Here is a 72,089-nt window from a genome sequence, read left to right as displayed (position 1 = left end):
AATTGTAATGTGCAGAGAGATGACAAAACTCTATGAAGTTAATGGCAATACATCCATCTTGATGTGGATCCATGTGTGAGATTTTCCTCTCTAAACAATATCTGACAATGCTGGGAGAAGTATGCCTTCAATTATGTTACACATTCATGAAATGAATAAATGTTAGGTAATAGAGGAGCAAATAAAAAGACCTTCTGTGATTCTTACAAACTCAGATACCCATGTGGTAAATTTTATAGTAGTGCTGAGTTCAACAAAACATGATCCAGTCACCAAAAAAATCTTCAAAAACATTTTAAAATCATTAACTTTAGTTTCTTGAAGACTGCTACAGTGAATCCAGTAGGCTTTGTTTCCTCCTTTAAAAAACATTCAATATTCAAGACAACTTCCTGATGGTTCTTACTCCTTAGTGAAGTCGCTCAGTCATGTCTGACTCTTTGCGACCCCATGGACTGTAGCCTACAACTCTATTCCGTCCATGGGATTATCCAGGCAAGAGTACTGGAGTGGGTTGCCATTTCCTTCTCCAGAGGATCTTCCCAACCCAGGGATCGAACCTGGGTCTCCTGAATTGTAGGCAGATGCTTTACCATCTGAGGCACCAGGGAAGTCCTCTTACTCCTTAAATCCTAATACATATATAGCCTTTTCTTCTGTCAAGTCTCTTGCTTCCTGGAATATACTTCATGCTGGACACTGCAGTTTTTGAATTCTCACTGTCTTATTATTTTGGGATGAGGGTATTTTATTTTTTGAAGAAACACAGATCTTTTCTTTTCCATGCTTCTCCTACCCTCAAATATTTTAAGGGAGGAGTGAGGAGAGATTTGAACATGCACATGTTAAGATATTTTTACACTTATCATGGTGAATCTCAAACTGTAGCATGCAAAAGAATCACCTGGAGAACTTGTTAAAAGAGACTCCTGAGTTCCACCAATCAGAGGTTTTAATTCTGTAGGTGTAATCAGGTTTATGAAACTGTATTTCCTTCATAGTTGTGTTTTCTGTCCTCTTTAAGAAATTTTTGCCTAACCCAATGTCACAATGATTATGCTCTGTTTATCATGCTTTCATCCAGAAGTTTTATAGTTTTCAATTCAGTTCAGTTGCTCAGTCGTGTCTGACTCCCTGTGACCCCATGAATTGCAGCACGCCAGGCCTCCCTGTCCATCACCAACTCCCAGAGTTCACTCAAACCCACATCCATTGAGTCGGTGATGCCATCCAGCCATCTCATCCTCTGTCGTTCCCTTCTCCTCCTGCCCCCAATCCCTCCCAGCATCAGAGTCTTTTCCAATGAGTCAACTCTTCGCATGAGGTGGCCAAAGTATTGGAGTTTCGGCTTCGGCATCATTCCTTCCAAAGAAATCCCAGGACTGATCTCCTTTAGAATGGACTGGTTGGATCTCCTTGCAGTCCAAGGGACTCTCAAGAGTCTTCTCCAACACCACAGTTCAAAAGCATCAGTTCTTCGGCACTCAGCTTTCTTCACAGTCCAAATCTCACATCCATACATGACCACAGGAAAAACCATAGCCTTGACTAGACGGACCTTTGCTGGCAAAGTAATGTCTCTGCTTTTTAATATGCTGTCTAGGTTGGTCATAACTTTCCTTCCAAGGGGTAAGCGTCTTTTAATTTCATGGCTGCAATCACCATCTGCAGTGATTTTAGAGCTCTAAAAAATAAAGTCTGACTCTGTTTCCCCATCTATTTCCCATGAAGAGATGGGACCAGATGCCATGATCTTCGTTTTCTTAATGTTGAGCTTTAAGCCAACTTTTTCACTTACCTCTTTCACTTTCATCAAGAGGCTCTTTAGCTCCTCTTCACTTTCTGCCATAAGCGTTGGTGGCATCTGCATATATGAGGTTTTTGATATTTCTCCTGGCAATCTTGATTCCAGCTTGTGCTTATTCCAGCCCAGCGTTTCTCATGATATACTCTGCATATGTTAAATAAGCAGGGTGACAATATACAGCCTTGATGTTCTCCTTTCCCAATTTGGAACCAGTCTGTTGTTCCATGTCCAGTTCTAACTGTTGCTCCCTGACCTGCATATAGGTTTCTCAAGAGGCCGGTCATGTGGTCTGGTATTCCCATCTCTTTCAGAATTTTCCACAGTTTATTGTGATCCACACAGTCAAAGGCTTTGGCATAGTCAATAAAACAGAAATAGATGTTTTTCTGGAACTCTTGCTTTTTCGATGATCCAGCGGATATTGGTTTGGTCCACTTCAAGTTAATTTTTGGTATGATATTAAGTGAGAATTGAGGATCATTTTTTCCCATATTCATATCCAACTGTTTTAGCACCACTGAATTACTCTAGCATATCTATGAAAATCAACTGAACTCCATATGCTAAAATCTATCTGGATTCTCTATCTGTTCCAAACTGTGTAAATACTGTTTAGCTTTATTGTAAGCCTTGAAATCAGGTACAGTTATTCCTCTAAAAATTCTTCTTTTTCAAAACTATTTTGGCTGTTCTGGTTTCTTTGACTTTCCATATATATATTAGCCTATTTTGTCAATTTCTTCAAAAATACACTGCCAGGATTTGAGTGGTATTGTATTGATTCACTATGGTGCCAACTGCCATCTTAATAATCTTGGCACTTTCAATTTATGCGTAGTAAATATCTTCCTTTGTTTAGATCTTCTTTAATTACCTTCAGCAAAGTTTTACCATATAGTTCCCCATAATTATAAGGTCATTCACGTTTTCTATTTTTCCTTGGGTTCATTTGGGAATTTCTATCTTTAAAATGAATTTTTCCATTTCAAAGATAATTTGCCTTTATAAAAAGCTCCCAGATATGGAGATGCTACCAGAAAAGAACACACTTTGATAGCATTGTGCTATAATGCTACAGTCATGAACATAACAGATTTCTGTCACATAGTTACTATTTTATTTGCTATAATTCTCAGCCAAAAATCTCTCAGTATATAGATCTCAGGGAGTAGAATGATACAAAATTCTTAAATATTGTCCCAAATATATACTGTAAGTCACAATTTAAGTTTTAGAAGTAATATTCAACTGGTGGTCTTATTCACAGCCATATTCAACTGTTAGTGACTTTTAGCATTTATTCTTGTCCAGCTAAAAAATATAAACAGCATTGTATTCTTATACTCAAAAGATGTTGTCTCAGAATAGGAATAAAATGATAGACTATAACTGGAACTTTTATTGTATGTTTGAGTACATAGTGCCTTGTTTTTACTATCCAGGATACTACAGGAGCAGTGACTTCTAAAAAATACCAAATTACCATAGGTTGACATATATACAACTAAAGAATGTAAGGAATTAAGTGAAAGGTTAATGAGTAATTAATGGCTAGGAATTAGCTTAGTGGGAATCACTGATATTTTCCCTACAGAGAGAGATCTGTTCTGAGTTTTTGTTAGCTTATAGTTTACATTACCCTGATTCTACCACAATTTTAGTTACTTCCTGAGAGAAAATGACTGGCTGCATTTACCATAACATAAAACATAACACATTAGGTTTATATATAACATCAGTCAGTTCAGTTCAGTTCAGTTCAGTCGCTCAGTCGTGTCCAACCCTTTGCGACCCCATGAATCGCAGCACGCCAGGCCTCCCTGTCCATCACCAACTCCTGAAGTTCACTCAGACTCACATCCATTGAGTCAGTGATGCCATCCAGCCATCTCATCCTCTGTCATCCCCTTCTCCTCCTGCCCCCAATCCCTCCCAGCATCAGAGTCTTTTCCAATGAGTCAACTCTTCCCATGAGGTGGCCAAAGTACTGGAGTTTCAGCTTCAGCATCAGTCCTTCCAAAGAAATCCCAGGACTGAACTCCTTTAGAATGGACTGGTTGGATCTCCTTGCAGTCTAAGGGACTCTCAAGAGTCTTCTCCAACACCACAGTTCAAAAGCATCAATTCTTCGGCGCTCAGCCTTCTTCACAGTCCAACTCTCACATCCATACATGACCACAGGAAAAACCATAGCCTTGACTAGACGGACCTTTGCTGGCAAAGTAATGTCTCTGCTTTTGAATATGCTGTCTAGGTTGGTCATAACTTTCCCTCCAAGGAGTAAGCATCTTTTAATTTCATGGCTGTAGTCACCATCTGCAGCGATTTTGGAGCTCCCAAAAATAAAGTCTGACACTGTTTCCACTGTTTCCCCATCTATTTCCCATGAAGTGATGGGACCAGATGCCATGATCTTCGTTTTCTGAATGTTGAGCTTTAAGCCAACTTTTTAACTCTCCACTTTCACTTTCATCAAGAGGCTCTTTAGTTCTTCTTCACTTTCTACCATAAGGGTGGTGTCATCTGCATATCTGAGGTTATTGATATTTCTCCTGGCAATCTTGATTCCAGCTTGTGCTTCTTCCAGCCCAGCGTTTTTCATGATGTACTCTGCATGGAAGTTAAATAAGCAGGATGACAATATACAGCCTTGACGTACTCCTTTTCCTATTTGGAACCAGTCTGTTGTTCCATGTCCAGTTCTAACTGTTGCTTTCTGACCTGCATACAGATTTCTCAAGAGGCAGATCAGGTGGTCTGGTATTCCCATCTCTTTCAGAATTTTCCACAGTTTATTGTGATCCACACAGTCAAAGGCTTTGGCATAGTCAATAAAGCAGAAATAGATGTTTTTCTGGAACTCTCTTGCTTTTTCCATGATGCAGCGGATGTTGGCAATTTGATCTCTGGTTCCTCTGCCTTTTCTAAAACCAGCTTGAACATCAGGAAGTTCACGGTTCACATATTGCTGAAGCCTGGCTTGGAGAATTTTGAGCATTACTTTATTAGCGTGTGATATGAGTGCAATTGTGTGGTAGTTTGAGCATTCTTTGGCATTGCCTTTCTTTGGGATTGGAATGAAAACTGACCTTTTCCATTCCTGTGGCCATTGCTGAGTTTTCCAAATTTGCTGGCATATTGAGTGCAGCACTTTCACAGCATCATCTTTCAGGATTTGAAATAGCTCAACTGGAATTCCATCACCTCCACTAGCTTTATACACATAATACACATGATGTAATATATATGTATATATTACATCATATGTATTATATGTATATACATACATATGTGTTTTATATATATACACACACACACACACACACACACACATATTAGTGGGCTTCCCCAGTAGTGCAACTGGTAAAGAATCCACCCACAATGCAGCAGACCCTGGTTTGATTTCTGGGTAGGGAAGATCCACTGGAGAAGATAGGCTACCCAGACCAGTATTCCTGGAATTCCCTGGTGGCTCAGATGGTAAAGAATTCACGTGCATTGCAGAAAACCTACCTGGGTTCGATCCCTAAGTTGGGAAGATCCCCTGGAGAAGGGAATAGCTAACCACTCCAGTATTCTGGACTGGAGAATCAGTATCAGGATCAGTTCAATTGCTCAGCCGTGTCCAACTCTTTGCCATCCCATGGACTGCAGCATGCCAGGCCTCACTGTCCATCACCAGCTCCCAGAGTTTACTCAAACTCATGTCCATTGAGTCAGTGATGCCATACAACCATCTCATCCTCTGTCGTCCCCTTCTCCTCCTGCCTTCAATCTTTCCCAGCATCAGGGTATTTTCCAATGAGTCAGTTCTTTGCATTAGGTGGACAAAGTATTGGAGTTTCAGCTTTAGCATCAGTCCTTCCAATGAATATCCAGGACTGATTCCTTTAGGATGGACTGGTTGGATCTCCTTGCAGTCCAAGGGACTCTCAAGAGTCTTCTCCAATACCACTCAAGAGTCTTCTCCACCACAGTTCAAAAGCACCAATTCTTCAGCACTCAGCCCTCTTTATAGTCCAACTCTCACATCCATACATGACTACTGAAAAAACCACAGCTTTGACTAGTAATGGCAAAGTAATGTCCCTGCTTTTTAATATGCTATCTAGGTTGGTCATAACTTTCCTTCCAAGGACTAAGTGTCTTTTAATTTCATGGCTGTGGTCACCATTGGCAGTGATTTTGGAGCCCCCTAAAATAAAGTCTGTCACTGTTTCCACTGTTTCTCTATCTCTTTGACATGAAGTGATGGGACTGGATGCCATGATCTTAAGTTTTCTGAATGTTGAGTTTTAAGCCAACTTTTTTTACTTTCATCAAGAGGCTCTTTAGTTCTTCTTCACTTTCTGCCATAAGGGTGGTGTCATCTGCATATCTGAGGTTATTGATATTTCTCCCGGAAATCTTGATTCCAGCTTGTGCTTCTTCCAGCCCAGCGTTTCTCATGATGTACTCTGCATATAAGTTAAATAAGCAGGGTGACAATATACAGCCTTGATGTATTCCTTTCCCTATAGGAACCAGTCTGTTGTTCCATGTCCAGTTCTAACTGTTGCTTCCTAATCTGCATACAGACTTCTCAAGAGGCAGGTCAGGTGGTCTGGTATTCCCATCTCTTTAGGAATTTTCCCTGTTATTTGCCTGGGGCCAAACTATGGTGGAGGTAATGAAGACAATGGCAACCTCCTTCAAAAGGTCCCATGCATGTACTGCTACACTCACTGCCCCCAACACTGTAGCAGGCCACCACCAACCCACGCCTCCACTGGAGACTCCTGGACATTTACAGACAACTCTGGGTCAGTCTCTTGTGGGGCCACTGCTCCTTTCTCCTGGGTCTTGCTGCACAAGGTTCTGTTGTGCCCTCCAAGAGTCTATTTCCCAGTCCGGTGTAAGTTCTGGCAGCTCTGTGGTGGGGTTAATGGCTACCTCCTCCCAGAGGGCGTATGCCATACCCAAGTCTGCTGCACCCAGAGCCACTGCCCCTGCGGCAGTCCACTGCTGACCCGTACCTCCACAGGAGATGCTCAAACACAGTTCTGTCTCAGTCTCTGTGGGGTCTCTGGGTCCTAGTGTGCACAAGGTTAGTTTGAGCCCTCTCAGCGTCTCTGGCAGGAATGGGGTTTGATTCTAAATGTGAATTCACCCCTCCTATCATCTTGCTGGGGCTTCTCCTTTGCTGTTGGACATGGGGTATCGCCTCAAAGTCACTCCAGCACCTACCGTCTTGCTGGGGCTTCTCTGACCTTGGACATGGGGTTTCTCCTCAAAGTCGCTCCAGTGCCATGCATCCACTGCTCCAGTGCCATGCAGAGAATTCCATGGACTATATAGTCCATGGGGTAGCAAATAGTTGGACACAACTAAGCAACTTTCACACATATTAATATATGTAAGCATGATGTATGTGTGCGTGTGCTAAGTTGCTTCAGTATGGACTGAAGCAACCCTCTGGACTGTAGCCTGCCAAGCTCCTCTGTCCATGGGATTCTCCAGGCAAGAACATAAAAGATTAAAATAATTGTTTAAATATTTAAATATATATATATATTAGAGATCAGTGATCATTTAATGAGTACAGGCAGGACCCCAGGTCTACTGGTCACATGCTACTAACAGATCTCTCAAATTTTAATATGTTCTTCCCTCTCTTGACTCTTCCTGACTCCATGTCGACGAGGAAGTAAGGACTAGAGAAAAAATGTAGTACTGTGTTTGAGTCATGTTTACACTGCAGAAGGTATATAGACCAATTGTTGAAGGATAAAATATTGATATTTTAAGTTGGCTTCAGAGATAAGAATTTCTATAGCATTCAGGAACTGGCAGTGAGGTAATATGTCAAGTCCTAGACATCACGACAGATCACAAACAGTAGTAGTGTGGTGACTGAAGTAAGCTTGAGAGGTCTATTTCGCTTTATTCCAGTCAATTAGGGATTTAAGGCGGTGAAGGCAGTGGCACCCCACTCCAGTACTTTTGCTTGGAAAATCCCAAGGACGGAGGAGCCTGGTAGGCTGCAGTCCATGGGGTCGCTAAGAGTCGGAGACAACTGAACGACTTCACTTTCACTTTTCACTTTCATGCATTGGAGAAGGAAATGGCAACCCACTCCAGTGTTCTTGCCTGGAGAATCCCAGGGATGGGGGAGCCTGGTGGGCTGCCGTCTATGGGGTCGCACAGAGTCAGACACAACTGAAGTGACACAGCAGCAGCAGCAGCAGGGACTTAAGGAAATTCAATTGTAATATCCAATGAATTATAAAAAGATAAGCATGAGTAGCTGAAGGGGAAAACTTGTACATCATTTCTGAAGGAGTACGGTATAAGTAGCCACCAGCATATTCAGAAGCAAATATTAAGAAGAAAAATACTAGAGATGATGAGATAAGGTGGATGGGATAAAATGATGGATAGTTAATTATTTTAAAGAAAAGGAGGCCAAGGGTCTACTCTGTCTTCACCTTCAAGTTGTATTATTACAGCAGACAAATTTTAACTTCACAGGTGAAATGGGCTCACATTGCAGTAAGAAAAATACACAAAGATCCACATAAGACAGCAATGGAAACTTTAGATTTTCTATTAAAATCGATGACTGAAACCCAAAACGTCTGATATGGCATTTTAAAACAAATATAACTCTGAGGTAATAAGGAAAATTATCTGAAATTCAGAAATAAGGCAACAAATACTGTCTGTTGTTGCAATGTAATATGAACCACTGCATAACAGACCCATCCAAGGATTATTTAAATTTCTAGAAGAATGCATCTTTAATTTACTGTTTTATATTGTTAACTGTCTTGTCTCTGTGAAATTAGATGTTAATTTGCAGATTTTTGTTCATAGAAAGGATATATAAATGGTTACAATTTTATTGCCATGTAGCACATTAACGAGTTTGAAAACTTAACTGCAATCTTATTCTGCATTCTTTTTCACCGACTATAAGTACTCAGACTCTCAAGTTCTTCTTTCAGTCAGATTTACCATCCTACTGCTCCCTTCACTAATGAGATAAATAATTATTTAACACACACTCATCATGACTAAATATGAGTCACATTTTTAACCTTTTGAAAATTATATTTTACCTAATAGTCTTTGATAATTTCATTAACGTGGCAGGCACTTTTGTGACTCAGACAGTAAATTAATATAAGCAAAGAAAGCTCTTATAGATCAATGTATCACTGAATAAAAGAAAATGAGGATAACAAAGTGCAAAAGGAGCTTCTATAAACCATTTCGGAGACAATCCATGATTTGGTTTAAAAAATGAAAGCAAAAGCATAAAGCCTGAATAACTAAAATAAGAATCCAAGGATACATGCTGATATAAGTGAATAAAGGAGAAAAGAAAATTCTTCTTTACATTATAATGTAGAAGGAATAAATGATATAGAAAATCACATTTTAAACAATCAATAATTAATAAATAATTAAGGCAAGAATCATCAATATATGCTTAAACTAGTGGACGAAGATTTCATGAAGAACAAGATATTTATATAATCTCAAATTATCATCCCATCAATTCGTTATAAATTACAAAGTAATATAAATTACAGAGATATTTTGATATGGGAAGGTGTGTATCTTGAAAAGAACAAAATTTCCCTTCAAAAGTATTTCTCCCAAGAAATGTAACCTCAATAAAACTGTAAGGAAGTCTCAAACCAATTTAAATGGAGGTACATTCTATAAAATACATTCTTCAAAAAATAGCCATATCATTTTATGTGGGTAAAAGGGAAGGAACCCTTGTGCACTGTTAGTGGGAACACAAACTGGCGCACCCATTATGGCAAATGGTACTGAGGTTCCTCAAAAAATTTAAAATAGAAATACCATATGATCCAGCAATCCCACTTCTGGTATATATCCAAAGGAAATGAAAACAAGATCCCAAAGAGATATCTGCACTCATATATTCATTGCAGCATTACTGATAATAGCCAAGGTATGAAAATAATCTAAATGTCCATCAATGAATCAATGAATATAGAAGATGTAGTATATATATTCAATAGTATTATCCAGCCATGACAGAGAATGAAATCCTGTCAGGCATGGAAAAATGCATGGAGGTAGAAATCATGTTTATTAAGCTTAGGGTATTACGCTTAGTGAAATGTCAGAAGAGACAAATTCTGTATGTTATCACATGTAGAATTTAAAAATGAAAACAAGCAAGCAAATATACAAAACAGAAACTGACTCAGACATATAGAGAACAAACTAGTGGTTACTAGTGCAGGAAGAGAAGGGAGGAGAGGCAAAATAGGGATATGGGAGTAAGAGACACAGCTGCTACCTATAAAATAATCAACAAGGACATATTGTATAGCACAAGGAAATATACCCATTATTTTGTAATAACTTGAAATGAATTACAATCTATAAAAATATTGAATCACTATGTTGTATAGCTAAAACTAATATAATAAATCTACTGAACTTCCCTGGTGGCTCAGACGGTAAAGCATCTGTCTACAATGCAGGAGACCTGGGTTCGATCCCTGGGTTGGGAAGATCCCCTGGAGAAGGAAATGGCAATCCACTCCAGGACTATTGCCTGGAAAATCCCATGGACAGAGGAGCCTGGTAGGCTACAGTCCACGGGGTTGCAAAGAGTCGGACACGACTGAGCGACTGAACTGAACTGAATATAATAAATCAATTATGCTCTGATTTAAAAGATAGATAAAATTAATCTAAAATCAGAAAATATATATATTAATGTCATTTTTAGATAAAGAAAGACCAAGATAGTGTTCCAGATGAAGGAGACTAAAGAGATATGACAACTGAATGTAATTTGGTTCCTGAATTGGATCTGAGACTGGTAGAAAACTATATAAAGAACATTATTGAAACAATAAGTGAAAATTACATCATTTAAAAATGTTTTGTAAAAAAAAAAAAAGTTTTGTAGATTATATCATACTATTGGATCCACATTAAATTTCCTAATTTTGGTACTGCAATTATGTAAGTTAAAGTTCTTATTCTCATGAGATGCACACTGAGGTCTTTATAGCAGTAGTAAAACATGATCCCTACAATTTACTCTCAAATGTTTCATGAAAAAAGTTATATCTCTATTTAAATCTGTGTGTATATATATATATCTTTCTAGATACATACATACATACATTTATATTTGTACACATACACACAAGTAAACTTCTGCAAGAAATCTAATTTCTAGAAAAATCAAAAGGAAATATGACCTCAATCATTCTCAGATTAAGAATTATTAACAATTGAAAAATATCATAAAACTGTCAGTTCAATAATTTTTAGGAAAATGAGATTTTCATAAGCCATGTTTTCCTTAAAACACTGCATCTAGTGATATATGAAAATTCTGAAAACAATTATGGTCTAAGATGGTTGAGAAAAAATCAGTGTTCTCATTTTAAAGAAAACAACAGTGAACAATTTCAAAGTAAAACAGGAATACTAAAAAATAAGAGTTTGATATTTTTATTATATAAACAGTTCAGGAAAATGGTCATTTTGAAATATGCTCTGCACATATTGGCAGATCCAACAAGAATCCTAAATAATGAAGCGAATTTGTTAATGAATTCACCACAGTCTGAATATTTTTGTAAGGTCTTAAAGAACTGAGAAGTTGCTAGGAGGCTGAAAGAAAACAAATGTAACTGTATCTTTTAAAGAGGTGATTGAAGCAATTAACATCAAATAAGTCACAAAAAATAGCTTGCAACACAGCAAAAAATAATAGGAAAAAACTGTATACAAATGAATAATAGGTAACATATCCCTACCAAGGAAAGTTCGTGAGTCATGAAATAGATTTTCAAAGGGGAAATCACCAGCTGCCTCACTCAACTGAGAACTCCTTGGAAACAAGGGGAAGACAAGGGGCTATCTGCTCAACTTTGAATAAAACACTACAGATATTTAGCAAATATTAATATACAGAAGTAAAGAAGGAAAGATTAAAAAAGGAAAAGAAGGAGGGAGAATGGATAGTGGGAGAAATGAAATATGTTAACTGAACATTAATGCACTACAGCATGACTTACACAGAGCACTCAATTTAATGCCTGATGAGCATCTACAAATTTTATTTAAGCTGAAAATATAAGTACAACATAATGGTGACTAAGAATGACTAAAGTATGATATTGAATAAATTCACTCTGTTATTCAATGTTCAATAAACAACCAGGGACCTTCAGGAAGTATACTATTGTTTCAATGTTTTGTTTCACACAGAAAACTACTACTAGGAAACAATTCTATTTGTGCAAATGCAATGGTTTTGAATATCATGATAGAATGGGTTGTTTGGTTCTAGGTACCTTGGCTGTTATCTTTGCCATAAACCTCTTTGCCGCAAGCATTTTCACCACATAACTAATTGGCCATAAGGCCACTTTGACATAAAAGATAAATAACAAAAAATAACAGAGGGACATTTAAAAGGACATAATGAAACATGAAAAACAAATACAAATTATAAAAGACTTTATTGTGAAATACAAAATATGTGAATACATTTAAAACGTGTGTCAATATTTGGCAGTATTGCACAAATAACTAATTTTGTTTTGTGGATTAAACCCAAACACTTGTCTCAAGTTTTTTGTTCACAGGATTATACATTTGTTTTGCTTGTTGACTTGTTCTTCTTGTTCAGCACTGAACTTTTTTTCTTGCCACTAGAATTTCTTGCTATATTAAGAGAGGTATCGGTTTCCAAATCCTAGGATGTATATTTGTAACTGAGTTTTATGTTGCATTGTGAAAGCCCATTCTACACTCCTGTTTGCCCTTGGCATCTAGTCACAATCCACAGTTCTGCTGACAGATGTTTCAAAGTTCTGCAGGAAATGTGGGTCCAACGCTGCACCTTCAAGGCCCTCAGCCTTCCTCAGATTTATGTAACATAAAACTAGGAGTCCTGTGCCAATGGACAAACGAAATCATACTGTCAAACCAAATGGTCAGCCAGTTATTGTATCTTTTAAAACAAAATGGTCTTATGGCCAATTAGTTATGCAGAGAAAATGTGTCAAAGATGTCTATGGCAAAAATACTATCAGTGAAAGTCACTCAGTTCAGTTCAGTTCAGTTCAGTCGCTCAGTCGTGTCTGACTCTTTGCGACCCCATGAATCGCAGCACACCAGGCCTCCCTGTCCATCACCAACTCCCGGAGTTCACTGAGACTCACGTCCATCGAGTCAGTGATGCCATCCAGCCATCTCATCCTCTGTCGTCCCCTTCTCCTCCTGCCCCCAATCCCTCCCAGCATCAGAGTCTTTTCCAATGAGTCAACTCTTCCCATGAGGTGGTCAAAGTACTGGAGTTTCAGCTTTAGCATCAGTCCTTCCAAAGAAGTCCCAGGGCTGATCTCCTTCAGAATGGACTGGTTGGATCTCCTTGCAGGCCAAGGGACTCTCAAGAGTCTTCTCCAACACCACAGTTCAAAAGCATCAATTCTTCGGTGCTCAGCCTCCTTCACAATCCAACTCTCACATCCATACATGACCACAGGAAAAACTATAGCCTTGACTAGATGGACCTTTGTTGCCAAAGTAATATCTCTGCTTTTCAATATGCTATATAGATTGGTCACTTTTCTTCCAAGAAGTAAGCGTCTTTTAATTTCAAGGCTGCAGTCACCATCTGCAGTGATTTTGGAGCCCCAAAAAATAAAGTCTGACACTGTTTCCACTGTTTCCCCATCTATTTCCAATGAAGTGATGGGACCAGATGCCACGATCTTCGTTTTCTGAATGTTGAGCTTTAAGCCAACTTTTTCACTCTCCTCTTTCACTTTCATCAAGAGGCTTTTTAGTTCCTCTTCACTTTCTGCCATAAGGGTGGTGTCATCTGCATATCTGAGGTTATTGATATTTTTCCCGGCCATCTTGATTCCAGCTTGTGTTTCTTCCAGTCCAGCGTTTCTCATGATGTACTCTGCATATAAGTTAAATAAGCAGGGTGACAATATACAGCCTTGACATACTTCTTTTCCTATTTGGAACCAGTCTGTTGTTCCATGTCCAGTTCTAACTGTTGCTTCCTGACCTGCATACAAATTTCTCAAGAGGCAGATCAGGTGGTCTGGTATTCCCATCTCTTTCAGAATTTTCCACAGTTTATTGTGATCCACACAGGCAAAGGTTTTGGCATAGTCAATAAAGCAGAAATAGATGTTTTTCTGGAACTCTCTTGCTTTTTCCATGATGCAGCGGATGTTGGCAATTTGATCTCTGGTTCCTCTGCCTTTTCTAAAACCAGCTTGAACATCTGGAGGTTCACGGTTTACATATTGCTGAAGTCTGGCTTGGAGAATTTTGAGCATTACTTTAGTAGCGTGTGAGATGAGTGCAATTGTGTGGTAGTTTGAGCATTCTTTGGCATTGCCTTTCTTTGGGATTGGAATGAAAACTGGTCTTTTCCATTCCTGTGGCCACTGCTGAGTTTTCCAAATTTGCTGGCATATTGAGTGTAGCACTTTCACAGCATCATCTTTCAGGATTTGGAATAGCTCAACTGGAATTCCATCACCCCCACTAGCTTTGTTTGTAGTGATGCTTTCTAAGGCCCACTTGACTTCACATTCCAGGATGTCTGGCTCTAGGTGAGTGATCACACCATCGTGATTATCTGCATTGTGAAGATCTTTTTTGTACAGTTCTTCTGTGTATTCTTGCCAGTCATTCAGTCATGTCCAACTCTTTGCGACCCTGTGGACTATACAGTCCATGGAATTCTCCAGGCCAGAATACTGCAGTGGGTAGCCTTTCCCTTCTCCAGGGGATCTTCCCAACCCAGGGATCCACATTGTAGGCAGATTCTTTACCAGCTAAGCCACAAGGGAAGCCCAAGAATACTGGAGTGGATAGCCTACCCTTCTCCAGCAGATCTTCCCAACACAGGAATCTAACCAGGGTCTGCCTACATTGCAGGTGGATTCTTTACCAACTGAGCTATGAGGGAAGCCCAAAAAATACTGAACATGATTTTTATTCATTGTGGGAATTAGCAACTGGTTAAGAAATACAAATAAGCTATAACTAACAATCTCCATGATATCGTGAGGAATGAGAACCATAAACAGGCAACGATGCAAGAAGTGAAAGTTGAGATAGTTTAATACAGAGCTCAAGTTTGACTTCCTGAAACAATGAGTTCTGCATAAAACGGAAGGTGAGGATGCAAATAATTTGCCTTCACCCTTTCACAATACATTGTCTCAAAGGATAAATGACAACATTTTTCATTAAAGAGCTTACTTTTGGAATCATCTTCAAATAATTTTTATAAAGTCATGACATTGGTAAGATGTGTTATATTCTAAGCCCCTCTCAGGTAGAGATTTATCTAACATGCTGAAAGCATTATTTTACAGTTGACATACAAATCTCTCTCTCAAAAAAAAAAAAAAGTGTGTCTTTTAAGTTGTCTGTAGAGCACCAGGTATACCCTGGGGAAAAAGATAATAAACGATAAGTGTTAGTGTGTTAGCCACTCAGTTGTATCTGACTCTTTGCAACCCCATGGACTGTAGTCTGTCAGGCTTCTGTGACCATGGACCAGGCTTCTGGACCAGATAAGAATATTGGAGTGGGTAGCCATTCCCTTCTCCAGGAGATCTTCCCAACCCAGGGATCAAACCTGGGTCTCCTGCATTGCAGGCAGATTCTTTACCATCTGAGCCACCAGGGAAGCCCCAATAAAGAATAAAGTGATCCTAAATCCTAAGAGTAATGAAGATGTCAAGACTATGCCACATGCTGCTGGTAAAACGTCCTACAAACCTATTAATGGCCTTACTGAAGATAATCAGAATAATCAGATCAACTTGCTTTACAGAATTTTAGGGTTATTTTGTATATACAGAGATTAAATAGATATCACAAAAAAAAAACAACAAAAAGATTTCTACTGTTGCCCCACTACCCTTTCATAGCAAAACATTTTTTAAAAGTTCATTTGTTTTCGTAAATTTTAAAGCAAAGCATCTTTCGGTTTCTACTTAAAAAACAAAGTGATTTTGATGAGAGTCCTATTTTTCTCTAGAGAAGAGTCTCCAAAATATTCTTGCAATTGAAAAGTTGATAATTTACAGTAACTTCGTTACTCTACACTCATTCACCTGCCTTTCTTAAATTTACTGGCAAGCTCATCTTCTTGAATGGTTTCTGTAATTGGAAACTCTGACCAATGAATAGAGAAAGCAGAGAGGAAACCATGAGAACAGGAAATTAGAGACAGGAAGTGAGCACTTGTATAATTTTACTTGTTCTGTCACAATAGAAGCTCCCGCCCTAGCTCTGAAACATCTTTCTGTCACTCACCAGGATGAAAGACCTCAGCATGGAGATGACTGGTTGTTGTACCTGCATCTGGGTGTGGTTTGAAACTACTAATTCATCAAGGACTCTCTGGAAGGCTTGAAATTCTTTGCTCTTCAACCTCAATTGACAAAGTAATGACTTTAAATCTATGAGCAGTCAGTCCCCATAAAAGAAGAGAGATTGGGGTCAAAATGAAAATTTTGCTCAGATACCAAAAGACAATTCCCCTTTGTCAGTTCACTAATCAAACAGGAACAAACTCTTTCCCATCCAGATTTTTTGTGTTTTTTAGCATAAGTTTGTTTATTCTGGTTTGAAAACACAATGTTCCTTTGGTTTTTAAGCATAATCACTATTTACATTAATTCTAAGAAGGGACTTGGCCATCTAATGATGGTACTGATGTTTTCGTTGTCTAATTGGGTAGGTCAAGGCACTAATTTGACTCATAGCTATGGCATGTTTTTATAGACTCTGGTGAACTTTAATTGCATATAAATATTAGATTATAAGACCATGAGCCTTCAGTAGCATCCTGTTCAGCCCCATATGCTTTTAAATTTGACAGTATGGTGTCCGTTTCCTGAGTATCCTTCGTTCCAAATGGCCCTGAGGGTGAGAAAGAAAGAAATAACATATGGCTCAAGTAGCTGAAGCCCATTAAGATTTTTGCTGTTGACAGCACCTAATGAGTTATTGTTAGGAAAAAAAAATATTGTCAATAAGCCCTTTCTTCCATTATAATAAAATTGAAATACAAAGATAGCATAGCTCAATGCCCTGTAGTTTTATTATGAAAGTTGTATTTAAATGATGCTGATGATTCCATAGCCAGCCCTATAGTAAGTGTAAATGGAAACTTTAGACAAAATGCAGCTTGATGTGGAGCAGGCTGAAGCTGATGAAATACCTGAGCTATATGATAAGAGACCTGATGGGCCTCAGGCAGAAGCAGGTCACAGCCCCGTGACCACACAATTCCCAGATTCTGTCCTTCACTCCCAGTGCTGCAAATGGGCGACTGTCATTCTCTACTCCACTCCTCTTGTGCCATCCCCAGGTTTCAGGGACTGGGTGGCATCAACCTTCTGTGGTCTAGTAGAAACTATGATGCATAATCAAAGCTGGCAAGATCACACTTTTGCTGCCAGACCAGAGCCTGGGCTTCTGGAAGGCATTTATCACCACCACAAACATGAGTTCAGATTCCCTCATGGTTTTTCCTAAAGAGCAATTCTGCCCTCATCCCACTTTTCTGTGGTCCTTCCTATCAACGCCATCCTGGAATCTATAATGACCAGCACTAGGTCAGGCCAGTGAGACTCTGATTCCTTCTTGTTGCTCAGGTGACCTCTCTAACAAAATGTCCTGTTCAGTAGTCAAGCTGAGTGGCAAGAATTGATGGAATAGAGGCAAGGAGGACCACCCAGGCAGTTATTTACAACAGTCCTCGTAAGGAACCAGTAGTGCTGAGTCCCACACAGCAGTAAAAAGCAGGAGCCTCAGCAGCCACAGGAATTGATAAGAGCTGAGCAATTCTGAAAAAGCAAGCAGCAGGATGTCCTTACCAGGAGAATGTAAACCCTTTGGGCTTCCAAAAAAGATTTGGTGGAGGAGAGGGAGGAGAAAGAGTAGCAGCTGGTGTCTTTATAGTAACTGGGATTGGGATTCATGTAATTTGACCCAGTGGTGTGCTGGAGCTGGCTTACACGGAATTATTAAATATTCAGGAATTTTATGAGTCCCATTGGTAGTTTGAAATTGCCTACAGTTGGAAATATTTACACTACAGAAATTGGCAAATGCTACAGAGGAGTCAGCAACCCCTCACTCCCACCTTCCCCCGCCCGAGGTTGGTTGTTAAGTATTTACCAACACGGCACTGACTGGGCTCCGTAAGCAGACAGGCTTGAGAACTCTGGCACATATTTGATTTACACAGTCAACTGGCCTTGCTCTCTCTTTCAGTAAAGTAAAGAATGCTGCTGATACTCCAAAATTTAGAAGCTTTTGGAAAATTCTTTGAAATGCTATGTCTATTTGTCCTACCAGCCAAACTTTCTAATTCCTCATCATGTTTTTTTCAGAAGCTAAAATCAAAATCATCTTTTATTTGGGAGCACATGCATCATAAGAAGTATTTTGGGTCATAAGGAAAGTTGGTCCTGAATTTTCAACATCACAAACAACTACGCTATAACACAATATGCTCGGTATCCGAATAACCAACATTGCCTTTATTTTTATTTTAATTTATCCTTCTGATAAAAATCAATCCTATTCTGACTGAATTAGTAACAATAGCAATATATCATTGATAATATAAAAGTGAAATCTAACTAAATTCTTTATCATAATTTCATCAAATCTTATATTTCTGTTGGCAACAAAGAACTATCTATATGATCTTGTCGGAGAAGACAATGGCACCCCACTCCTGTACTCTTGCCTGGAAAATCCCACGGGCGGAGGGGCCTGGTAGGCTGCAGTCCATGGGGTCCCTAAGAGTCAGACACGACTGAGCGACTTCACTTTCACTTTTCACTTTCATGCATTGGAGAAGGAAATAGCAACCCACTGCAGTGTTCTTGCCTGGAGAATCCCAGGGACGGCAGAGCCTGGTGGGCTGCTGTCTATGGGGTCACACAGAGTTGGACAGGACTGAAGTGACTTAGCAGTAGCAATATGGTCTTGTAGACAAGCAAAAAGAAGAAAATTAAATCTAGAATTATAGCTCCTAGATATTAATCACTGTTTACAATTATAGATCAGGGGTCAGCAAACTACCAAAGCACATGGACTGGCAAACTACAGCCCAGTAGTTAAATTCAGCCAGGCCTATTTATTTACATATTACATATTTTTACACAACCAAGCTAAAGAGTTACAACAGAACTGTGGCCCACAAAACCTAAAATATTTACTGCCTGGCCCATTACAGAAAATGCTCACTGACCTCTAGCTTTTTCTCAATATAATAAAATTTGCAATAAAAGACAGTGATAGCATACATATTGCTTAATAACCTGCTTTCTTCTCTCTCTTATACTATATAGTGGATGTTCTTCCATGTCATTAAATGTTATAGTGCATTATTTTTTAAGTTGTGTAGCTTTCCATCACCTGGATATAACAAAATTTATGTAGGTCGCTTCCAATTTTTTAGGTAATAAAATGTCTTCACTGTAAACCTTTGCTCATATCTCTATTTCCTTAGTGTAGATATCCAACTACAGAATTGTTGGATCAAAACTGTACATTCAAAAGATTTCAGATCTGGTTAAGTTTTGCAAAATTGCCCCAAAAAGAGGTTCTCCCTATTTATATTATAACCACCTTGCTATAAATTTTAAATGTAAAAATACTATATTTCTTAGGTGAAAATTCCCCAAAGGTTCTTCTTGAACATTTGGAATAAATCTTTTAAAATATGTATCTTTATAAATTATCCTTAAGAGAATTTGCTAAAATATATACTCTTCTTATAGATATGCTTCAAATTTTGGTCACAGATGCACATTTTAAAAGTATAAGCTTTATGAATGAGACTTCCCTGGTGTTCTAGTAGTTAAGAATCTGCCTTTCAATTCAGGGGACACAGGTTCAATCCCCACACAGGGAACGAACATCCCACATGCCTCAGAACAACTAAGCCCACATTCTACAACTACTGAGCCTTCATGCATGACGTATCTATGGAGTCCACATGCCACAACAAAAGATCCACATGATGCAACGAAGACCCAGTGGAGTCAAATAAATAAATATTAAAAGAAAAGGGATTCAAAATTTTTAAAGTATATGCTTTATGGAAATCAAATATACTGACTGCATGTAAAAAGTAGTTATAATAATTTTTTTAAGCCTCAGTCTTTGGCATCTATGAAATGCAATAATGTTAACTCTTCTCATCTGAGAGATATTGAAATAATTGAAGTAACAAATGCATAAGAAGAAAGTATAAAATGCAGAGTTATTACCTTAGAAGTAAGACCTGATGATTTAAATCAAGTTTCTATTTACTGCTTTTTATTCTTAGATAATGAAAATTTATACTAAACTTTTAAAAAATAGGCAAATGTGTAACTGAGAGAGAGGAAAAAAGACAGCTGGAATAAGACAAAATCCCCATCTCTGTTTCCCTTCAGAGAAAAATGTCCATGGTCCGAGGCCACTTAATAATTCTTCTAGGTGGGAAAAGGCCTGAGAGCCGCAGGGTCTAGAGGAGCAGTGCCGTAGGCAGCTGCACTTCCTCACCAGGACGCTGGACTCTCTTGGTTGTCCTGCTATATCACCACTCACTGCTTTTCGATCTCCTTTGTTGGCTTCTCTTCTTCGGCTTATCCTCTTGACGGTGGAGTAACCAGGAAGAGGGTGTTGGTGCTCTTCTCTCCCCCATGACACCCAGCCCCATGCCTTCAACACTGATGGCTCTCACACCACGTCCAGGTCAGACCTGTCTCCTGAAACTCTGAGCTCCCACATTTCACCACCTAGTCAATTTCTCCACTCCATGCCTAACTGCATCTTGAAGTGGATGTCATTCAGATCTAAACCCCTGAACTACCCACCTCAACCCACAAAGCTCCAGGTTGATGGCAACGCCAACTTCCTGGTTGCTCATGCGCACACTTGGAAGCCATTCTTACCTTCACTTGCATCATACATTCAGTCATCAGGAAAACTGGGTTGGCTCTACCTTGAAAGAGTGCCCTGAAATGGACCATTTCTCACCCCTCGGCCACCAGTGCCCCAATTCTGAGCCTATCAGCTTTGATCTAGATTGCTATAATTACAGACCTATTTGTCTTCTTTTACACTTAAACCTCTCCCCTGACTCACACATACAGTCTATTCTCCACACAGCAGCGGGAAAGATCCTGTTAAAATACATGCTCCGATCATGTCCTTCCACTCTCTGACCACCCATTTCACTCAATGTGAGTCAGAATCCTTACAGCAGCCCACAAAGTCTTAGCGTGGGCTGCCCCACATCACACCTCTCTGACCACCTCCCCTCATATTTTCCCCTCCACTCACTTCACACCCCAACCATGCTGGTGTCCTTCTTTAAGACCCTCAATGAGCCAGGTTCTCTCTGACTCGAGAGCCTGTTTTAGCTATTCTGTCTTCTTCTAGACATTCATAGGGCTAGCTCCCTCATCTCCTTCTCAGGAAGGCCAACCTACTTAAAATACAATTGTCCCCCATCCCCAACTCTCCATGCTCCTTATTCTGCTGTTTATTACTTTTCTACAGTGCTTAGTACCTTCTAATATATGATGTAATTTACACATTTGTATTTTTATTATTTACTATGTGTCCTCCTCCTCTAGAATATAAACTCCAACTGGATTGGGATCTTTGTTTTGCTCAACATAGTAAATGAATTAATAAGTAGCTACATTCTCACTAGATAATTCTGAGACTGTGTCAAAATAATGATTAAAATAGAATTAAAGATTTGGGGGAAAATGCAGGAAAAAATAAAGAAAATGGGTTAAATAACTTTATTTTAAACTTAAAAAAATGCATGAAAGTGAGTAAGGAAAATAACAGATACCTGAGTAGAAAAGATGAGAAATCAGAAGATCTCCAGAGAAGACTGTACTCTTGTACTTGCTAACCATAAGGGTAACCAACATCAGGAATGGTTCATGGCATGCAATACTTTAGGAATCAGTTCAGTCAGCAGCTCAGTCATGTCCAACTCTTTGCGACGCCATGGACTGCAGCACACCAGCCTCCCTGTCCATCGCCAACTCCGGGACTTTACTCAAACTCATGTCCATTGAGTCGGTGTTTCCTAATCCATAAAATGGGAAAAACCACTTATCACTTTCTTATCTCAAGAAATTATTGTCAGGCTTGTAGGCAAATACTCGTCAATTTTAAAGTGCTTTATAAACATGAATTACTTTCATGTTTATAGTGAAAGTATATTTGAAACACTTGCTTAGACTGGCTTTTCTTGGCTCTTAATTGACAATTGGCAGTTACAACATAAAAATCCCTGAGTAATTCTCATTTAGGAGAAGCAAAATTGATCCCTGCCTATCTTAGCTCTTCAGTGAAGACAAAGAAAAGGTGGTGGGTAATGGACAGGCTAGGTCTCTGGTGAAATAAGTGCTTTCTGCTAGAGTTCCAGTACAGCCTTAAGGATGCAAAATGCCACAATTGGCAAAAGAAATACACAGAATGTTCCAAAGAATGAATGTGTAGAAAGATCACATAAATGATGACAAAGCATTTCTAGTAAAGTCTTAAATGAAACGGCTGCTTTTTCTATGTAAATTCCTAAATCATGTTATTTATTTTTATTAATAAAGACAGCAATTTACTGACCAGTAATTGGTATCCCAAAAATTCAGCAACGACCAGATAAGTAGCCAGAATCGAGCTATAATGTTCTTCATTTATTTAAAGTCCTGCTTTCAGGCCTGCTTTAAATTTGCTTTATGAGACCGATAACATTAAAATAGTTTAAACATGAAAGTTTTAGAACACATTAGAAGCTCTGTGTAGAAATCTGTAAATAGAGGTAGATAAATATGTGAAGATCTTGCAAGCAACTCCTCTGGTATTTGCATTTCTTTACTCCAAAAAGATGCTTTGTTTTTTCAGTAATGCTAGTGCCCTCCAGCGGTCATTACGGTTCCTGCCATTTTATTAAATCATTCCCTGCTTCCACCCACTCCAGTACTCTTGCCTGGAAAATCCCATGGACGGAGGAGCCTGGTAGGCTGCAGTCCATGGGGTCGCTAAGAGTCGGAGACAATTGAACGACTTCACTTTCACTTTTCACTTTCATGCATTGGAGAAGGAAATGGCAACCCACTCCAGTGTTCTTGCCTGGAGAATCCCAGGGACGGGGGGCCTGGTGGGCTGCCGTCTATGGGGTCGCACAGAGTCGGACACGACTGAAGCGATTTAGCAGCAGCAGCAGCTTTCAGATGGTTGTAACCGGTTTAACCGGTTCAAAATTTAGAGACTGATGCTGAAGCTGAAGCTCTAATACTCTGGCCACGTGATGCGAAGAACCAACTCATTGGAAAAGACCCTGACGCTAGGAAAGACAGAAGGCAGGAGAAGAAAGTGATGACAGAGGACAAGATGGTTGGATGGCATCACCAACTCAATGGACATGAGTTTGAGCAAGCTCTGGGAGATGGTGAAGGACAGGGAAGCCTGGCGTGCTGCAGTCCATAGGGTTGCAAAGAGTCAGACACAACTTGGTGACTGAACAGTAAAAATAGGTGCCTTCAAAACGTGCGTGACCACCCAAAAGAGAAGAAAAAAAAAAATATATATGTATATATATATATACACACACACACAAACAATAGAGTCCTCAATTTTTAAAAATGCTGAACCACAATAGAACCTATAGGACAAAATAAAGAAAATTACTCCCACATCACAGTTGGAAAGAAGCTTTGTAGATTAATGGAATCTGGAAATTTTGAAGAAAGATTTAGGTCAAAAATGGAGTTGAGAATTTTGTGAAAGCTATGGGGATTTCACATATAACAAAGTCAGTGTAAAGCCAACTATGCCATTGCCTGAGACTCTGAACCTAATAACCGCTTAATTGATTCATACTTATTGCTGCATCAATCCCTTGTAGCTCAGTCGGCAATGAATCTGCTGCAATGCAGGAGACCTGGGTTTGATTCCTGGGTCCAGAAGATCCCCTGGAGAAGGAAATGGCAACCCACTTCAGTATTCTTGCCTGGAGAATCCCATGGACAGAGGAGCCTGGTACGATACAGTCCATGGGGTCACAAGAGTCAGACATGACTGAGCAACTAAACCAACCATGTTATTGCTGCATTGCCACGGAGCATCCCAGAACATTCAGAGGCTGCGATCACACACACCACGTAACAATGCAAACTGGCAAGATTCTTTGCCTCCCTTGATTTAAATGGAGTGCTGGAGGAATGAGGCAGCACGGGCTCTGTGGAAGGCTGGTAGGGAAGAGCACCAGCTTCTGTATCACCTCTCTGTAGACCTGACAGACCCTAGACATTCCTGGGGAGGTAAGTCTTGACCAGGCATTAACCATCTGTTGGAAAACACCTATATATTTTTGGCCTCTGGGATTGGATCAAGGCTCCAGTCCCCTCTGCCCTCCACTCTTAAGGAGAAGCAGCGTTAATTTCTGAGGATCTTCATTGGGCCATGGTGTTGGGACAGAAGGAAGAACTACTAGTGTTACGGTAAGGTAAGGGCACCACATCTTCTGGTGATGCTCTCCAGCTGGATTTGGTTCCTCAGATGTCCTGTCCTTTCTGACTTGTCTCATTAAAATGACTTTCCCATCAGCTCTAGAAAGAGGATGAGGCCCTGCTTTCCACCTACTAGTCAATTCCTTCAACTGCCTCCTCTGACCACCCACCCAAACTCTCCTTTCCATCTTGTAAAAAGAAGGCCTGGCCTGGGGCAAAGCGTTAGACTGCTTTACTTTTGGTCCTAGAGGGAGAAAAATCATCCCTTCCACCCCCTTATTTCTTTGGGTTTATCCTTTTCCTTTGCCATTAAAGTGAAAAGATCGGAAGGAACTGTTTTTAGTTAGGCCTTAAACAAAAGACACATAGGAATGGTTTCAACCCTCATGTAGCCCAGCATAACTCATCAGGCCTAGAAATTCCATATAAGATGCTGCCACCAAACCTATAAAGGGATAAACAGTACTCATGGGCTTGGCCTCATCCTCAGGGAAAGGATCTCCCACGGGGAATCTAGTAGAAGTAGCTGTAATCACAACAGGTAGCTGTTTAGGGATTTAGTGATCTTGAGTCCTGCCTAATATCAACTCAGAAATTAATATCATAACTCTTGGAACAGTACAGAAAGAAGTAGAGGAAAAGCAAAGATTAAGGCAAAATGAAAATATCCTGTTTGCTACCACCACCTTAAGACATGGGCCTATCAATGTGGTTTCCCCAAATACAGTATTTTGGCCTGGAGAATTCCACGGACTGTATAGTCCATGGGGTCGCAGAGAGTTGGACACGATTGAGTGACTTTCACTTTCACTTTCCCCAAATACGTGGTATTTCTTGAGCATTTAAATTGCATGTCTGAACATTTGGATATTTTGAACTGTTTTTTTTTTTTTTTTAAACTATGTTTACAGTTAAGCTACCTAAAAAAAAAAAAGCAAGCTCCATCTATCCTAAATGATTTGTTTTAAAACCCATCCCACCTTTAAAATATTCCTCCAGATAAGCTGGTGTTGAATATCTATATAATAGGTAAATATTCAGCTTTAGACTAGAAGAATCAGCATATTTCACCAACAAATTTTTTAAAAGATAAAGCAAATAATCTTATCTTACCCATGTTGAATGCGAATTCATTCTAGAATATCCGTCTCATGAGAGAGAGCCTGACATTCAACACTCACACATTTCATTTTCAAAGGTAAATGAACATGCTGCAGTCTGAGAGTTAATTTCTACTTAGGAATAAATGGAGGAATGTGGAGGGAAATAACTCCCAATTGGAAGATACTGAATGGCAATAATGTCACTCACGGCACTATATATATCGAGTGGATCATTAATAGCCAAGTAAAGGTGCAAGATCAATGTGGCATCGGGACCTTAACTGTGTTAATGATACATAGCAACACAGATATCGTCCTTAGAGAATTCAAGTTTCCAGAACTGATCCTACCGAAGTTAACATTATATTTTGGTGGAAAACGTAGTTCAGTGAGAAGAGCTTAGTCTCTGAATGTAGGTAAGCCTGAATTTGAACCTTAGTTTTTCTAATTGCTGGTTATGTGATCTTGTTCAGGGCCTGGTATACAGGAGAAATTCAACAAATCATAGTTTCCTCTGAAACAAGCCTATATTAGTTTATTATTGTGACCTCAACAAATCACCACAGGATTCATGGTTTAGAACAACACAAATTTGTTTTCCTATAATTCTGGAAGCCAGAAGTCCTAAAATCAAGGAGTTGGTGAGGCTGTGTTTCTTCTGAAAGTTCTAAGGAAGAATTTGTTTCTTTGTCTGGACACTGCTACTGCTACTGCTAAGTCACTTCAGTCGTGTCCGACTCTGTGTGACCCCATAGACGGCAGCCCACCAGGCTCCCCTGTCCCTGGGATTTTCAAGGCAAGAACACTGGAGTGGGTTGCGATTCCCTTCTCCAATGCTACCCAACTACTACTATGGCATACTGTACTCCAAGTATCAAATAGCAAAAACTCCCAAATTTCTCATAGTCAAATTGTCTCTGCATTTCATTGTAAACACAACTAACTGCCTGATTTTTTGGTCTCAGAAGCTTTTACACTCTAAATAATTATTGAAGACTCTGAACAACTATAGTTTATGGAGGCTGTATCTATAATATTTATCATATTCAAAATTAAGGGTGGGATTACAAACAGTTCCCTGTATAGCTCAGTTACAAAGGGATTCCCAGAAGGGATAGTCTACCCACTCTGGTATTCTTGGACTTCCTCTGTAGCTCAGCTGGTAAAGAATCCGCCTGCAAAATGGGAGACCTGGGTTTGATCCCTGGGTTGGGAAGATCCCCTGGAGAAGGGAAAGGCTACCCACTCCAGTATTCTGGCCTAGAGAATTCCATGGACTGTATAGTCCATGGGGTCACAAAGAGTTGGACACCACTGAGCAACTTGCACTTTCACTTTACAAAGAGTTACAAAGAGTGACTAACACTTTCAACACTTTACAAAGAATACACAAGAGAATACATAAGCACAAGCTCCAGTAGGTGTCATAAAGATGATGTCATCACATGTCATGGAGCCACTGGAAACTCAACTCATGGGAGAATAAGAGTGGAAAAGCAAGTAACATCTTATTGTTTAGTCGCTAAGTCATGTCTGACTCTTTTGAGATACCATGGACTATAGCCTGCCAGGCTCCTCTGTCCATAGGATTTTGTGGGCAAGAATATTGGAATGGGTTGTCATTTCCTTCTTCAACATCTTATTATTATTATGAAAAGAATGTTGACCTTGCAGACCCCCTAAAAGAGTCTTAGGCATCCCTAGGCTACATTTTAAGAAATTCTTTTCTAGAATACATCACTTGAAAAATGCCAAGATTCAAGTCTTTTGAGAACAAAATACAGATTTCAGGTGGTATAGTCCCTGTCACAGATGAAGAAGTCCATTGTATTAAATTCAAAACAAGTGACACAAAATGCTGACAAATAGCAGACATTTTCTGATTGAGTTCAATGACAGCAAAGTAGAAAACAAATATGACTATTACATAGTCATACTAGTATGCCCCCTGTCAATGCCAACATTTATTAATATAAATTAAAAGGAGTACAATTTAAAAATTAATTTTATTGCAAGTATAGCATAAATACAAAAATGTATACAAATCATTAGTATAGAGCTCAGTGATATTATGAAATTTAAAATTTCATAGAACACAACATGCTGATCAAGAAACAATGTTTTTGGCATCTTCAGAAGTCCCCAGATTCTACCCTTGACAAAGGTACTCACTATCCTGATTTCTAAACATCATAGATTATTTTCATCACATGAGGTTTTCATGGATGATTCCAAGCTTCCTGGCTGGATGATTCAATGAAAATCATTCCTACCTTGGGAAAAGAGCCATGAGGGCAACTACATTCTGGCCCTGGGGCCCAGGGATTAGGGTAGAAGGGCTCTTCCCTTCCCTCATCCCTCAATCTCTCCCTGGCATCTCAACCCATAAACCTCTGCTTCTGACTAAGAGACTCCTGATGGCTAGAGCTTCACTAGATGGATTTCCTATTTCTTGGCCTTAATGAAGGTAGGGTTTATAAAGGAGAAGAGCTGAAGGGTCAAGGCCAAGCTCTCAAGTCTGACAACCTGGCCTTGACATTTCCAATAGTCCTCTGAGTAAAGGACAAAAGTTATCCAAGAACCTAGATGTCAGTTAAGAGAAGCTCTTGCCCCACAGAGAAATGTACTTGGACCCTAGCATGATGAAGACATGCAACTGCATCTGGGGGATCTTCCTGCTACTGCTGAGTCATTTCAGTCATGTCTGACTCTGTGCGACCCCATAGACAGCAGCCCACCAGGCTCCTCCGTCCATGGGATTTTCCAAGCAAGAGTACTGGAGTGGGTTGCCATTGCCTTCTCCAGGGGGATCTTACAACCAGTGAATTACTCAACAGAAGCAGGAACAGCTGCAGAAACGCCAATTTTCCATCTCATGAAGCAGCTGCCGCACTGACTGTGCTGACAGCAGCATGGCAGCCAGTGTCACCTACCTCTGGTAGAAAAGATCAAGCAAGGGAAACCTCTTCCACCTTCCTGCTCCCCTGCAGACTTGGGTTGTAGGCTGCATTCATTCCCTGAGGGGTTAGAATCAACTAGTGAGGAAGGGGGAAGAAGTTTTGAAATGCTGAATGGATTCTAACTCCTGCTGCGACTGCTGCTAAGTCACTTCAGTCGTGTCCAATTCTGTGTGACCCCATAGTCGGCAGCCCACCAGGCCCGACTTCACTGTTGTGGCCATGATTGTCCTACACACTGCAGAGGCTATTAGCTATTTCATCCATACAGATGTAAAACACTCAGTAATATTTTCCCCTGGTTGAGTTGTGTACTCAGTTTGGGGGATCCCCTGACACTGGCCCATTTATTAGTTGAAATGATCATGTGAAACCACAGGCAGCTGAACCTTGGGAACACCTGCCGCAGTGTTTATAAATACATGGATAAAATCAAAACACCACACTTGATAGACCTCAGTAGCACACAGATATAATTATAGTCTACAGGCTTTCTCAAGGGGAGGTGGAGGTGAAGATAACAAAGCCAGCCTCATTCCGCTCTCTAATCTGATTCCCAGCACAAGCCAAGCAGCAGTGTGGGGCTGAGAAATGAGCAGAGGAATCCACAGAAGAGCCAAAGTGTGGTTGGCACACTGCTGCAGGTCTGAGAAGTATCTGTTACAGGTTCATGACAAGATAACTATAGAAATTGAAAGTAAGGATTTAAAATTTTTGGCAAAATTTGCTGCTAACTGTACATCTATTGAAACTAATAATTTAAAACGTGTGTTTCTCTTTTGTATGTCTATATTTTCACTTTTCCATGGTTCTGTTGCTGCTGCTGCTGCTAAGTCACTTCAGTCGTGTCCGACTCTGTGCGACCCCATAGACGGCAGCCCACCAGGCCCCCCCGCGTCCCTGGGATTCTCCAGGCAAGAACACTGGAGTGGGTTGCCATTTCCTTCTCCAATGCATGAAAGTGAAAAGTGAAAGTGAAGTCACTCAGTCGTGTCTGACTCTTAGCGACCCCATGGACTGCCCACCAGGCTCCTCCTTCCATAGGATTTTCCAAGCAAGAGTACTGGAGTGGGGTGCCATTGCCTTCTCTGTTCCATTGTTCTAGTATGTCAATATTGTATTTTATAAAAGTAATGGCCAGCAACAAATTGGAGGGGGCTAGGGGATCTGGTCCATTGTCTGATCCAAAGACAATCTATGAAACACTGACCTATTGATTGAAACCTAAGAGTTAATCTTTTTATGAAAAAATACTGATTCCACATAGATAATACCAGTTTGGTTAACCTCAGTAAGTAAAACACGAACTCCAGATTTAACATCAAGATTTAGCTTTGACAACTTCAGAGCTAAATAGTAAACTAATTAGCAATCACTATACACACACACACACACACACACACACATACTCATCAGATACAAGTCAATTTAGTATCATTTATTTGGCCTGGTTCAATTGGTTTATAGGCTTCCACGAAGCAATACTATTTAATCAACTACCAAAGGCATGCTTGTCACATGAGATGCTATATTCCAGAGACAATAAGAAAAATGCTATCAAAAGTCAAGAGAAATGACACTAGTTTAGATAAATGAAAAACAAGTTGAGAATATGGACTAGAAGACCACCTTTTTAAAAGTAATTTTCTCCTTTGGCTTTGTCCTATCTTTATAGTTGTATGCAAATTTAACATCCAATACAGATCTCATAGTGTTATTACTGATGCTTACAGTTGAAAATACTTGTTTACAAATGCTTATCTTGCCAAACAGATAAACACTAAGTTGCTTTGTAATGGGTTTTTGTTTTGAGTTTATCCATTGATTTGTAAAGTTCAGAGTAAGCAGATCCCCTGTGTTAGACTTTTAAATTTGCAAGCACTGGAGTTCAATCAATACCAATTGTTGAAGTGGGACCAACATCCTTAGGTGAAAGAAAACATTATTTGATAACTCCTTTTATCTTCTCTAAACTGAGAAAAGCAACTGTCTCATTCAAATGCCAGTTTCCCAATGAGAAACACACACTTTCTGCTTTATCTCCAACATAAGACAGAAATAAAAAAGAGAATCCAACAGCAGGAGAATATTACATTGTGTATGAACATCAGATAGACATAAACAACAAAAACAGATCTCAAATTGAATGACTGCACCTTTAAATGGATCCAGAAGTTATTAAATGGACTCATTTCTTTAATCATAAAAACCAAGTCATTATATTTTCTCTCTGATATTGTAAGAATTAAAGATTTTTATTATCTTTTTCCTGATTATAAAAGTAATAATGTTCATTATAGAAATGCATAATAAGAAAGCAAAAAACATTCATAGTCTTACCACATTTAGAGATAAACATTATTAATGCTTGTATTTACTAATGCCCTTCTTTTCTATAGATATTCACACACAATTAATTTTCTATATAGCAAAGATAATAATATGAATATCATAACATATCAGTGTGTATTTTATTCTTCTGTTTGCTATTAAAATATATTTTCCAAACTTAACACAAATTGTTTGGATACACAATTTCCAATGCCATAACATTCTATTGTATTGAAGTTATAATGCACATGGGCATTCTTCTATTGTTGAACACAATTTTTTATAGAGACTAGGAAGTATTAAAATCAGATTTCATTCAATTCCTGACTATCTCTTTCATTTATTAGCTATGTGACCTTAGTCAAGTTACTTAATCTCTCTAAACAGCAATTTTCTCAGTTATAAAAAATTAGGATAATAATACAAGTTACTGTATAGAGTTGCAACAGTGAATATGATGATGTATATAAGAGAGGTAAGCACAGTCCCTGGCTTTTCTCAGCAAATGTTAATTATTTTGATGCTGAGGTGAACATCTTATATCATACAGCTTTGGTCTAGTTTGTTTTTTTTTTTTAATTTAGTTTAGACATATGTCAAGAAGACTATAAATAGAAAAGTACATTTTAAAGAGTACTTTTCAGCATTGAGTACAACCAAGAGAAGCTAATAGACAGTGACTAGACTGTGTCATAATATGCTACTTTATTATAAGCAAACTAGTAAGACAATATAGAAAAAGTTAATGTATTTAAATGCTAAAAGAACAAAAACATTTTGTGAATGCTTACTTCACTTTGAGTTATTCATATATTCCTCAGATAAGTGTTAAAAATGAAAATGTGACTGGCACACTCAGTAAAAGATGTTAAAAATAGATGGTACATAGGAAGCATACAATAATTTGCACATATTTTCCAAAAAATAAAACCTTTAATGGGCAATAATCCTCACCTGCCTAAGTTCATCATCTGTCTTAACCTTCCCTTCTTTCCTTTCTCTTTCTTCATCCCACAACCAACCTAGAGAAGCAGCTGCTGACTGCTGATCTTCTACACAGATGCTAACTTCACCACAAAATACATTCATACACACAAAGTCTTTTTACTCCATAAGTCATGAAATATAAGAAAGGGGAAAAGGAACGGAATGGTAAAAAAGAAGAACTATCAAAAGTATCCAAACCCATTCACTCCCACAAATCTCTAAAACAGTTATAAAAAAGAGAATTTAGTTACCCATAAATCGATTTATTACATTTGTCAAAAGAATACACATATGTTAAGTAATTTTTTCTTCATTTAGATTTTTAAAAGACCTCGGGAAATTGAGCTTATAAGAACAACTGTGGCAGCCAACCCCAAGATGACCCTGGTATGGCCACATCAAACAAGGTTAACATGGGCACCCAACGAGATACTGTGGAAATGACTGAATGTGACTTCTGAGGCCAGGTTATCAAATATGCTGCAGCTTCCACCTTGCTCTTTCTTGGATCATTCACTCTGGTAGAAGCCAATCACCAAGCATCAAGTGAGACAGTCTTCCCTGTGAAGAGGTACATGTTGTGAGGAGCTGAGGTCTCCTGCCACCAGTAAGCATCAGCTCATCAGCCTTATGAATGAGACACACTGATGAAGTGACAAATCGATGGTACAACTAAAGCTGGTGTGCTTACAGCACTACCGTATTACACTACTCATTTAGTTCATATTGACCAATTAAATTTTACACCATGATGTATAAAAAGAATTTAGGATAATAACTAAAAAATAAACTTTTTAGATCAGGTAGGGAAAATTAAACTCTAGCAATCCCCAACAACATCCCAAAAGCGGTTATTCAAGTGGTCTGTAAATAAATGAAAAAGTCCTCAGATTCACTAGTCATCAGGGTAATCCAAATCAAAACACAAAGGGATACAACTGTATACCAGTTAGAGAGGCTAGAATTAAAAATAATGATAACAGCCAGTGTTAGTAAGGATATGAAGCAACTGTAACTCTTACACAGTACTGAAGAGGGTACAACCACATTGGTAAACTATCTGGTAGTATGTACTAAAGGTGAACTTATGCGTACCCTATACCTAACCATTCCACTCCTGGTAATAAAACCAACAGAAAAGTATCCATATATGCACCAAAAGACATGTAGAAAAGACTGTTAAAAATGCCAAAAGACTGTTAAAATCAAAAGACTGTTAAAAATGTTAACAGTCAAACACTAAGAATAATTCACATATTCAATAACAGTAGAATGGGTAAACTTGTATGTATCCATATAAGGAAATACTATACAGCAATAAAAAATAAATTACAGAGCTACACACCAACAAGAATGAACCTTCACATATATAACATAGTGAAAGAAGCCAGTCTTTTAAAGAAAAAAAAGAAAAGACATCAATGTAATTCTAGTAATGTAAAGTTCAAAAGCAGGCAAAACTAATCCATGGTGATAAGATTCAGAATAATGGTTTCCTTTAGGGAGGAGAAGGAGGACGTGACTGGAGGAAGGGACAGAGGGTGGAGACCTTTTGGGTACTAATAATAACTATTCCTTGACCTGTCTGGTAGTTACACAGATGTATTCATTTGATGGAAATTCATTAAGTGGTGTATCTATGATTTGCGCACTTTTCTATATGCATGTTATTCTTACATAAAAAATATTCACTTAGAAAAAAATACCTTACATGGTAATATATCATCCTTAATTTCCTGATGTTCATGACTGAACATGAAGGGACATTAGACAGGACAGTGCTCTTGTTCAGTTCAGTTCAGTCGCTCAGTCGTGTCCAACTGTTTTCGACCCCATGAATTGCAGCATGCCAGGCCTCCCTGTCCATCACCAACTCCTGGAATTCACCCAAACTCATGTCCATTGAGTCAGTGATGCCATCCAGCCATCTCATGCTCTGTCACACCCTTCTCCTCCTGCCCCCAATCCCTCCCAGTATTGGAGTCTTTTCCAATGAGTCAACTTTCGCATCAGGGAGCCAAAGTATTGGAGTTTCAGCTTTAGCATCAGTCCTTCCAAAGAACACCCAGGACTGATCTCCTTTAAAATGAACTGGTTGGATCTCCTTGTAGTCCAAGGGACTCTCAAGAGTCTTCTCCAACACCACAGTTTAAAAGCATCAATTCTTTGGCGCTCAGCTTTCTTCACAGTCCAACTTTCACATCCATACGTGACCACTGGAAAAACTATGGCTTTGACTAGATGGACCTTTGTTGGCAAAGTAATGTCTCTGCTTTTGAATATGCTATCTAGGTTGATCATAACTTTCCTTCCGAGGAGTAAGCGTCTCTTGTTAGGAACCAAATATTGAAGTATTAAGAGGAAATGGGGCACATGTCTGTACTTCTCAAGGGAATAAAATATAAAATATATAAGTTATATAGAGAGACAAAGTCAATGATGAGGCAAATGTGGTAATAATGTTAACAACGGGGGAGTCTGAGTGAAGGGTATATGAGAGTTCTTCGTGTTAATTTTATAATTTTTCTATGACTTGAAATCATTTCAAAGTAAAAAGTTAAAAAAATATTCCAAATATATCCAACTAAGTTTCCATGGGTAAAGAGTGAATTTCTCTATGCCTCAGAAGGCTCTAATGTTACATGGAGTTATTAATTTCTACCTTTCAAAACTATTATAATTATTTGAGAAAATAATACAAATAATAAGTAACAGTTACATAATTTACCTTAGTGTGAGCCAGAATTTGAACCCAGAGACTGACTCCAGAACCTACATTTCCATCTGGCACACGACTCAGTCAAGCAAATGACAGAGTAACTGACACATAGCAGATGTCATCAACGGTACCTACAACTGATGATGACAATGGTTCTTCTGTTAGTTTGCTAGGGCCACCAGACAAAGTAACACAAAATGAGATTTAAAACAACAGAAATTGGAAATTCCCCTGCAGTCCAGGCTAGGACTCTGCACTCTTACTGCAAAGGGCCTGAGTTCAAATTCTGGTGAGGAAACTAAGATCCCACAAGCCACATGGCTAGGCCAACAACACACACACACATAAATGTATCCCCCACATTTCTGGAGGCTAGAAGTCCAAAATCAAGGTGCTGGCAGGGCCATGATCCCCCTGAAGCCAACAGAGAAGGCTCCTTCCTTGCCTCTCCCACCTTGTCGGAGGAACTGCTTAGCCTGTGGCAGCATAACTCATTTCTCTGACTCCATCTTCACCCGGTCATCCCCCTGTGTAGTGTCCGTGTCTCTTTTCCACTTCTTATCATAAGGACACCAGTCATGTTGGACTAGGCCCCTGTCTCATCTTAATTTGATTACATCTACAAAGATTCTCTTTCAAAACAAGGTCATGTTAACATGTACTGGGAGTTAGGTCCTCAAAATTTATTTTAGGGGGACATAGTTCAACCCATAACAATGCTTTAAAATGCTTCCTTTCTGCCATGTTCTTGCCAAAAAGAGTGAGTTTAACTAGAACTCCCTTGCTGATACCAGGGCACCGTAGAAATGATGCCTGGACATGAGGAAAAGAAATCGTCTATGACTCTTCCTTCTGCTTAAACAAAGCAAAATGGAAATGCACCATTGTGTTCTCAGTAACACAGTCACTTCAAAGTTTATTCAGTTCCTTCTATATTAAAAGGTACAAAACAAGGGCAGATGGCCCAAAAGTGCCAGGAAAAAGCAGAGTTTGGGAGAAACTATGATAAAGGGACCAATTACCACTCAGTGTAATAAATATAAAGTGATACATACAAAAAAAAGAGCAAGGATCCTGGAAAATTGTTATATTTAGCTAAACATTTCTCTTCCTCTCTACAAAGTGCTTTTAGCCTTGGGAACCAGGTGTGTCTGTGTGTATTAGATTTGATAATTGGAGGCTTCCAAATAAAGAGTGTTATCTCTATTTAGCACTGGAGGAGGGGCATAAAGGGAAGGGAGAATGGGGGTTAATTTGGAGTGTAGTGCCCATCTTTGACTGTCATGGTGAAGCCCCAGGGGGGATTTTCTTGTTTGAATAACTCGAATATTCAGACAAGTCATGCTGTGGAATGTTATGCCTAGAGATTACATGCTAGAGGAAGATCAGACACGTCCTGGTGATTGAGAGAGAGGGTTTCCCAAAGGGGAATTAGAGGTTCACAGAGTACAGGTATGAAGAAAAAAGCGGTTGCCAAGAAAAGTGGAACTGAGAGGAGATCAAGGAAGGAGTTGTGTCCACAAAGGCAACCCTTCACAGAGGTTCAAGACTGGGAGCTTTACCCTGGGGAATGGCAATAAGAACAAGCGGCAGACAGTTTAAGATTTTTCTCTACGTCCTAATTTCCCTTTCCTTCCAACACAGTAGGTGAATCAGATTCATTCGCATAGCCTAGTATGGCAAGGTATGAAATTAAGGAAAGGAGTTATAAGGAGAAGTACAGTTAGTGCTTATCTATCCCTCTGCATCCAATCATAGGAGGTCTATTTTCCAGAATATAATCACCCCACTCCAGTACTCTTGCCTGGAAAATCCCATGGAAGGAGGAGCCTGGAAGGCTGCAGTCCATGGGGTCCCTGAGGGTTGGACACGACTGAGCGACTTCACTTTCACTTTTCACTTTCATGCATTGGAGAAGGAAATGGCAACCCATTCCAGTGTTCTTGCCTGGGTAGAATCCCAGGGACGGGGGGCCTGGTGGGCTGCCGTCTATGGGGTCACACAGAGTCGGACACGACTGAAGTGACTTAGCCTAGCCTAGCCTAGCACCAAAAAGAGTAGCAATCAGTCCTGCTGCTGCTGCTGCTAAGTCACTTCAGTCGTGTCCGACTCTATGCGACCCCATAAACGGCAGCCCACCAGGCCCTGCCGTCCCTGGGATTCTCCAGGCAAGAACACTGGAGTGGTTGCCATTTCCTTCTCCAATGCGTGAAAGTGAAAAGTGAAAGTGAAGTCGCTCAGTCGTGTCCGACTCTTAGCAACCCCATGGACTGCAGCCCACCAGGCTCCTCCATCTACGGGATTTTCCAGGCAAGAGTACTGGAGTGGGGTGCCATTGCCTTCTCCGGTGATCAGTCCTAAGGCAGAACAAAAGGAGATGGAAAGGACAGTAAGCCAAGAAAGGCCAAGAGTTAAGAAGATTGCTTAGGAATTGGTGTAGGATAAAACAAAATTTTCAAAATATTCCAGGAAAAAGTGATTTGGGAAGATGGATAGGGAAAGGTAGTGTGATACTGAATAATCACTGTAAAGCTTGTCCTCAAAACTTCATCATTTACTATCTGCATCATATACTTGCATTTTTATAACTTGTATTTTTAAAAGTTACCAGAAACTTCGAGAAAACATGGTTCTGTTGTCTTTTAACATCACTACTCATTTGGGTTTAAGTTCTGTGAAGTCAGATGTTTAATTTATGGAAACGAATCAATTGCAAATGATTTTTGTCCTGAAGAGAAGCTACCCTGAAGGTTACAGTTTATTGCCGTGTAGGACATTAGCCAGATTTACATATAATTTAGCAATCTAATTTCATGATTCCTTATTTACTTTTTTACTTAATATATATATAAATCTCATATTCTTATTTAGCCTTTTTTTAACCTACTAACTAAATAAAAGTTTGATCCATGCTATCTACTTACATACAAATTATATTCATATTTTGAAATTATACATTAAATCTGCATACATTTGCAGAAAATCATATCAGAAGATGAAAGCTTTCAATTCTGAGCTTGGCTGTTTACAGATAAAACAGACAGAAGAGGAAGAAGAGGAAGGAACGTGTCAGACATTTCAGGAAGTATATTTGTAGCTTGTAGAAGTAAACAATATTATAATATTTTATATCTGACCACAGTAAAGAAAGCTTCATGAATGTATTTTGGCTAATGGGAATATGTAAACATAGCAATGATTTTCAAGTGAAGCACGATAATTTTATGTTTATTAAAAAGGGAGTTATGGTTTTGAAAGAAGTAAAAAAAATTCCTTTACGAAATTGTTCAGTATTATAAACTTTATGTCCTGGATGTATGTTATACTATTCCATTTACTATTGTTCTTACTTTTCAATTTTATAAATAAACTAAAATGTACTTGACAGAAATATACTTTAACATTTTATCTTTGCCATCCATATATAAACTGTTGTAAGTTACTGTGGTGTGTGACCAATTCGTGCAACTTGTTAGTTATGCTAATGAGGCCAAGGCCTCAGCTAGGGTCCCCAGATGATTGAACAAGTCTTGCAAATTCATGCTGGGTTATTAGTCACAAGAGGGATTTACTGATGAGTAAGAATCTGGATGAAGCAGCATAAATCCATCAACCCTCAAGTAACTCCAGTTGTACACCCCAAATTTCAGTTTGACAGCATTCTTTATCATGATGTGGGACTCAGAAACATATCAAACCTAGAGCCAACTTTAGCCAATGACTTTTTAACTAATAATATTAATCATAAAATATTGATCATCTTTAGTTTTAATAGTTCATTCTCCAAAATATTAATAGGGCTTCTCTTGTATAGAAAAATTGATTTTGCTTTAACTATCAGTTGTTAATACTGGAGCTTTATTGGAGGCTGACTTATCCTCAGCTTACATTTAGCTCACTCTGACTTATTTGGCTTATTCAGGGAATGTGGATTCCCTTTCGCCAAACCAATTCTAACAGTGATAAAAACCCCTACAGATGTTCTTTCTTTGCCAGAGGCTTTTCATGGTTTTTAAAAAAAGAATGGACTCCTGTCTCTATCTAAGGACTCAATTTTCCTTGGTTTCTGTACGTAAAGAAGAAATTGGTTTTTCTGTTCCATATGACAAAACCTGAGAGAGAAAGATGTGGGGAGGGGAGTCCTTTCATGATGTCATGAAATATTCTTACATCTTATCAAGTATTTTTATTGATTGATTTCCTACACCAGATCCAACAGGATTTCATATCAAAAGTAGCAGTATTTGATACTTGGTTTTTGACAGTCTATCCATTCTAAAAAGTATGATCTAAAAGATCATATTTTTTCAAGCAACATTTTACACAGATTCAAATGAGGAAGGCTTCTCTCAGAGGTTTCTCAGAAGTCAATTTTATTCCATTATTTAATTATGGAAGATATAATATGTTAATAAAATCATCTTATTTATTTGTAAAGTTTATAGTATATTAGATGGTAATAAGACTATGTATACAGAAAATTGAGAGGGAAAGGAAGTATGGAAGGATGTGAAGGGTTTTGCAAATACCTGAGTAGCTGAGCTATTTCAAATCCTAAAAGATGATGCTGTGAAAGTGCTGCACTCAATATGTCAGCAAATTTGGAAAACTCAGCAGTGGCCACAGGACTGGAAAAGGTCAGTTTTCATTCCAATCCCAAAGAAAGGCAATGCCAAAGAATGCTCAAACTACAGCACAATTGCACTCCTCTCACATGCTAATAAAGTAATGCTCAAAATTCTCCAAGCCAGGCTTCAGCAATACGTGAACCATGAACTTCCAGATGTTCAAGCTGGTTTTTTTTTTTTTTTGACTGTATAATTCCTTTTATATGAAGTGTCTAGAATAGGCAAATTCATAGAACACAGTGTGGTTGCCAGAGGTCTGGGAAATGGTAATGTGGAGTGACTGCAAATGGGTAAGGGCTGTCTTCTGGGGGGTGATGGAAGCAGCTGGAGTCAGTGGCGACACCCGTACAATCTTGGGAATACGCTGCTGCTGCTGCATCACTCAGTCGTGTCCAATTCTTCGCGACCCCATGGACTACAGCCCACCAGGCGCCTCTGTCCATGGGATTTCCCAGGCAAGGATACTGGAGTGGGTTGCCATTTCCTTCTCCACAAGCTGGTTTTAGAAAAGCCAGAGGAACCAGAGATCAAATTGCCAACATCTGCTGGATCATTAAAAAAGCAAGAGAGTTCCAGAAAAACATCTATTTCTGCTTTATTGACTATGCCAAAGCCTTTGACTGTGTGGATCACAATAAACTGTAGAAAATTCTGAAAGAGATGGGAACACCAGACCACCTGATGTGCGTGTTGAGAAGCCTGTATGCAGGTCAGGAAGCAACAGTTAGAACTGGACATGGAACAACAGACTGGTTCCAAATAGGAAAAGGAGTACGTCAAGGCTATATATTGTCACCTTGCTTATTTAACTTATATGCAGAGTACATCATGAGAAATGCTGGACTGGAAGAAGCACAAGCTGGAATCAAGATTGCCGGGAGAAATATCAATAACCTCAGATATGCACATGACACCACCCTTATGGCAGAAAGTGAAAAAGAACTAAGGAGCCTGTTGATGAAAGTGAAAGAGGAGAGTGAAAAAGTTGGCTTAAAGCTCAACACTCAGAAAATAAAGATCATGGCATCTGAATGGGAAATAGATGGGGAAACAGTGAAAACAGTAGCTGACTTTATCTTTTAGGGCTCCAAAATCACTGCAGATGGTAACTGCATCCATGAAATTAAAAGACGCTTACTCCTTGGAAGGAAAGTTGTGACCAACCTAGACAGCATATTAAAAAGCAGAGACATTACTTTGTCAACAAAGGTCCGTATAGTCAAGGCTATGGTTTTTCTAGTGGTCATGTATGGATGTGAGAGTTGGACTGTGAAGAAAGCGGAGCGCCGAAGAATTGATGCTTTTGAACTGTGGTGTTGGAGAGGACTCTTGAGAGTCCCTTGGACTGCAAGGAGATCCAAGCAGTCCATCCTAAAGGAGATTAGTCCTGAGTGTGCATTGGAAGGACTGATGCTAAAGCTGAAACTCCAATACTTTGGCCACCTAACGCGTAGAGCTGACACTGAAAAAGCCCCTGATGCTGGGAAAGATTGAGGGCAAGAGGAGAAAGATTGAGGGACGACAGAAGATGAGATGGTGGGATGGCATCACCGACTCAATGGACATGAGTTTGAGTAAACTCCGGGAGTTGGTGATGGACAGGGAGGCCTGGTGTGCTGCAGAGTCGCAGAGTCGGACATGACTGAGTGAATGAACTGAACTGGAGTAGCTTACTCCCTCTTCTCCTTCAAGCCTTTCCTTAAATATCACCTTCTTAGTGAGGCCTGCCTTGATCACTGAAACATGTCATATTTGATCCTCCATAAAGAATTCTACATTTTCTTTCTTTTTTATAAGATTTAAGGCTGAATTTATGTCTTTATTATGTACATTGCTTATTATCTGCAACCTCTTCCTCCATGAAGGCAGGCATTTTTGTCTATTTGAGTCACTACTGTATCCCAAGATTTTAGAACATTGCATGACACAGAATAGGTGCTCAATAAATACATATGGAATGAATGAAAAGTGTAGTCAGAGATGTTTTCTCCGAAAAGTTAACAATGAGGAAAGGTGTGAGACTGGAGAGGGAGTGAACCCTCAAAGTAGATGCCTGCCTGGAATGTTGAAGCAGCAGCAATTCCACTGCAGTCGCAGTGGAACAGACAAGAATGAGGACAGTGGAAGAGGAAGGGAAGTTAAGAGGTAAGATTGTATGGTCTGTGGCTCATCATAAATACCTCTGTTTTTACTGTCAGTGAGAGAAGCCTTTGGAAAGATGAGGGCAGAGCTGAATGACAACTGTACATGCTTTTGAAAGGATTTCTCCAGCTGGTCACACTGTTGAGAACAGGCTACAGGGGGAAGGGCAGAAAGTGGGAAAACCAGTTACCAGGATGCTGAAATAGTCCAGGAAGGAGATGACAGTTACTTGGCCAAATAGGTGGTTGTAAAAAGTGGCTGGATTCTGCACACATTTGAAGACAGAGCTGATGGGATTTACTGACAGATTGCATGTCGGGTACGAGAGAAAGAAATTCACAGCAACTTCAAGGTGTTTGACCACAAAAAGTGGTTGGATACACATGCAGTGATGAGATGTAAAGACTATGTGAGGCATTATTGGTGGGGGAGGGGAGGGTGGAAAAAAGTGCTGAAAACCAGTTCTTTTCTGCTAAATACAGATTCTGATGGTCAAAACAATTCAAATTTCTTGCCCTAATTTATTTTCCCAAGTTCCCCGGTAGTTTATGCTGTGGACTTACCTTAAGTCTTCACAGAGACCCTCAATGACTGCTACTTTTGGGGGCTTCCAATATTACTACCCTGGAACCTTTCCAGAACCCCAGACACTTTCTGGGATGTGCATGTGTGCTAAGTTGCTTCAGCAGTATCTGACTCTATGCAACCCTATGGGCTGTAACCTGCCAGGCTCCTCTGTCCATGGAATATTCCAGGCAAGAATACTGGGGTGGGTTGCCCATTTCCTACTCTAGGGAATCTTCTCACTCTTGATCCAGGGATCAAATTCACATCTCTTCCTTCTCCTGCACTGGCAGGTGGGTTCTTTACCTCTGTGCCCCCTGGGAAGCCCCATATGTGCATATATATAGTTGTTGTTGTTTGTTTTAAATAAAGTTTGTGTTGGAGATATTCACTCAAGCGATGGAGCTCCAATTTGAGAGTGACTTACCCACAGTCCTTTAAGTATGAGACAGTGACCTCAAAGGGTATAGCATGCGCATCGCCTGTGTCTTGCTGTCCGATAGATCGTTAGCAGTCAGCTTTGGATTTCATTTTCCGTTGCCGAAAATTGTTTTAAAAAATTAAAAAAGAAAGAAGACAACTGAAGTAATATAACACCTTTATTTATCACTTCATGAAGCTGATATTCTCCCCTTAGAGAACTGCAAAATGAGGTGAAAAGCGGGCAGCTTTTCTAGGACAAAGAATAAAGAACTAGAAAGAGACAAATAGAGAATACCTGGCTGGGGCCACACAGTCTCGCCAGTGTGAGGTGAGAGGGAATGAGGACGTGAGGACAGAGTCCGGCGGTGGCTTGGGCCTGGGGACTGGCTGACCGCCTAGACTGCATTTCCGGTCAAGCCAGGCATTGACAGAGACCTGAAAGTTTGCATTTGCTTCTGTGGCACCGGGGCTGGTGCGCCTCCATCTGTGGCCTAGAAAGTCACTCCCGCTCTGTTACTGGGTAACAAATTACTCCCAAATTGAGCGGCTTCAAACAACATTCATTACCATCTGTGGGTTCACATCTGGCGATGCCTGCCCTGGGTGGTAAGACATTAGGGTCTCAAACAGAGGCCGCAGTTCCCTGAAGGTGCCACCTCAGCTGGAGAAACCCCAGCCTTGGCTCCCAGCCACTCGGCCTCTCCCAGGGCTGCTCGCTGCCCTGCAGCCTGCCCCGCCCAGCTTGCCATTCAAGGAAGAAGCCATACAGTCCCAGTTGAAAGCGGCCCCAACACTTCTGCCACGATGTCCGTCACCAGCCCAACCCTGCTAGTGTGAGAGAGGACCCCACAAAGGTGAGACCAGAAGGTGGGCATCTTCTGGGACTACGTGGGAGGCTGACAACAGCAAGCCAGTTTTATCAATTCCCATGTTTTCTGACACAACACTTTGTATACAGTCAAGAGAATGGATAACACAGTATTTGTTAAACCGTGTTTTGCTATTATGACCAACCCTCAAATAAACGAGGCGAATTGTTTCCAGAAGGCCCACACACCAAAATCTGCGAATGCTCAATCCGATACGCCGTCCTCTGTACACACGTTTTTCACATTCACGGATTCAACCCATTGTGGGTGGGAATTTCGAATCTGCGGATACAAATGCCAACGGGAGAACACCGCGGGCTAGCGAGTCCTTGTAGAAGTGGATCCATGCAAATTAAACCCGGGTTGTTCAATGGTCAACTGTATTTTCTTGCATAAGGAAGGTGGGATAAAGAATTTTTTTCAAAGCTACTCACACACATTTTGCATTTAATGTTGACACTGTCTTGATCTTATTATGTGTCTCTGGAAAGTTTTTTGTTTTTTAATTTTCTTTTGTCTGAAAACTGTTTCTTTACCTTAATGCTCCTGGTGCTAATCTAGTACAAGACATATGTGTGCGTGCTCAGTCCTGTCTGACTCTTTTTGTAGCCCGCCAGGCTTCTCTGTCCATGGGATTTTCCAGGCAAGAATACTGGAGTGGGTTGCCATATTCTACACCAGGGGATCTTCCCCACTCAAGGATGGAACCCACCTGTCCTGCACCTGCAGGCAGATTCTTTATCACTGAGCCACCTGTGAATGCCTGTATAAGACCCTCAGGGTTTCCATTCTAGCACTGTGACCTTGAGCTTCTAAGGTCTTTATGTCCTGCATCTGAAAAATGGGGGTCAGAATAGAATGCCCCTTAGTGTGTTATAAAGAAAATGAGATACAGGAGCACTTTTTTAACCTGAAAACGTTATGCAAACATAGCTGATTATCCTTGACTTTGAGATTACACGTTTGTTGTTGATGACCCAGAGAACAACCTTTGCTGCTCCCTAGTGGCAGCAATGTTCTCCTGGGAACACTGTTCTAGAAATAAATCATCTTTGCTTTCATCACTCTTTAAGGCATGCTTTCTTTTGACATGCTTAATATTTTGTGCAGACTGCATGAACTCATTACATAAGTAATATGTAGAAAATATTCTAAGCAGGCAATGGTTTAATTATTTTGTGATTGCACTTTCTTGGACTTTTCCATTTCTCAGCCCTTGTTAAGCTTAAATGTCCTAAGTGCCCTCCTTGTGGGCTTCCCAGGTGACCCGAGTGATAAAGAACCTGCTGCCAATGCAGGAGACGCAAGAGACTCTGGTTTGATCCCTGGTTTGGGAATATCCCCTAGAGAAGGGCATGGCAGCCTACTCTAGTATTCTTGCTTGGAGAATCCCATGGACAGAGGACCTGGCTAGCTATAGACCATGGGGTAGCAAAGAGTTGCACATGACTGAAGCAACTTGGCACAGCATCCCTGCCCTACTTTTATCCATCCATTACAGTCTCCTTGCACTTAATGTATTAGCAAACATGAGTTTTTAGTGGGGAGAAGCAAACCTATAAAGTGGTTCAGAGAATAAAGAATCTGCCCGCAATGTGGGAGACCTGGTTTCAACCCCTGTGTTGGGAAGATCATCTGGAGAAGGGAATGATAGCCCACTCCAGCAATCTCACACCTGGAGAATCCCATGGACGGAGGAGCCTGGCAGGCTACAGTCCATGGGGTCGCAAAGCATCGCACACGACTGAGCAACTAATAACAAAAAAAGCGGTAATAAATTTTTTTGATGTTATGGTGAAGTAGTTCTTGTGCTTGGGAGTTGTTTTGACATTCGGGTTCAATAATAAATAGATGCACTGTGGGGTCTCTTCAGCCCCATATTTAATCTTAATCCTGAACTAGATTCTTTGGGGGGGAAATGAGACATATGACAGATGACAATTGTGTTTCATTTATAATTAAGCATATGGAGTCTTGTTCCTACTTGTGAAGGGTTGCACAATTTTTGCTCCAAGAAAAGCATCCAAGTGTTTTATTATGCTCTTATTTTTCCTAGTGATCCAAAATATTTTTTCTTTTGCTATTGATTTTTATATGGAGCTTTTCCAGATGTTAGATTGAAGATTTTAGTTTAACCTTGTAGACTGACCTTTTCTCTTCAAACACAGGATATTGGTTTCAAGTTCTGAAAATATGATGTAATATTAAAGGTTGACTTTTCTGAATAAATTCTGAGAAGGTACACCTGATAAATGAGTTAATCTACACAAAGTGTAGAGAATAGAGTATATTACCAAACTTAGGTTCAGCGTCTTTACTATTAGAAAGCCAATACTCAAGTGTTGGTTGGAAAAGAAAATGTTGCTTTATTCAGGAGGTCAGCCACCTGGAAAGAAGGTGAACTCGGGTCCAGAAACCAACTCCGAAGATTTTGCTAACCATGAAAGTTTTTAAAGGGAGAATAATTTGGGTAGGGAGTCAGAGATAATTAAATTCCACTATATCCAGGCACATTCGGAGAAGGCAATGGCACCCCACTCCAGTACTCTTGCCTAGAAAATCCCATGGATGGAGGAGCCTGGTGGGCTGCAGTCCATGGGGTCGCTAAGAGTCGGACAGGACTGAGCGACTTCACTTTCACTTTTCACTTTCATGCATTGGAGAAGGAAATGGCAACCCACTCCAGTGTTCTTGCCTGGAGAATCTCAGGGACGGGGGAGCCTGATGGGCTGCTGTCTATGGGGTCGCACAGAGTGGGACACGACTGAAGCGACTCAGCAGCAGCAGCATATCCAGGCACATTACCATTATTAGTCATTTTATAGTTTGTATGTGCATATGTGCTAAGTCCCTTCTGCTGCTGCTGCTGAGTCACTTCAGTCGTGTCCGACTCTGTGTTTAAGGGTTTGTTTTTTTTTTTTAGTTTAAGGGTTTAGAAAGCCAGCTGCAGCCAACGCCTTTTTCCCTTACAGCCCTGAGGCTCCAATTCTGAAAACTGATTACAGGCGGGTTGGATCACGTGACGGATCAAGTGCTCACTGCGCCCACCCCGCTTCCTTCCGGTAAAAATTCTGGTCGCACCGTCTCCTTCTGCACGTGGTGTTGCCGCTTTTGTCCCCAACTTGTCTGCGGACCCCGGCCGCCTGCGGCTATGGCACCCGGCCAGCTCGGTGAGCTCCTCGGCGCCCTGGTGGAGCCGCGCCATGACCTCCGTGCCCCGCGGCTCCCTCACCCCGGCAATGGCGGCGGCCAGATGGGAGCTGTGGGGCCCTGGCTGGGTGGGGAGGCGGCGCTGCGGTCAGCAAGGCTCGGGCCCGCCGCGCGCTCGAGTGCGGCTCGCTGGCGGCGGACCCTACCCCGGGTCAAAGTCTGAGTAGTGGGGACCCTAAGATTCGCGAATGCCTTCTCCAAACTGCTCCCCCTCCCCTGGACCCCCTGGGCTTTGAAGCACAGAATGTCTTGTACTGAGAGTGATGCAAAATGTCTTTTGTTTCAGCTTTATTTAGTGTCTCTGACAAAAATGGCCTTGTGGAGTTTGCCAGGAACTTAGCTTCTGTTGGTTTGAATCTGATCGCCTCTGGAGGGACTGCAAAAGCCCTCAGAGATGCTGGTTTGGCAGTCAGGTAAGGAACAACTTGCTTTTTAAGTTAAGTCCAATCCAAAGGTAGTTTGGTGACGTTGACCAGAAAGTACTGTATTCCATTTACTGCATGAAATAATGTTATTTACTCCTCCCAACAGTGCTGTGAAATTGGTAAGTTAAACCACCTTTTGCAGGAAGCTTAAACTTATTTTCAGGTTTACAGAGTAAGGAGTTGGGACCTCCAGAGCTCTCATTTCAGAGCCCCTCGCCCCTCAGCCAAATCTTATAACACATTAATGTTATAACACAGTGCATATTAGGGGGATTGTTTGTTGTGCAAGAAAGGAGTTGTGATTTTCAGGATGCCTATGATCTTCTTTTTTTTTTTTTAAGAAATGATTTATTTTTGGCTGTGCTGGCTCTTTGTTGCTGCCAGCAAGCTTTCTCTGGTTGCAGTGAGTGGGGGGCTAATCTCTAGTTATACTGCAGGGGCTTCTCATCGCCCTGTCTTTTCTTGGCCTCACAAGAGAAGCCCTGGACTCTAGGGCTCACAGGCTTCACTGAAAGTTGTGGCTCTGGGTCTTATTTGCCCACATGATCTGTTTTGACTGGCTCTTTAGTGAAACTGTTCACATCATTAAAATTCAACTCTTAAGATTCATCCTCTCTTCCCCGAGTATCTGATAACCGTGTACAACATGTTGATGTCTTTTTCTCCAGGGTTTTTATAAGCGTGGTCTTCATTTTATTTCATAAGCGTGGTCTTTATTTCATAGCTCATATAGAAGACAGAAAGTTTTGCTTCTTGCTTTTTTCCCCACATGTTGTGGGTTTTCAAAAACTTGGCGGGCTTCACTGGTGGTACAGTGGTGAAGAACCCACCTGCCAGTGCAGGGGACACAGGTTCAATCCCTGCTCCAGGAAGATTCCACCTGGCGTGTAGCAGCTGAGCCCCTGTGCCACAACTACTGAAGCCCAGGTGTCCAAGAGCCTGTGGCTCTGCAACATAAGCCATGGGCAGTGAGAAGCCTACCACAAATGGAGAATAGCCTCCACTTGCTGCAACTAGAGAAAGCTGTGGGCAGTGAGGAAAACCCAGCAAAACAGCCAAAAGTAAATGAATAAATTTTTAAGAAAAATAAATAAAAATTTGCTTGTAAATTCAGCCAGAGAAAGTGTTCAGGTCAATTTGGGGATATGGATTGATACTTAAATGCTGTCTTTTATTTGACCCTGGGTCATACTTTGTGAATATCTTTTCTAGCTTACATTTTTACCTTATTTTTTTTCTTTTTTCAATGTAAAGGTTTTTAACTTTTATGTAGGTCAATCCAAAAGGCTAAATTCTTGCTATCCCTTTTAATCTATTACTGGGATAAAGATACTAATAATTTTGTTGTATATTGTCAAATTACTTGTGAGTTTAATTTATTTCCTAATATTTCATTAGTATGGCTTATGATTCATTTTCTGAATTCTGAAAATCCAGGCTCTGAAAAAATGTTGGAAGATGCTTTGAAATGATATAAAATGTAAAATGAAAGCCACAGAAACAGTAGCAATATTCTGTCTGTTTTCAGAGATGTCTCTGAGCTAACTGGATTTCCTGAAATGCTAGGGGGGCGTGTAAAAACCTTGCATCCTGCAGTCCATGCTGGTAAGTGGTTGGATATCTTCAATTTTAAATAGTGGTTTTCAATAAACTTTGCAGTGGTTTGGCCACAAAGTTTGTTGGGGTTTTTCCATATCATCTTATGGTTAATAGAATAAGCAGGAATAAGGAAAAAGGCAGATCATAGCTCAACAAAAAAATCTGTGAGGTTACGGTGGTTTTGTCACATCTGCTGCTAAAGTTCATAATACATAAGAATGTTTAAAACACAATCTAGCTTGCTTTGTTACCTGATGGATTCCTCTAGTAGCTGTTAGTCCTGGCCTGATGAATAATTTAGAGTTTGTTATTTCCTGCTGGAGTTAATGAAAATATTTAGGTTTTAGAGTGTGAAAAAAACTCTTGCTGTGATTCAAGCTTGGAATAAAGCGTCACAGGGTAACTGACTTTCAAAGGAATCTTAAAATACTTTACTACTTATGAGAGTATATGCACTGATGGAACTGACAGCAGGTGAAATTCCGTTTACATTTTGTTGCTCGAGGAAAAGGGAATAGGGAACTGATGCGAACAGTTTTGAAGTATACTCACTAATCCTAATTTTACACTGTCTGGTATTCTTAATTAGGCAGTGCTAGGGGCTTTAACATGATTGATGAAGTCATGTTGGAAAGAAGTGTCTTATTCTGACTTATTTTTTGAACCTAATACTTTAACTTTGTTGAATTAGGAATCTTGGCTCGTGATATCCCAGAAGATAGTGCTGACATGGCCAAACTTGATTTCAATCTTATAAGGTAAAAATTTTCAAAGTTGAACTTTTACTACATTAAGGATCAAAGACAAAGAAGCCAAATCTGGTGTCTCTTTTTAAATATCAAGGTTAACGTTAGGCTTCGCTTCCTGATTACTTACTGTAAACATTTAGGAGGACCTTGTTTGTGACATTGTATGTGGGTAAGCGTTTTGATTTTGCCAAATTTATATTACTGAAACATCTAATTATGCTTAAACAGCCTTTGCTTTTTTAAAATCTATGATCTAAATTGTGATATATATAAGTAACTTCGTTATTTGCATAATGATATTCATAGTTTCTTTTTGTTGCATATGTATAATAGTTTTATTCAGATATAATTCACATACCATATAATTCCTCAATTTAAAGTAGATAATTCAGTAGTTTTTAGTATATTTAGAGTTGCACAGTTACCACCACAGTTAATATTAGAATATATTCATCACTGCCCTTCCCTCTGGCACTCTCCCTCCTGCCCCAAACTCTGCCCATTAACTTTAATCTCCATATTCCCCAACAACCTAGACCACCACCAGTCTATTTTCTGTCTCTGTGGATTTATATGAGCACTGCTCATCAGTGGAATTGTATAATACATAGTCCTTTGTGACTAGCTTCTTAGCATGTTTTCAGAGTTCATCCATGTTACAGCATATACCATTGATGCATTTTTTATTGCTGAAAAGTAATCACTTATATAGATATACTCTCATTTATTCATCAGTTGATAGATATTTGGATTGTTTTCCACTTTTGGATATACTGACTAAAGAAACTGGACATTCGTGTACAAGTTTTTGTGTGGACATATATTTTCATTTCTTTTGGGCATATACCTGGGAATGTTAATTTCATGGTAACTCTAACCTTTGCAGGAGCTGCCAGACTTATTTTCCAGGCCTCATCAGTTTACATTCCCACTGGCAGTATACAAAGGTTCTTCTTTGTCTGCATCATCACCAACATTTGTTATCGTTTTTGTTTTTTTTTTTTTTTTAACATTTTTAGTGGGTATAATATGGGTTTCTTGTAATTATGATCTTTTCATGTGCATACCTTCAGAGAAATGTCTGTTCAGATGCTTTGCCCATTTTTTAAAAATTGAAATATAGTTGCTTTACAGTGTTGTGTTTTTGCTATATTGAGTTATTTATCTTTTTATTATTGAGTTGTAAGAATCCATTTTATCCCATTCTGTAGATTGTTTTCATAATCTTAATGGTATCATTTGACCATCATAAAAGCTTTAAACTATGGTAATATCCAACTTATGCTTGTGCTTTAGATGTTATTTCTAAGAATCCATTTTAAAGTATAATGAAGATTTATGCCTGTATATATATTTTTTTCTTTTTTTTTTTTTTATTTTTAGGGCTTGATAATACAGTGGCTTAGCTAAGGTTACCCAGGCAGCAACATTTCATTATGATTTGGTGGGAATAATGTGTATTGAAAGCATTTGCTGACTCTGGCCCCTTCTGTTTCCCTGTGCTCTTGCAACCATGAGAGGTCCTGATGTTTCACTGTAACTTATTAGAACTTTAAAATGTCAAACTCAGAGTTCATATTTTAAATCATTAGGGGTTTTGGTCATGTTAGCAGTTCAGTTCAGTCGCTCAGTCATGTCCTACTCTTTGCAACCCCATGAATCACAGCACACCAGGCCTCTCTGTCCATCACCAACTCCTGGAGTTCACCCAAACTCACGTCCATCGAGTTGGTGATGCCGTCCAGCCATCTCATCCTCTGTCGTCCCCTTCTCCTCCTGCCCCTAATCCCTCCCAGCATCAGAGTCTTTTCCAATGAGTCAACTCTTTGCATCAGGTGGCCAAAGTATTGGAGTTTCAGCTTCAGCATCAGTCCTTCCAATGAACACCCAGGGCTGATGTCCTTCAGAATGGACTGGTTGGATCTCCTTGCAGTCCAAGGGACTCTCAAGAGTCTTCTCCAACACCACAGTTCAAAAGCACTAATTCTTCGGTGTTCAGCTTTCTTCACAGTCCAACTCTCACATCCATACATGACCACAGGAAAAACCATAGCCTTGACTAGACGGACCTTTGTTGGCAAAGTAATGTCTCTGCTTTTGAATATGCTATCTAGGTTGGTCATAACTTTCCTTCCAAGGGGTAAGCGTCTTTTAATTTCATGGCTGCAGTCAGCATCTGCAGTGATTTTGGAGCCCAAAAAAATAAAGTCTGACACGTTTCCACTGTTTCCCCATCTATTTCCCATGAAATGGTGGGACCAGATGCCATGATCTTCATTTTCTGAATGTTGAGCTTTAAGCCAACTTTTTCACTCTCCTCTTTCATCAAGAGGCTTTTGAGTTCCTCTTCACTTTCTGCCATAAGGGTGGTGTCATCTGCATATCTGAGGTTATTGATATTTCTCCCTGCAATCTTGATTCCAGTTTGTGTTTCTTCCAGCCCAGTGTTTCTCATGATGTACTCTGCATATAAGTTAAATAAGCAGGGTGACAATATACAGTCTTGATGTACTCCTTTTCCTATTTGGAACCAGTCTGTTGTTCCATGTCCAGTTCTAACTGTTGCTTCCTGACCTGCATACGGGTTTCTCAAGAGGCCAGTCAGGTGGTCTGGTATTCCCATCTCTTTCAGAATTTTTCACAGTTTATTGTGGTCCACACAGTCAAGGCTTTGGCATAGTCAATAAAGCAGAAATAGATGTTTTTCTGGAACTCTCTTGCTTTTTCTATGATCCAGCGGATGTTGGCAATTTGATCTCTGGTTCCTCTGCCTTTTCTAAAACCAGCTTGAACATCTGGAAGTTCACGGTTCACATACGGCTGAAGCCTGGCATGGAGAATTTTGACCATTACTTTACTAGCGTGTGAGATGAGTGCAATTGTGTGGTAGTTTGAGCATTCTTTGGCATTGCCTTTCTTTGGAATTGGAATAAAAACTGACCTTTTCCAGTCCTGTGTCCACTGCTGAGTTTTCCAAATTGACTGGGGTATTGAGTGCAGCACTTTCACAGCATCATCTTTCAGGATTTGAAATAATAGCTCAAGTGGAATTCATCACCTCCACTAGCTTTGTTTGTAGTGATGCTTTCTAAGGCCCACTTGACTTTGCATTCCAGTATGTCCGGCTCTAGGTGAGTGATCACACCATCGTGATTATCTGCGTCATGAAGATCTTTTTTGTACAGTTCTTCTGTGTATTCTTGCCACCTCTTCTTAATATCTTCTGCTTGGTAGATCCATACCATTTCTGTCCTTTATTGAGCCCATCTTTGCATGAAATGTTCCCTTGGTATCTCTAATTTTCTTGAAGAGATCTCTAGTCTTTCCCATTCTGTTGTTTTCCTCTATTTCTTTGCATTGATCGCTGAGGAAGCTCTTATCTCTCCTTGCTATTCTTTGGAACTCTGCATTCAGATGCTTATATCTTTCTTCTTCTCCTTTGCTTTTTGCTTCTCTTATTTTCTCAGCTATTTGTAAGGCCTCCTCAGACAGCCATTTTGCTTTTTTTGCATTTCTTTTTAATGTTTTAATGTTAGCGGTTACTGATGTGTAAATGGTGGAAGTTTCCACTTTTTCATGATTTCTGAATTCCTCTTTGTTTCAGAGTTGTTGTTTGTAATCTGTATCCCTTTGGGAAGACAGTGGCTTCTCCAGGTGTAACTGTTGAAGAGGCTGTTGAACATATTGATATTGGTAAGTTTGGAAAACCATTTTTGCAGACTGTTTGCACTGTAAATGAAATGACTCTACCGTCTGAGCCACCAGGGAGGTCCCAGTGTTCACTGTTGAAGGGGTAGAAGATAGTCTCTGGGACTGTTGTTGTTTAGGCACTAAGTCGTGTTCATCTCTTTTGTGACCCTGTGGACTGTAGCCCACCAGACTCTTCTGTCCATGGGATTCTCCAAGCAAGAATACTGGAGTGGGTTTGCCATTTCCCCCTCGAGGGATCGTCCCGACCCAGGGATGGAACCATACCTCCTACAACAGCAGGCAGATTCTTTACCACTGCGCCACCTGCAAAGCCCAAAACAATGTGTGGGTGTGCGTGCGTGCCCAGTCACGTCCAACTCTTTGCGACCCCGAAGACTATATCCCTGGGATTTCTTAAGCAAGAATACTAGAGTGGGTTGCCATTTCCTCCTCCAGGGGATCTTACCCACCCAGGGATCAAACCAGCGTCTCCTGTGTCTCTTGTGATTAATTCATTGATATTTTCAGAGCTCTTGGTGTAGAGAGCTTATTTTTTGAATATGACTGAGTACACACATATTATTTTTCTTTATTTTGGGGCTTCCCAGGTGGCCCAGTGGTAAAGAATCCGCCTGCCAAGCAGGAGATGCGGGTTCAGTCCTTGCGTTGGACAGATCCCTTGGAGATGGAAATGACAACCCACTCCAGTATTCTTGCCTGGAAAATCCCACAAGCAGAGGAGCCGAGCAGGCTAAAGTCCTTGGGGTCACAAAGAATCAGAAGTGACTGAGCATGTTTTCATGAACGCACAGCATGTACAGTCACTTGATTTGAAAGAGGTTAAACTGATGAAAATGCAAATCATCTTTTGTTCTTCAAAGGAGGAGTGACTCTGCTGAGAGCAGCAGCCAAAAACCACGCTCGAGTGACAGTAGTCTGTGAGCCGGAGGACTATGCAGCCGTAGCCTCAGAGATGCAGGATTCTGACAGCAAAGACACGTCCTTGGAGACAAGACGCCTGTTAGCCTTGAAGGTGGGAACACGCTTTTATCTGGTGTGGTGTTTGCAAAACCAGCAGTACTCCGTTCTCACCACATCATATCACCTGCCAGGGCTCTGGTTGGAGCCGTTATCCTTTTATTAGAAATGGAGAGACCAACATTCAGAGAGGTCTTCTGTCTAAAAATTGAAAAAGAAGTGGCAGGGAGTAATTCTTTGTGCTGTTTAGTATTAGTTGGTGTCTTTCCTGCATGGATGGGTGTGTGGGCTTGTGGGTGTAGTTGGATATATAGCACTTAGAAACCATTTTTAACCTCACTTTTGGTTTTAATCTCACTTTGGGAAGTACTATGGGTATTTCACAAACCTTAACTCTTTTTTTAGGCTTTTACTCATACAGCACAGTATGATGAAGCAATTTCAGATTACTTCAGGAAAGAGTACAGTAAAGGAGTATCTCAGATGCCCCTGAGGTATGGAATGAACCCTCATCAGACTCCTGCCCAGCTGTATACCCTGAAGCCCAAGCTCCCTATCACAGGTAAAGGCTGAGTATTGTGTGACATGGTTTGCCGTGTCTGGGTGTGTATGTATCTTTCTTTCTATTGTGTCAGACATGATTCACTTTTTAGAAAATGAATTGCATGGTACCTCTTATAGTTGCCTGAAATTTGAGTTGCCAGTGGGACTTGTAAACAAAAAATACTGTGATAATCCAGGGTTTTGAAGAGAAGTCAAGTTGAAGATACAGGTTGGAGTATCTTTGTGTGCATATTGGTTTTGAAGATGTTGGGACAGGATGAGACGGTCTGGATTTCATAGTAAGATGGTTAGGACCAAACCTTGAAGTGGCAGTAGAGGAACCATTAGAGGAAACAGGGCTGCTGAGAGCAGTGGCTATTTGATTTGAGAATGTTACAGAAAAGTGATTTCCTTGGAATGATGGATTGGTCTGGCAGCCCGTTTGAAATGGGTCAAAATAGTAATGAGAGGTTAGGAACTAAGAATGGTAAAGATAATTCTTTGAAATTAGTCAGGGCTTAAGGATCTGTAGAGTAATAAGAGAGTTTTACAGTTTTTTGGTTTTGTTTTGTTGTGCTTCATCGCTCAGTCATGTCCGACTCTTTGCAACCCCATGCACTGTAGCCCACCAGGCTCCTCTGTCCATGGGGAATCCTCAGGCAAGAATACTGGAGTGGGTTGCCATGCCCTCCTCCAGGGGATCTTCCTGACCCAGGGATCGAACCCAGGTCTCCCACATTGCAGGCAGATTCTTTACCATCTGAGCCATCAGAGAAGCCCTGATTTGTTGCTAAGGTGGGTTGTTTAGTGAGCAAGCACATCCTGCTGCCTGGTACAAGGGAAGGGTGGGTCCAGCGGGCAGAGGAGAGAGTTGTAGGTGTAAAGACTTTGGGGGTGAAGTGTTGCGGGGGACAGCTTCTGTTGTTTACTGTTGCCTATTTTGCTTCTTCCGTGCCTCTCCCATGAGCTCCGTGAAAATAGTCTTTTTTTTGTTTGTTTAAGGGAACTTTATTTCCAGGTAATTTTATTAAAAAGAGCAGGGTTTTTTTTTTGTTTTTTTTTTTTTAATTTTATATTTTGCCCATACCACATATCTAACCTTATAAGATCCATAGTTTAGATTCAAAATGTCTTGTACATTCTATGGGTTTGGGCAAACATAATTTACTCATCTTATGAAAATTATCCTGTTGTTCAGTTGCTAAATTGTGTCTGACTCTTTTGGGATCCATGGACTGTAGCCTGACAAGCTCCTCTGTCCATGGGATTTCCCAGGCAAAAATACTGGAGTGGGTTGCCATTTCCTTCCTTCTCCAGGGGATCTTCCCGACCCAGGAATTGAGCCCTAAATGTCTCCTGCATTGACAGGCATGTTCTCTACCACTGAGCCACTAGGGAAACCTGATACTATCTTGCATAATAGTTTCACCACCCTAAAAACTCCTCCCCTTCAGCCTTCTAACTAACCACAGGCAGCCACTGATCTTTTCACTGTATACTTTTGCTGTTTCCAGATATCCTAGAGTTGGAAACAAACAGTATGTAGTCTTTTCAGACTGACTTCTTGCACTTAACAATCTGTATTTAAGGTTCCTCCATGTCTTTTGATAACTCATTTCCTCTTATTACGGAATAATATTTCATTGTGTGTGAATGTACCAGTTTATTCATTCACCTATTGAAAGACATCAAAAACAGAAGGATGCTGTTTGGCAGTTTATGAATAAAACTGTTTTAAAGCTTTTTGTACGTGTTTTTGTATAGACCCAAGCCGTCAATTCATTTGGGTAAATAACTAATTTTCTGTTGTATGATTTTATTACACGTTTAGTTTCCTTTCTGGCTCCCCTCATAAGCTTCATGATGACAGTAATTTGGGAGGGACTGTTTTATTCACTGATAACATCCCAAGCTCCTAGAACAGTGCCTAACATTGTAGTAGGCACTCAGTAGATACTTGGCAAGGTTTTGCTTGTGAAAGTATCTGCTATTGAAGATAACACAGAGGAAATGAAATTGTTAAGTTTTTCATTGGTGGCCCATTACTTTGTGTGTGTATGCTAAACTTCTTATAAATATTTACTCATAAGATTTTGGCTTTTAAAAATCCTGCCACTGTTAAGAAAATAGGCAGCAAAAAACTTGTAAGCTCCTTTTTAACTGCATTTCAACTTGAAGCCGAGCCTGCTGAGTCCAGTTAAAAGAAGAGGATCTCCTCCCCTGTCCATCAAATGAGTTTTTTCCCTCCATTTCTCCCACCCACTAAACTCCTGCTTTAGTTTATAACATTATTTCTTAAACTGACACGACTTACAACTTTAAAATATTATGCTCAGTTGCTCAGTCGTGTCCAACTCTGCAACCCCATGGACTGTAGCCCTCCAGGCTCCTCTGTCCATGGGATTCTCCATGCGAGAATAGTGGAGTGGGTTGCCATTTCCTTCTCCAGTACTATATTTTAGATACTCTAAATTGTACACTAAAGTCGCACAATTATTTTATCTTAGTTCTGTACTGAAGTGGATCCCTGATGATTGCTAGTCTAGTTGTACTTTTTCCTGTTCCGGAATTCTCTGCTGATTTATTTATGGGTTGGCTGGCGGTGGTCCTCATGGTGTGTGCTCGTATTTATGTTCATGCATTTCTCTGTGTGTGTGTGTGTGTGTGTTTGGTAACGTGGGTTCAGACTCTGGTGCTGTATTCACTCATCTCACTGAGTTCTTACATGTTCATATATATCTGTTCGCCTCTTCATTATACTTCTTTTGAAGAATTTTTGTGCAGTCTTTATATGTTTAAAATGTTTTCTAGGAAATGTACACATCTTATTGACCTTGCTTGTTCATGTGTGTTTTTATATGTAGTTCTGAATGGAGCCCCTGGATTTATAAACTTATGTGATGCTTTGAATGCCTGGCAGCTGGTGAAGGAACTCAAAGAAGCTTTAGGCCTTCCAGCTGCTGCGTCTTTCAAACATGTTAGCCCAGCAGGTAAAGCGTTGCACCCTGGGATTCTCTGGAACTGTTCAAAATGAACTTCTTTTTAAAGTTTTTAGAAATTTGACAAGACTCTAAAGTAAATGTGAACAGTCTGGGATGTGTGAAACCACTTTTGATTAATAATGATATTAATGTAGTAATGGGATAAAATCAGATAACAATAACATGCACACGTATTATTTACATAAAAATAATGTGTGACATTGTTATAAGATAGGAAGGTCAGGAAATAGTTTTATTTGTAGTTGCTGCTACTGCTAAGTCACTTCAGTCGTGTCTGACTCTGTGTGACCCCATAGACGGCAGCCCACCAGGCTCCCCCGTCCCTGGGATTCTCCAGGCAAGAACACTGGAGTGGGTTGCCATTTTCTTCTCCAATGCATGAAAGTGAAAAGTGAAAGTGAAGTCACTCAGTCGTGTCCGACTCTTAGCAACCCCATGGACTGCAGCCTTCCAGGCTCCTCCTTCCATGGAATTTTCCAGGCAAGAGTACTGGAGTGGGTTGCCATTGCCTTCTCCCATTATCTGTAGTGGAAGCATGTTTTAGAAAATAAAAGTTATGTTGCCTAATGCAATATGACTAAAATTTTTCCACATGGATGAAAATTTAACTGAGTAGACGTCAATAATTTGTTACAACACTTTTAACTTTCTGTGGCCATTGTCTGAGAGACCTTTTTGCTTCTGTGTCTCAGTCAACTTTACAACTTATTTATAACTCCCACTGACAATTCACCAAATAATTAGTTCTCAGATACTGTTTGGATGTTCAAACAATGGGAGCAGCAGGAAAATAGTGTGTGATATCAGGCAGGACAGAGAAAGAGTCAGTAATGAAGTAAAGGAGCTCCATACACATGCCTGGTGCTGGCAGACTCGGTGGCTCTATTTCAGAGGCCAGAGAGGAGAGATACCCCCTGCTTCACCCTCCCCTGCAGTTGTATTTTGCCATTTAATTATCTGGCCAAGTAGATTTTTGTTTAATTTGGCATAAGCACTAGAAAGTACCCTGCATGGACTGGGTATTTGGAAAAATGTTGTCCTAAGGTAGGAATTGACAAGTGGTAACTGAGATTTTTGACTTATAAATGGGTCTCTATACCAGGTGCTGCTGTTGGAATTCCACTCAGTGAAGATGAAGCCAACGTCTGCATGGTCTATGATCTGTACAAAACCCTCACACCCATAGCCACTGCATACGCAAGAGCAAGAGGTCAGACGAATAATAGCGTGTAGTTTTTTTTTTTTCTTTCTTTTTTTTTTTTTTTTTTTAGAGGAAAGGTAATATCTGATCTTAAATATCCTTTTTGGTATAAGATTTCAAATTATGTTAATTCATTTTTTATTAGTACTGCAGAATAACTATATGAGAGCCTTGGAATAAATTTGTTTATAAAAATGTGTGTTTTAGTATTTTAATGTAATAAAGGGGAACACAATTTCAGGTTAGCCTATTGAATGTGTTTGTTTTGCTTAAATTATAGTTATTTAAGTACACTGAATTTGGTTAAAGTTAACATTTTATATAATTCACAAATGTCTAACTGATGAGTTTAATAGCCTATGAATATTGTAATAACATTAATGGGAGATTATTGAGATTCTTTATCATAGTTTACCTTCTACAGCAAGGGTTCGCCAGCTATTACTCAACAGGCTAAGCCAGCCCACCACGCATCTTTATCGATGTAGTTCAGGTGGAGTAGGGTGATATGGTATTGTCCGTGACTGTTCCAACCTCAGAGTTGAAACAGGGATCACAAAGCTTAAAAAATATTTACTATCAGGCCCTTTGCTGAATGTTGCTCTAGAAGGTAAAATTAAAGAATATTTCTTACTGATTATTTCAGTTAACTTACTAATCTATTGTTTAAATCTCAAGTTAGATTTTATGTGATCACTTTGGGGTTTTTTGAATGTTATTTTTTTCTGTATAAGGATAATCTGTGATAAACACTTTGTTTTAATTTTTATTTACAGGGGCTGATAGGATGTCTTCCTTTGGTGACTTTGTTGCATTATCTGATGTTTGTGATGTCCCTACTGCCAAGATTATCTCCAGAGAGGTTAGTGGAATTCTGCATCTTGATCCGTATATAGCTAAGTAGAGCCAAATTTTACGTAGTGTTTATTGAAACCATAATGTATATTATTTGTATTTGGCTATTGTGATGTAAAGTTTTACATATTTAATTCTTTTAAATTGTCTAGTCATTATTTTAATGCCAAAATTATTATTTCTGAAGCTGACTATATACCTTCATTAGGTCTGTAATGAAAGAGACTGTTTAGTGGGGGAAATTATAACCTATTCTGAAAAAGTAACCCCATCAATTGAGTATCAAACAAGCATTCCAGAAGGGTGGGAGGGTGGTGTTGGGGATTGGGGAGACAGAAGAAGAATGAAGTTAGCTCAGGTAGCTTGGAAGGAAACAGATAGCATTAAGGCTAACAGGGCCAGTGGCTTGACGATATTTAGTTTCATCGCAGGGCTTCTTACCATCACCCCTACCATCCCCAGCGACAGTGGAGTTGGCATGTCCCATTACAGGTTACATATAGCATGAGGCTTGGAGTGTGAGCTGTGACTTTTGTACTTTTTGTGTCTTTAGCTATACTGTGTTAATCTCTGATTTCCTCTGAACCCCTTCTCTTGCTTTTGAGGAGCCTGCCTTGCCTCGGATCATTTAGCCAGGTTCTAGCAGAGCCAGAACTGGAAGAACATGCTCTGTCTAATTAGTGCAGAGCAACCCCTGAACAGAATAGTAAAAAAGTCATGTGTCTTCCTAAGATACATGTATCACAGCAAATCATTCATATATTCTTCATTAAAATTGAAACAGACAACCAAAATGACACTAATGAGATAAGATCAGCTGTAAAAAGATGTCTTCTAGCACAGACTTATCCTTTCCAAGTATAGTGTTTGTATTATCTAGTAGAGGTAGAAACCAGAAACTGCTGCTGCATTATTTATGACACATAAGTATGTTTAGATTGTTTAGGTGGTATTCTCTGATTTTTTAAAATAGAAATTAATATCTAATGTTGATACATGTATAGGTATCTGATGGTATTATTGCCCCGGGATATGAAAATGAAGCTTTGAAAATACTTTCCAAAAAGAAAAATGGTAATTACTGTGTTCTTCAGGTTAGTGCAATTCATATTTACAGTAATAATTGCTCTTTTATTTTTCCCCATATTTAATCTTTTCTTTATACTGATAACCATTCTAATTTATCCTTTTTTACTATGATTTCTTTATCCTTAATCCTACAGGTTTTCTCTTCCTGTTAATTTTTTGAGTTTCAGATCAAGATAGCTTTCTCACCCTTTCTTTTAGTTTTTTAAAAAATAATTTATTTAAAATGGTTTCCTATTCAAAAGGTATTAAAGGTTATTTGAAATCTTTCCTTTCCTTCTGCCACTCTATTACCTTTTTTTAAAGTAATATTTTCAATTCTTGCTCATCTTGCCTGAAATACATAGTCTGTGCATATTCAGCAAATACTCGATTGATAGTCAGCACCAGACAGTGTCATGTTTCAGGGTGTCAGAAGAGTATCAGGGCTTCCTCAATATTTTGTTTGGGAATTTGGCTAAGTTCGCACCTAGACACGTAATTACAACCGTGAAAAACGTGTTTCCTTTGCCTGACCAGAGGCAAGTTTTTTGACATCAGTTATAGGTGGGCACATCTCAGTTTTAGAAATTTTATAATAGAAAAAAAAAAAGGACCATTTTAGAATTCATGAAAATGCAAATTAAGTAGAATTAATATGAGGGCTTGCTTCTGAGTTACAGGTTATCAGTGCTTTATGTACTGTTTAAGTATAGAAAAATGTCTGGGGAGAGAGTAGTATTATGACATAGGTTATTCCCATGCCCCATCATTTCAGATCAAAATCTGGAAGAGGTCAAGAGAGCCGTGAATGACATACTCCTTTCCAAATGACAAAGACACATACTACAAATGCTGTTCTCCATTGAACTTTTTAATCTTGGCTGAGTATTTGTAGTAAATTGTTAGAAAGAAAAGAAAACTAGTGGTTAATTTTTGTGCCACTGCCTGTTTTGTAGCCAGTCTGTTTTATCTACTGTTTTGTTTTGTTAAAAAAAAAAAAAAACTATGTGGGCAGTGCTTTCAGTTACTAAAACCAGAAGTTCTCTGTTAGAATTATTGGTTCTATTATGTTGGTGTAAGTTACAAAATCCTGTGAGGTTATAAAGCCTATAAAGTTTTGGAGTAAAATATTGGTGCCTGGCCATTCTATTACAGCCATCCTGAAATGATCTTGTACCTGCTTAAGTCAGAAAAAAAAAAAAAAAAACATGCATATAACCTTACTTGTAATAATATACCTTGAACATAAATTAAGTGAATGATTTTGCGAGATGTGGATTTTTTTACTCTTAACTTTTTAAATTTGTGTTTTATTTAGATGGACCAGTCTTATATTCCAGATGAAAATGAAGTTCGAACTCTCTTTGGTCTTCGTTTAAGCCAGAAGAGAAATAATAGTGTTGTCAACAGGTCACTGTTTAGCAACATTGTTACCAAGAATAAAGATGTAAGTCTGAAAAATAACTGAATACTAGTAATTCCGTAGATCAGTTTTTTAACATTTATATGCTTATGCATTTATGAAGGCCCATATTTTAAAACTGATCAATACGCAAAGAGCTAGTCCTTCTTTGATTTGTCAAGTAAGTTTGAGAACTTAAAAAGTGAGCAAAAGACCAACCATGTTAGAAACTTTTGTGCACCTGTGTGTATGTGGTCAGTTATCTTCAGTTCTACATAAATGGGATCATGTCTTTTATCACTTGGCTTTTTTCCGTGCATTAAGCTACAGCTGTGTTTCTGTATCAATAAACATAGGTGCACGTCTTCATCAGAAAGGCCACATGCAGTCTGTGTACTGTGATGGGTATCTAGGTTGTTTCCACGCTCAGTGCTGTGGTCCATGTTTACATGTAGTAATGAATTTGCTTTTGTCCTGTTGGCATATTTTAGAAGGACATGTTCCTAGGATAATACTGGATTGGGTGTTGTTGTTTTTTTAATTTACATGTTTTATATCATTTAATATGCACAGCTGCCTCTGGGTGGAGTGTAACCACTGTCATCTGTATTGTAAAGATCACAAATTGTGACATAGAGGACAGTTAAGAGATTTGGCTACACAGTAAGGAAATGGTTGAGATGGTACTTGTTTTTCTGAGATCTCCTGATTGGGCCTTCAGTTTTAAAGGCCTTCAGTTTCCTACACAGTAAGGAAATGGTTGAGATGGTACTTGTTTTTCTGAGATCTCCTGATTGGGCCTTCAGTTTTAAAGGCCTTCAGTTTCCTACACAGTAATGGTTGAAATGTACTTGTTTTTTGAGATGGTACTTCAGTTTTTCTGAGATCTCCTGATTGGGCCTTGAGATGGTACTTTTTTTCTGGATCTCCTGATTGGCTATTTTACGGATCTGATTTTTTTTTTTTTTTCCATTACTTTGGATGTGTAACTAACTTCATTGTTATCTGGTCTTGTCTGCTGGTATGCCTGGCATTTTTGACTGAATGCTGGTCATGAGAATCAGATGAACTAAAAATTCATATTTTTAAGGCAAGACGGGAAAAATTTAAACATAAAACTTACTCTCTGCCCTTTGGCCTCCTGTCTCCCCTTGAGTGTGCAGTGTGCATCTGTATTATGTACTAACCAGGCCTCCCCAATGATAGAACTATCTGCTCAATCATAATTCAGTCTTAGACTTGTGACAGTGTAACTATACATACGGGAAGAAGCAAAAAGAGGGAACCATTTCTTGTACTGTAACAGACAAGACATGTGGCCCAGAGGCTTTTGGTTACTGTTAAAAGGGACCAGTAATAACACATCAGGTGGCCGATCAACAAAATGCTTGCCTGAACTAAGGGAGCATTCCTAGCACCATGGAACAAATTAGTCAAGAAATGCCTCCCAAACCTTGGTTGAAATTAAGACAGAGAGGGAGCGGATCACAAAATTAACTAGCTCACCTACCATCCACTTCTGTAAGAATCAAGTCTTCAGCCACGGCAGTCACTGAAAGGAATTCAGGATGAGGTAACTTTGTGCTCTAGAGAAACTTGACAGAACTGGCCCTCAGATAGTTTGGATATTTTCAGGAGATTTTATGAAACCCAGTTTCTTGCATCTTAGAAGATCATCCCATACTTAGAAGAGCACTGAAACCGTTAACTAAGGTGGGTCTTCGAGGACAGCAGTGACCTTCTACTGAGATGTGTGCTTGGTTGCATATGCTCCTTCATCAACATCAAGTACATGCTTGCCACACCCTTACCTGTTTGGAACTGTTCTCCAGGCTCTCTGAGAGGCTTTCTCCTGGGTTTATAATCCTTAGGTTGGCTCAGAATTTCCATTTCTTTTGTAGGTTGACTGTTGATCAGTTTTTTTGTCCGTAATATGAAAAAGCCATAAAGATACTTTGAGCATCTGGTTAGTGATATTTTCCTTCCATAGAGCTGAGCTCAGCTCATTTACCTCTTAGTTACCACCTTGCAACTAGGAGAAGGCCTGGAGGAGAAAACAGAGTCACACTGTTGCTTCCTTTATCACCGGGGTGTTTGCCTCTTGCCTCTCAGTACTCGATATTTTATGAGCTCTGTATTCAGTATTTCTGTTTGTTCTTAGAAAAGGATTAGTCTCTTAACAAGTCATTGTGTAACAGAAGTGGACAATGAGTTAGCTGTTGTTCTCCGGTGTGAGTTCTGAGGCTTTAAGTAGAATGCTGAAAATAGGCTTTAAAATCTTCATCAGGCTAGTTCTGTTAATAAACGTATAGTGATTAAGGCATGATCTTTGTTGATTTACTGGGTATTTCATTTGTATTGTTGAAAGTTAATGGTGCCCTAAAATAAAAGAACATTTTAGGAATCATAAGTAAAGATATCTTGCAGGTTTTTGGAATCCACTTCTTTGGTAAAGACCCTCAGGTCCTGGGTTAGCAGTGTTACTTGAAGCAGCTCACAGTAAAATAGGGCTCTGGATTTTTTTTTTTTTTTTTCCACTTTTTTTTTTTAACCTGGTTGGCTAACGTATTTTTAAAAATACTGAAAGAGCATTGAGCCAAATTCTGTGGTACCCATGCTGACAACCATGCCTATTTATTGAGAATCTTAATTTTTGTAAGTTTTCCTTGTAGGTTTATAGGTATTGGACTGATTAATAATTTAGTGGAACCTGAGAGGTTTTGTGCTTCTGGCTGTGCTATCTTGGATATTTTTACAAGTCTGTGATTTTAATCATTTATCTAAGTTCTTCTCTACTTGTTCACATGTATTTTTAATAGAAATTTGGAAACCTACGGATGAGAATGGTGGATTTATCTTCCTTTATATTCCTCTCCCTTCTTCATGTGTTCATTTTTATGTGTATGTCCTTTTTCTTGAAATGTCTCTCCATGTCTTTTGCCCATTTTCTAATTAGATTTGTGACTGAGTTTTAAGAGGTTTTTACATGTTTTGAATACTACTTCTTTGCTGGATATGTAGTTTGCAAATATTTTCTTACAGTCTGTAGCTTGTCTTTTTATCCTCAATACAGTACCTTTCAAAGAGTAGAAGTATTAATTTTGATGAAGTTGTATCAGTTTTTCAGTTAGCTTAATTTATCAATTAGCTGTGCTTATATATTCTGTCCACTTAGCATACCAACATAGATCATTATCCTTCTTTTCAATTTTATTTGCTCTTTATAGTAAAGATAGTGACATTTTTAGTTATCATAGTTGTTTCATTCTATTTGAACCAGTATTTAGTTCATAATACATTTTTTAATACCTTCTACATAGAATATTCTAGGCAAACCAAAAAATGATCCTAATATGACTTTGCCTGAAGAGCCTTGGATGTGTGTGCATCACAGTTGATTGTAGTATCTGTACAAATTATTCTCAGTGTAGTTTCTGAACAATAGCATCTCCAGTTATTTGTTGATACTGTGATAGAGAGAATACTGTTCATCAGTGTTGGAGTGGATATAGTTTTCATGTCTAGTGCAATATGTAAACAGGCTTAAGCCAAAATTCCTGTAAAAATGGTGTCCGTTTGAGTCTGTGATGCATTAGGCATCACACAGAGTTCCATGACAAATATGTTAGACATGATCCTTTCAGTAAAACATGATAGTGTCTCCTATGAACAGTTACAAAGACATAAAGAAAGCTGAGTGCCGAAGAATTGATGCTTTTGAACTGTGGTGTTGGAGAAGACTCTTGAGAGTCCCTTGCACTGCAAGGAGATCAAACCAGTCCATCCTAAAGGAGATCAGTCCTGACTATGCATTGGAAGGACTGATGCTAAAGCTGAAACTCCAGTACTTTGGCCACCTGATGCGAAGAACTGATTCATTTGTAAACACCCTGATGCTGGGAAAGATTGAAGGCAGGAGAAGAAGGGTACAACAGAGGATGAGATGGTGGGATGGCATCACCGACTCAATGGACATGAGTTTGAGTAAACTGTGGGAGTTGATGGTGGACAGGGAGGCCTGGTGTGCTGCAGTCCATGGGGTCGCAAAGAGTTGGACACAAAGAGCAGCTGAACTGAATGAACAGTTAATTTCATTCCCTCATCTGAAGGATAGAACTGCATTATAGGCCTGTTATAATAAATGAAGCATAGGATGCTAAAAGTCAAACGAAGTTTAAAAGAAACACCAATTTACTATTTTGTCTTTTTTCTAGTTGCCGGAATCTGCGCTCAGGGACCTCATCGTGGCCACCATTGCTGTCAAGTACACCCAGTCGAACTCCGTGTGCTATGCCAAGAATGGGCAGGTAACCAAGCTGTCAGGCTCACCTTGGGGGAAACTGTGGTTTTACAAAGTGATACTCAAAAATCTGTCTGCCTTGGGAACTAGACTGGCTTGAAAAGGAAGATGTTGCCAAGTTTTTCTCCTTGAGTTTGTCAGTATTTACTCGGTGATGACTACAAAGTATTGTTGGAATTAAGTATTAGAATGGTTCTATTGTTCCTTACCTGGAATGAGTTGGCACATTTTGGAGTAGCAGACTGTTAATAGCTCCTACGGAGCTAGTTTATTCGCTCCCCTCCTCCCTGTCAGTAGTATTTCCAGTGAAGAGGGAGGAGAAAGTACTAGCCCATTATTTTGCAGGTTGAAGGGTATTTTTATTTATATTTCTGTAAGTCATTTTACTAAGAATCTGCAAGCTGGGAGTTAGCATCATCTTTTAAAATCAACTTTATTGAGGTATAAATTTATATACAGTAAAATGCACCCTTTTAAAAAAAGTTTAACACTTTGCACAGATTATATGATTGTTTGACCACTACCACAGTCAAGATGTTGAACATCTCTTCTGATCTGATGTTAAGCTAGAGACCTTCTTTCTTAGTGTACCAGCCCACAGAGTATAGAACCAAGGTGGCTCATCACCAGAACTCTACTAGCTCTGGGGTGTACCTGGATTTGCCATAATAACTTTAGCACTGTTTCTTCTCATAGTGTCTTGAGCTCCTCTCTAGACATTTGTTAAATTATTTAGCCCATAAGTGGAAGGGGAGAGTGGACATTAATTGGAATTAATTAATATTAATAACCTGGAAGACCCTTTCAAATATAGCATTTTATTGATTGCCTACTGTAGCAAAAGAGCTAGACATGACTTAGTGACTAAAAACTGTTGAAAGATTGCTAACCTGTAGTAACAAAAATCTGGAAGATTGTGGCTGCTGGTCTAATAAGTTCCAGTAAGACCATGCTTTACTGCTGATATCTAGAAGTTCTAGAAACTTCTGTAATATTAATAGCCATGCCTCAAATGTCACTGAAGAGTAAAACATGAATAGTATTTATAAAACATGTTACCCTACCTTTTAAAACTATTTATACGTCGTTTGGCCTGATTTTTCCCCCCACATAAAATTGATAGATTTGAGGGGACTATGCACAAAAAATCCATTGAGAAACATGTTGTTGGAGAAGTATTCATTTTAATGCCCATGTTCTTCAGGTTATTGGCATCGGAGCAGGACAGCAGTCTCGTATACACTGCACACGCCTTGCAGGTGATAAGGCAAACTGTTGGTGGCTTAGACATCACCCCCAAGTGCTTTCCATGAAGTTTAAAACTGGCGTGAAGAGAGCGGAAATCTCCAATGCCATCGATCAGTATGTTACTGGAACTATCGGCGAGGTAAAAGGGCTGTTATTGAGTGGGGTTTACCCTTTCCTGTGTAACTGTCGTCATCACTCCAAAGAGAAAAGGTATCAGGTTGGCCAAAAAGTTTGTTTGGGTTTTTCTGTAAGATCTTATGGAAACATTTGAATGAACTTTTTGGCCATCGTATTTTTCTTGAAGCTTTAGATTGTCTAAAATTACTAATCTAAACAACCTCTGTCTCATTTACCTCTCTTTGGCATTCTTTACCCCTTTCTGACACCACAGATCATGTCTTCTTAGATTATAGCCACTGCTTTAGTTTTGTGTACTTGTACCCCCGCTGGTTCTAAGTTTTGATGGCAGGGACTGTTGTTCACCCATCTTGGATATCTGTCACAGTGCCAGGCATGTTGCTTGCTGTGTGATGGATGTGTATTCAACATTGCATACAGGTTACTTGATAGCAGGTAGCAAATGCCCCTGACATTCTCCAGAAACTCCATTAACAACTCAGTGTACTTGTGTTATGTTTTATGTGCTTTAATGTTTTCTACCTTAAAGAAGGTATGAGGGAGCATTAAAATTGCAGGTATTAGGTAGGCCTGCTAAAAAAGTAGGACTTAGCCCAGTTTCTGGAAATACAAGTGCTTAATGGGTAATAGTTACAAAATAAAAATTAAGTTCTGGTCTTCTGAGGGGGTGAGTCAGCTCCACTAGGTTGTCCAGCCAGGGATAGGAATCCACAATACAATCAACAAGTGTTGTTGGAGAACATGCCTTGTAACCAGGAGGTGTTTCAAACAGTCTTTTTTAAAAATGACGTTAATACTTGATTTTTCTGCTCGATAATTACACAGCAAATTGCGCTCTAAGTCCTGGAAGAGGACTTACATATATGAATAAGAATAAAAGTAGATTGTAGAGTACATCCCAGCATTCTGATTTGTATCAGATAGTACTGAAAATGGTGTAATACTTGTCTTTCCCCCCTGTCCCCACTTACAGGGTGAAGATTTGATCAAGTGGAAGGCACTGTTTGAGGAGGTCCCTGAGTTGTTAACCGAGACAGAAAAAAAGGAATGGATTGACAAACTTAATGAAGTTTCCATCAGCTCTGATGCCTTCTTTCCTTTCCGGGACAATGTAGACAGAGCTAAAAGGGTAAGTATGAAGTTGGTGTGTGTTTGCATAGATTTGGTTATTATGTACTAATTGTTTTAGAAATAGTGCTTCTGGTTTTTTCAGTTCTATGAGTTATATGTAAGTTGTGATGATACGATGTATCAGTATAATAGCTAGAGAATTATTTGCTTTATGGATAGCCCAAATTCCATTATTTTGCCTCTTTGACAATGAATCAGTCTGTAATGTGAATTGTTGTTAGCTTACTCTCTTTACTGGGGCTGGCAGTGGTAGTGGTTGATTCTGGCATGTTTTGGCATGAGGTTGTATTTTGAGAGTTGATCTCTGTCTTCCCCTCCCAGAGTGGCGTGGCCTACATCGCTGCCCCTTCCGGTTCTGCCGCTGACAAAGTTGTGATCGAGGCTTGCGATGAGCTGGGAATAATCCTTGCTCACACGAATCTCCGGCTCTTCCATCACTAACTTCATCAATACATTATTTTATACCCTGACTCTGTGTAGGTGAAAAATCACGTACGGAATTTTGAAAATGACCTTTGTTTAAAACTAAAGCATAAAATTTAATAATCTTCAGTCTATACTGTCTTAGTTATAGGCACTGTCTTGATTATTGTAACTTAATAATAAATTGTGAAATTGGGTAGTGTGAGTCCTTCGCAGTAGTGTTTTGGAAAGATTTCTTGGCTATGTCCAGGTCCTTGGCATTTTCATATAAATTTTAGAATCAGCTAGTCTGTTTTTACAGAAAAAAACCTCTTGAGATTTTAATTGGCATTGCATTGAATCTGTAGATCAATTTGTGGAGAACTGATGTACCATCTTCTCTCCCTTTGAAGATTGATGCCCCTCTGGTTCCCACCAGCTTTTGGTTGCTTTACAGGAGCTTCAAATAGACCTTTTAAATATTTTTGGCCAGTGTTCATAATTATCTGCAGGAGGATTAGTCCAAAAATTTACACCAATAAATATAATAACTTCTAATAATTGGTGTAGCTTAAATAGCTTTTATATTTCTAAGTAATTTCTAGCAAAGTATTTTTTTCCTCTCTAGGAATTTGACTGTTTTAAGTTTTCAAAATTGTTAATTAGCATATGGTTGTAAGTAGTTTTCTGAATTTTTAAAAGATCTTTATTACGGATGTTTTGGGATGAACACAAAATAGTAAAATTCTATGTATCTATAATATTTCATGACTGCTTGAGTTTTATCTACTTTTCCCCCACTTGCAATGCCTAAACACTATTTTGAAGCAAAGTCTATATATTTCATTTGTAAATATTTCAATCAGTTAATATAAAAATAAAGTAGAAAATAGTTTTTAAAAGGAATATTCTCACACTTTAGAAAATACACGACTACTTCTATCGACTGAGAGCACCAAGAAGTGTGACACCCCAGGGGCAATGAACATTACTAAAACTAAGGTCGTGGTTTCTAACACCACTGTCTAAAAGGAGCCAGGACCCCGTGAAGAAATAGCTTACTGCAGTCTGTGCAGAAAACCCATAACAAAACATCTGGATCAGTAAACAGTGTACTTAAGTTGGGGGAGCGCCTAGGGCCCAGGAAGAAAAACATCAGGCCTCACTCATTTATGAACCATCCCTGAGGGCAGCTTGTACCACCCTGATACCTCTAGGGGCACCTTCTTACTAAAGCCCGGTCTTTGTCCCTTCCTGAGAGCATGAGTTCCTGCAGGTCTTAAGTTTCCAGCGCTTCCATTCTTGGACACTCTTAAAGCTCATTTTTGCTAAACACAGTGCTAGGCACAAATTTACTTTAAAAAATAAAGGTAATAAACCATGCCTGTGTGGAAAGTGCGTTAAACATCTGTAGCTTGAAGCATCTTTGTTTTTCGGCCATGCTGTGTGGCTTGTAAGATCTTAGTGCCCTGGCCAGGAATTGAATATGGGCTCCAGCAGTGAAGGCGAAAAGTTCTCAACTACTGGATCACCAGGGAATTGCCAAGAATCATTTTTAAATAAACACATACATCACCATCAATGAGGTGAAAAAGAATTTTGCCAGCAGTTCCCCTGCCAGTCCCCCTCCTCACCACACCTGCTCTTGATCACGTTCCTTGCTTTCCTTCTAGGAAACCACCTTTGGGTCGTTTATGATCATCACTACCTGTTTTGATACTCATCAGTTTGGTGATCTTGGGCACTTGCCTTGTGTTAGTTGCTCAGTCATGTCCGAATCTTTGTGATCCCAAGGACTGTGACCCAGCAGACTTCTGTCCATGGGGTTTTTCAGGCAAGAATACTGGAGTGGGTTGCCATTTCCTCCTGCAGGAGATCTTCCCAACCCAGGGGTCAACCCCATGTCTTCTACATTAGCAGGCAGATTCTTTACCACTAAGTCACCAGCCTCTTGGAATTTTGTTTTCTCAGCTATGAAATGGAGATGGATTTGCTCTCAGAGAGGCTGAATAGCTCCTTATTATTAGCACACAATCCAGGGCTAGTTTATCAGGTTCAAGTTCCAGCTTTGTTACTGACAAGCTGTGTGATGTTAGGTGATTCACCTAGACTTCCCCTAACTTTCTACTTGTAAAGTGATGTTGCAGTACACAACTCTTAGGGTTGCCCTAAGGAGTAAATGGAGCAAAATGTTTAAGAGCACTTAGAACACCACCTGGGGTGTGATAAATACTATTCATAAAAAAAGCTACGTATTGCTTTCATTATGCTTTTGTGTGTATGGGGCATAAAAGTTAATGGAAGATGATATTAATGTATGGAGATTGGATTTTGCCTCAGTTTTTGAACTGGTAGCCAGAAAGTTTCTGAGTTCCTTCAGTCTTTCATCTACTCTATTTTCCCAAACCCCACTTCTTACAGCTACCAAATTGGTTGGCTAGACCTGTACCAGGGTCCTAGCCCAGGCCATGACCCCTCACCTGGGTCAGAGATGTTCTTTCTCTGATGGGATTCATGCAGCGAGTAGCACAAACTGATGCTGAGATTAAAACAGCACAAACTTTATTCAATGGCCAAAGAATGGAGAAGTAGGAACCTAGTTTGCAGATCAACTTCTTGTTCCAGTTCAGGTAGAGACACCAAATATATAGAAGGTTCAAGGTAAAAGGGAGGGAATTGGAAAGAGGGGGAGGAATATTCATGAGTTATCCAAGGACAACACTGGTTTATGGAATTCTGCAGGCCCAAATACTGGGGTGGATAGCCATTCCATTCCCCAGGGGATCCTCCCAACCCAGGGATCAAACCCAGGTCTCCTGCACTGCAGGCAGATTCTTTACCAGCTGAGCCACCTGACCTCCTGACCTGCCTCTTGAGAAATCTGTATGCAGGTCAGGAAGCGAAGGTTAGAACTGGACACAGAACAACAGACTGGTTCCAAATAGGGAAAGGAGTATGTCAAGGCTGTATATTATCACTCTGCTTATTTAACTTATATGCAGAGTACATCATAAGAAACGCTGGGCTGGAAG

The 72,089-nt window shown here is 39.6% G+C and overlaps 1 protein-coding gene across 1 annotated transcript; it reads left to right on the top strand.

The window, feature by feature from the left end:
- Nucleotides 1-46,129: 46,129 nt before the first annotated feature.
- On the top strand, nt 46,130-69,283 carry ATIC (5-aminoimidazole-4-carboxamide ribonucleotide formyltransferase/IMP cyclohydrolase). Its single transcript, XM_005909593.3, has 16 exons — nt 46,130-46,286; nt 46,613-46,739; nt 48,280-48,356; nt 49,042-49,108; nt 52,704-52,792; nt 53,671-53,822; nt 54,173-54,329; nt 57,175-57,300; nt 58,415-58,522; nt 59,290-59,375; nt 60,373-60,462; nt 61,755-61,883; nt 66,053-66,145; nt 67,343-67,525; nt 68,498-68,653; nt 68,977-69,283. Exons 1-16 carry the CDS (start codon nt 46,268-46,270, stop codon nt 69,094-69,096), a joined length of 1,779 nt encoding a protein of 592 aa, XP_005909655.1. The 5' UTR covers nt 46,130-46,267; the 3' UTR covers nt 69,097-69,283.
- Nucleotides 69,284-72,089: the final 2,806 nt, after the last annotated feature.

This window comes from Bos mutus, chromosome 2 (genome assembly GCF_027580195.1).
Source record: "Bos mutus isolate GX-2022 chromosome 2, NWIPB_WYAK_1.1, whole genome shotgun sequence".
Lineage (NCBI taxonomy): Eukaryota > Metazoa > Chordata > Mammalia > Artiodactyla > Bovidae > Bos > Bos mutus.
This window is presented reverse-complemented; position numbering and strand designations above follow the sequence as displayed.

Coding starts and splice junctions, on each gene's coding strand:
- ATIC (XM_005909593.3), top strand. Junction 48,357..49,041: donor GCATCCTGCAGTCCATGCTG/GTAAGTGGTTGG, acceptor TTGTTGAATTAG/GAATCTTGGCTCGTGATATC. Junction 58,523..59,289: donor TGCATACGCAAGAGCAAGAG/GTCAGACGAATA, acceptor TTTTATTTACAG/GGGCTGATAGGATGTCTTCC.